Source organism: Acartia tonsa, chromosome 5, assembly GCF_053477335.1.
Source record: "Acartia tonsa isolate MP-2025a chromosome 5, ASM5347733v1, whole genome shotgun sequence".
Taxonomy (NCBI): Eukaryota; Metazoa; Arthropoda; class Copepoda; order Calanoida; family Acartiidae; genus Acartia; species Acartia tonsa.
In genome coordinates, this window is record NC_137264.1 from 36,272,100 (window position 1) to 36,337,717 (window position 65,618).

The 65,618-nt window shown below is 36.2% G+C and overlaps 4 protein-coding genes across 5 annotated transcripts; 2 read left to right on the plus strand and 2 right to left on the minus strand.

Moving 5' to 3' along the window:
* The first annotated feature begins 1,030 nt into the window (after positions 1–1,030).
* On the plus strand, positions 1,031–4,733 carry LOC145319411 (ral GTPase-activating protein subunit alpha-1-like). 2 transcript variants are annotated; one of them, XM_080161536.1, is made up of 6 exons: positions 1,031–1,164; positions 1,913–2,020; positions 2,566–2,683; positions 3,298–3,384; positions 4,294–4,350; positions 4,688–4,733. In XM_080161536.1, exons 2-5 carry the CDS (start codon positions 1,917–1,919, stop codon positions 4,333–4,335), a joined length of 351 nt encoding a protein of 116 aa, XP_080017662.1. In that variant the 5' UTR covers positions 1,031–1,164; positions 1,913–1,916; the 3' UTR covers positions 4,336–4,350; positions 4,688–4,733. The 2 variants fall into 2 exon arrangements, with proteins under 2 accessions (XP_080017662.1, XP_080017661.1); XM_080161535.1 differs by having other exon boundaries at positions 1,139–1,268.
* Positions 4,691–7,854, plus strand: LOC145320127 (uncharacterized). Its single transcript, XM_080162567.1, has 6 exons — positions 4,691–4,860; positions 5,141–5,260; positions 5,708–5,968; positions 6,346–6,452; positions 7,014–7,132; positions 7,712–7,854. Exons 1-5 carry the CDS (start codon positions 4,691–4,693, stop codon positions 7,073–7,075), a joined length of 720 nt encoding a protein of 239 aa, XP_080018693.1. The 3' UTR covers positions 7,076–7,132; positions 7,712–7,854.
* Positions 7,855–22,649: 14,795 nt separating this feature from the next.
* On the minus strand, positions 22,650–23,632 carry LOC145319399 (uncharacterized). The gene has a single exon (XM_080161519.1). The coding sequence runs from the start codon at positions 23,538–23,540 to the stop codon at positions 22,806–22,808; it is 735 nt and encodes a 244-aa protein (XP_080017645.1). The 5' UTR covers positions 23,541–23,632; the 3' UTR covers positions 22,650–22,805.
* Positions 23,633–47,890: 24,258 nt separating this feature from the next.
* On the minus strand, positions 47,891–50,405 carry LOC145319412 (uncharacterized). The gene is made up of 3 exons (XM_080161537.1): positions 50,086–50,405; positions 49,324–49,372; positions 47,891–48,053 (listed from the first exon to the last, which is right to left on the minus strand). Exons 1-3 carry the CDS (start codon positions 50,248–50,250, stop codon positions 47,896–47,898), a joined length of 372 nt encoding a protein of 123 aa, XP_080017663.1. The 5' UTR covers positions 50,251–50,405; the 3' UTR covers positions 47,891–47,895.
* Positions 50,406–65,618: the final 15,213 nt, after the last annotated feature.

The window sequence follows — 65,618 nt, forward strand, 5'->3', positions numbered from 1 at the left end:
TGGTAAAAAGCGTCTCGCTATACCACAAAAAGTGTTTTTACCACGGTTACGGTAAAATTTTACCACCTTTTAAATCGTATAGGCTGGTAAAATTTTACCATAAAAGTGGTAAAAACTAGGTTTTTTTATGGTATTAATTCCGTCCTGGGGCAGATGTGCCGTGTGCATTTGAATTTATCGATTTTTCATCTTTAATATAAATATAAGCTTTCGTATATTCCCCTGAATGTTTCTAAAAGAAAGACAGAGATTTCGAATTATAGAGTAATTTCGCTACAAAACTTATATTTTTAAGTTTTGAAATTTATGGCACCTCTGTGCGCGCATGCGCACTATTGATAAGCTTATGATTATTTGAATATAGAGTGCCAAAAATAATTATTAGTTTTGATTCAATTTAATCAAATATTTTGAATCAAGAAGTAAATTACTACTCAATTTTCTCTAAATATTTAAATTTGTAGAATTTACAAGGAAGATTTTTTTTAAGCAAGATGTTTAAAAATGTGGCAAAATTGTGGAACAACAATGTTTCATGATTTCTATATTTATGTTGTCTTTGCCAACCGGAAATACCACCGAGATGGGTTTTTAAAAGATGAATGCCACATTTTTTCGGCGTTTTTTAGACATTGATTGATTGAACGTTGACGATAGAATTTCAAACAGAGTATATAACATAAAAATACTGAATTTTAAATTATTTTTTTAGCAATTTTTCTAATTTCTAACACAGCTCTAAAAAGATGCATTAATTAATATGCAGCAAAAATGGATTGAAGATAATCTTTTTTTTTTCTATGAAGGCCGTACCATCAAAAGCGAAATAATTAAATAAATCATTGTATACTCTTTTAGATTTCGCGAATGTCGCGCTTGTTATTCATAGCGTAAAAAATGTCGAAAAAACGCGGCAATATCTTTTAAGAACCCGGCCGGAAATAGATTCATTATATGTTCATATATGGTTAACAACTATATATATATTTAAATATTTTTTTTTAATATTGAATGCACTATATTTTTTTATATTCTATCGAATATATATTTTATATGTCATTACAAAACTATATTACATTTAATATTAACATTAAAAAAAAAACATCAATTTAAACTTTCGTAACCCTGTATTGGCTTCAGAAGTACAGTTCTACAGAAACCACGGTACACGCTTGAGCTAGCATCACCAGCATGGCTCTGCCTAGGCTTATAATTAGAAAGGCCAGGGTATTATTAGTGGTTGAAAAGTTTGTACATTATTATTACAGGTATTGTGTCTTTAAAGGGACTGTGAACGTAAATTTTTCTCATCTTAATATCAAATCTTAACATTATCTTATTCATAATATCTCACAGATAGAGCAAAACGCGCTTTTGTTTGCTTAAAAAACGGCTTTTTCCGACGATTTTTATAAGGTATAGGGAAAGGAAGAAATTTTCCGTATTATATAAAATGTCCATTAAATTGATTTTTTGGTATTATCCTCTTAGAAATTTTTTTTTCAATATTGAAAATTTGAGTACCCCCCCCCCCCCCCCCGACAGCGAACTATGAACTCTGGCCGCAGCGCTCGGCTCCCTAGCCTGCCTAGCCGCAGCGCTCTGCCCCCTTGCCTGCCTAGCCGCAGCGCTCGGCCCACTTGCCTGCCTAGCCGCAGCGCTCGGCTCCCTAGCCTAAAACCTAACCTAACCTAAAATAGTTGTTCGTCGGTAGTCGGGGGGGGGGGGGGGGGGGGTGGGGGGGGGTACAAAATTGAAAAAAATTGAAAAAAAAATTTCTAAGAGGATAACGCCGATTTTTTCTCCCATTATAGCTAAAATTAAACTTTTTCACATGGTACAGAAAGACATCCTGTTAATTTTATTTAAGAAATAGATATTCCTAATCTAACAATAATTTTATTTTGGTCAGGTTTATGGTAATGAATGTAAAGATGGACGGGCGAACATGGGAGCAGTTACTCTTTATCTTGCTGCAGATAACTCAACTCACCCTCACAGAAACACCACCAAGACGCAGGCACATAGATAATTATTATAGAGAAGTTACGATTTTCTTTAAGTATTTAAGAACAAATTCACTAGCATTTTGCTTGTAAAGAAGAAGTAATGAAATTAGTTTGTTTAGTCAGCACACTAAATCTAAAATAAAGAAAAATTGATATTAATGTAGTTTTGACCTAAACAAAGAGTTTTTCAGTATGGCTTTGAAACCGATAAATATCCCCTGGATTAAAAATGGTTCTGGGCCATACTGAAAAATTACGTATTACAGACAATTTTCTATGAACAATAGTCTAGAAATTATATTATCAATACCAGCTTTGTTAGGCCAGTCCTTTGGCCCCTCGGGGCTAACAAAATTGCTATTGATCTGAAAATTTCTCATTTTACCAGTCGCGGAAAGCTGTCTATAATACGACGCGATAAATAAAATCAGAGACAAAAATACCATTTTTAGATAAAAAGTATACTTTATACCTACCTACACACTTAAATAAAAATAGCCTATTTATATTTAATTTGTTCTTGGATCTTTAGTTAATAGTTATCTATGCTTATCAGGGAGGACACCCTTGGAGGAAGGTTGACCCAGGCCATCTTCCAGACCCTCATTGTCACATGGATCAAGGCTAATCTCTATGTTGTTGTGTCCTGTGAACTTTGGGATCAGTTTCTAGAGGTAATGTTAGCTATACTATAATTAAGATAACCTGCAGAAATAGATATTTTATTACTTGGATGTTACACTAGATTTTTATTTTCTCTAATAAAGTAAAACTCCCAGTGGGCTAAAATGACGATAACCCTAATTCGCCCCCTTTACTCCATTCCGTCCCGTCCTACTGGATAAACAAACTGACCATTGAATGAGTTTCATGTTAGCAACCTAAATTGACTTCAATTTTTCCACTGTCATCAATATCCACGTATATTCTATATCCATTCCATAATGTTTTATTTGTTCTACAGTACAGGAATCAGATCTATTTGCCAATCGTCCTAAAGACAACCAATGGTTGATTGTACGTCAAGCTTTTAATTTTAAGAGGGATAAAATGAGGGATTTCAAAGGTTTGAGGTTGGTAATCTAATATATTTTTTTTTTAATTTTGAAGGGAAACAAATAAGGGGTTTTACGGGTTGAGTGGAGTTAACACCCTTTAAGCCCCACCCTTTAAAATCTGTATCAAGAATTAAAAATGAAGTTTGGGGACGAATTTTTGCTTCATTAATTTAGATGAATTATTTTTCCACCAACTTTTCTACTTGTCAAAATAAGTTCGTTTGTTTTAGGTTTTGAGTGGACTAACTTTATGGGAAGAATTAATCCGGGAGTGGTTTAAGACTATGGAAACCCTTACCAGAGTGTTAGCTAGACAGGTATATTATTTTTTTAATGTTTTTTCCATTAAAGTTTATAAAAATAATCTATATATTATTACTGGGATGTTGTACCACATTTTCATTTACTCTGATAAGGAGATGCTCACAGCTGGCTAAAATAAAGATACCCCCCTTCTTTAAACCCAATCCTTACCCTACTACTGGTTGAACAAACTGACCAATAAACGAATTTCATGTTAGCAAGCTAAAATAACGACAATTTTTTCCCCCTGTCGTAATATCCACGTATATTCTACATTCATTAGAGTAGGTGGTATTATCCTTTTAGAAATGTAGCGCTCGGCTCCCTAGCCTGCCTAGCCGCAGCGCTCGGCCCCCTTGCCTGCCTAGCCGCAGCGCTCGGCCCACTTGCCTGCCTAGCCGCAGCGCTCGGCTCCCTAGCCTAAAACCTAACCTAACCTAAAATAGTTGTTCGTCGGTAGTCGGGGGGGGGGGGGGGGGGTACAAAATTGAAAAAAATTTTAAAAAAAATTATAATTATAAAGATGTAATTTTGTTAATAATCATTAATGATGTGGATCAATTTATCGGGGATTGCCTTATCCCTTTAAATCCTTGAAGTTTTACCAACAAAATTCCGTTTGTCCCACTGTCTTATTTGAGAGCTTTACTCTCATAAACGTTATCATTGTTATTTTGTGGAAGGGAATTATGTTTTTTGTAAACGCGAAGCTTTTCTATAATTAGTGTTGGATGGCCGGTCTGTATGGACGAAACTCATAGCTATTATCATTAATTCAAGCATGTAGGAATTGTCCTATCTATTTCAAACTTGTTACCTACTGATTATTTTGGTCTAGCTAAAAAGTATAAGGTTTCTACTTTTGTCGTATTTTTTTAGTTTCATACCTATAGTTTTTGATTATAACAAATTCTTTTATTTAGATTGTAAAGAAACAAGACCTCAGATCAGCATTTGAAACATAGGGGGCAGTTGAAGAAGTAAGTTACAGAAAAGTTTCGCAGCTTATATTTATCTTTGTAGATCTGTATAATAATACAAACAATATTTTGGTTTCTTTACAACAAAATGGCTGGGTGTTGCCACCCCCTTAAAAGTCAAGGCTTGCCTTCACCTTTTCATTACTTGAATTTTTTGTTTGAAACTTTCACTACTGCTTTTAGTTAGGTTTAGGGAGATCAAGAAGGGTTTAGAATATTCCACAAGGGTAGGAGGTATTTTTAAGTTATAGGGAATTGTTTTGATTTATTTTTACCTTATTGTTATTAAACAAACTTCAGGTCTTGAAGTTATTTTTACTTCACTTTATTTTTTAAGGAAATGAACGGTACATTATATGCCGGTGAACGGCTGAGAGTGGAAATATCCCGGGGACGAGGCAGGGGACGTGGAGGCGGTGATAGAGGACGCGGAGGCGGTGATAGAGGACGCGGAGGTGATAGGGGGCGCAGTTCTTACAGAGGTAGAGGCCGGGGTGGGGGCGGGGATAGGTATGAAAGACGCAGCCCCCCACATTACTCTAGGAAAGTTTTTGTTTTAAAAAGTAAAAGTTAGAAAATCTTTAGGTAGGCTTATTTATTAAATGTAACGTTTAAAAGCAATGCATTTTTTGTAATTTCGCCATGGACTGACGTACAGTTTTGTTATAAAGTTGCTGCGCTAATAAAACAGCAGTACCTAAGATAAAAAAATTTAAAATTAATCTTCCAAAATACTTACTAAAAATCATCGAATTTTTTTTTTCAAAATGAAAACATTTAAAAATAACAGAGGTGGCTGTACAGGAAGGGGAGGTGATAAGGGTGGCTTTAGAGGCAGAGGCCGTGGAGGGGACAGGGGTGGTTTCAGAGGACGTGGTGGCAGAGGGGGTGGTAGATCCCCTCCACCAAGGTAAAATTTTAAATTTTAAGATTAGTTTAGATATTGCTAGCGGCTGCGGCCCTAGCATTTAGGGGCTCTGTATTAAAAAGGATAGATAGGGGACAGAAATATAGTCTAAAACCATTCCGTGTCATATGAGAAGCTTTCCTACCTATAAAGGAGAACTCAATCGGTTTAGTAGTTATCGAAATCTTAAGCTAAAGACAAAGAACCTTTTTACTTTAAACAATTTAGTATATAAACAAAATATATTAGTGTAATTTCCAAATTTGCTAACTTTAAATGCCTACCATCTCTTTTATTGCTTTATTAAAGATTTTCTAAAATTACAATAACTTTCCTACCTAGATATGCTCTTTTTTATTAGTTCTTCCCTTTTCTACCAATCAAAAAATTTTAAAAACCTTTTTTTTAATGAATTTTAACTTTTTAAGTAAATTATTTTTATTTTTTCAGGTATGAGAGGAGAGATGGCTACGGACCCCCCTCACATTACTTCACAAGGGAGGCACACCCCAGGGGCGACTACTCCCCTCCACAACAACGTTACAGAGGCCCCCCACCGCCAATGAGGGATATGTCGCCACGAGGACCCCCCCGCGGACCTCCTCCCCCCCACCACAGAGAATATTCCCCGTCACCCAGGAGGGGACCTCCCGGTAGGGGCCCACCACCCAGGGATTACTCACCTGAACCAAGAGGTCGGCCACCCCCAAGGTAAAATCAAATTTATATCAGGGATGTAAAGGGATAAGTCAATGGCCGATAAACTGATGAACATCAACATCGATGATACATAAAATTAGTGGTTAAAAAACGTTTGAACACTCAACTTATTGAAACAATAAATCAAAATTTAATTAACTCCCCAAAGTAGTTACCTAAGCCAATGAATAAGAAAACGTTATAATAAAACTTTTGGGACTGATGAAATTAACAGTTCATTGTCTCCTCTCAATAATGACATAAAGTACCTAGTTTTTTTACCTAATTTGATTTTTAATAGGTATTTTTTAGAATTTTGATGATATATGTTATTTTTAATAGATAACGACATAACATTTACTTATTATAAACTAATCTGAATATTCAAGGTACATGTCACCACCCCCATCCAAAGGGCCACCAGGTGACTATTCTCCAGGACGCAGGGGACCTCCACCCTCCCCGGGTAGACGTGGACCAGGGACCAAGGCTATTCAGGAATGGGTTATTAAATGATTTAAGACGAAGTAAAATATTGTTTAAGTTTAAAAAAAGATTGTACTAAAATAATTTACGTTTCTGTAGACACAACGGGAAACATGGTTCTTATGGGATAGGACAAAAGACGAAGTATTGAAATTAAATCAAGATTTACCTAATAAAAATTAGGTACTCAAAGTTTTTGAGTTGACGAATAAGTAAACTTGTTTCTGAAACTTTGGATACCATTATGATATTTACACCATATTTTACCCTCCCTGCCTGGGGTTTAGGTCTAAATTTATCTAATATTAGTACTTGTTTGGGACAGGGATCTAAAGGGACAAGACAATGGCGGATAAATTGATGTACATCAGCAATGATGATACACAAAATTACCCCTTCTGTGGAGTATAATTAGTTGTTGAAAGCTTTAGACACTTAACTTGATTAATCAACCATTCAAAATTCAATAAAAGTCCCTAGAGTTGTTAAAGCAACGAAGAAGAAAATAAAGCTTTGGGGACTAGTGTAATAAACAGTCCACTTCCTTCCTTCATTTAATCCTCCATAACTTAGGACCCCGCGTTCCACGACTCCATACGCCACGTGAAGCATATAATCAGTAATGCCGAGTAGTATGGACACAGCATGTTCTTGTTAGCCAGGGATGTTGTTACTGCTTATGTTTTCCAGGTAAGCTTTCCCTTTATTTTTTCTCGTTCTGCGTTTTCAAAGATGTTTAGTTAGATAAGTTTGCTGATTTTTTTGCCACGTGTCAAGATGCCTGTAGGAAATGAATGAGGGGGGAGAGGGGGAGTCGAACCTACACACTTTTATTTTTGCTTTCAAAAGAAAAAATTTAGGTGTGAGAGTAAGGGGGGGGGGAAGTTCTGACACATTTGCGTAAACAGCGAGTATAGGCTTTATCTTTGGGACGGACGGACGGACGGACAGACATCGTTCTACTTTGTATTATAGATTAGATATTTAGTAGGGAGGGATGGGACATTGGGCTGTAAATTACACTAGCCCCCAAAGTTTTCAAATAACATTTTCTTATTCTTTGGCCTAACAACCTTGGGTACTTTTATTGATTTTTTATTGGTTGGTTCATTAAGTTGAGTGTCCTAACATTTCAATCACTTATTGTAATCTACAGAAGGGGTAACGATGTGTATCATCATTAGAGATGAACATCAATTTATCAGCCATTGTCTTATCCCTTTATATCCCTGTAATTATCTAATTAACTAATGAGCAATTTTATTCCAGGTTGAATATCAGTGATACGAGGTCGAATGGGGCCGGTGCCCAGCAAATCCAGGAGGTTGCGCAACAGTTTTCGCGGCCAGAGCAGTAGAATCAAGAAAAATATGTTTAAGTGTTGTTTCAATCAATAAAGATAAAAATGAAAACAATTTTTTTTTATTTTTGCGATTTATACCTACAAGCGATGTTTTTCTATAATTAAGGTCGTTTTTTACCACTTTCTCGTGATTTTTACCACCCGTTTTTACCACAATTTTTGGTAAATTTTTACCATATTTACCCTATTTCTGGTAAAATTTTACCAATTTAGGGCAAAAATATTACCAGGTGTTGAACAGTTTTACCACTTTTTCGGTAAAATCTTGCAGAAATTTGCGGTAAATTTTACCAAAAAAGTGGTAAAAATTGGTCAAAATCTGGTATAAATTTGCGTCCTAAAATGGTAATATTTTACCGGAAATCTGGTAAAATTTTACCGATAATTGTGGTAAAAATCGCTGGTAAAAAGCGTCTCGGAGTACCACAAAAAGTGTTTTTACCACGGTTACGGTAAAACCTAGGTGTTTTTATGGTATTAATTAGAACCTGGGATCTCTGTTATCATCACATTATATTACATAGGATACAGAGATAGGATAATGGATATATATATATATATTAGTACAGATATCTCTGTTATCATCAGAACATATTATATAGGATACAGAAATAGGATAATGGATATATATATATATATATATTAGTACAGATATCTCTGTTATCATCAGAACATATTATATAGGATACAGAGATAGGATAATGGATATATATATATATATATTATTACAGATATCTCTGTTATTATCACATTATATTATATAGGATACAGAGATAGGATAATGGATACATATATTAGTACAGATATCTCTGTTATCATCAGAACATATTATATAGGATACAGAGATAGGATAATGGATATATATATAATATATAAATATTAGTACAGATATCTCTGTTATTATCACATTATATTATATAGGATACAGAGATAGGATAATGGATATATATATATATATTAGTACAGATATCTCTGTTATCATCACATTATATTATATAGGATACAGAGATAGGATAATGGATATATATATTAGTACAGATATCTCTGTTATCATCACATTATATTATATAGGATACAGAGATAGGATAATGGATATATATATTAGTACAGATATCTCTCTTATCATCAGAACATATTATATAGGATACAGAGATAGGATAATGGATATATATATATATTAGTACATATATCTCTCTCATCATCAGAACATATTATATAGGATACAGAGATAGGATAATGGATATATATATTAGTACAGATATCTCTGTTATCATCAGAACATATTATATAGGATACAGAGATAGGATAATGGATATATATATTAGTTCAGATATCTCTGTTATCATCACATTATATTATATAGGATACAGAGATAGGATAATGGATATATATATTAGTACAGATATCTCTGTTATCATCAGAACATATTATATAGGATACAGAGATAGGATAATGGATATATATATTAGTACAGATATCTCTGTTATCATCAGAACATATTATATAGGATACAGAGATAGGATAATGGATATATATATTAGTTCAGATATCTCTGTTATCATCACATTATATTATATAGGATACAGAGATAGGATAATGGATATATATATTAGTACAGATATCTCTCTTATCATCAGAACATATTATATAGGATACAGAGATAGGATAATGGATATATATATATATTAGTACATATATCTCTGTTATCATCAGAACATATTATATAGGATACAGAGATAGGATAATGGATATATATATATATTAGTACATATATCTCTGTTATCATCAGAACATATTATATAGGATACAGAGATAGGATAATGGATATATATATATATTAGTACATATATCTCTGTTATCATCAGAACATATTATATAGGATACAGAGATAGGATAATGGATATATATATATATATGTACATATATCTCTGTTATCATCAGAACATATTATATAGGATACAGAGATAGGATAATGGATATATATATATATATTAGTACATATATCTCTGTTATCATCAGAACATATTATATAGGATACAGAGATAGGATAATGGATATATATATATATTAGTACAGATATCTCTGTTATCATCAGAACATATTATATAGGATACAGAGATAGGATAATGGATATATATATATATTAGTACAGATTTCTCTGTTATCATCAGAACATATTATATAGGATACAGAGATAGGATAATGGATATATATATATATTAGTACAGATATCTCTGTTATCATCAGAACATATTATATAGGATACAGAGATAGGATAATGGATATATATATTAGTACAGATTTCTCTGTTATCATCAGAACATATTATATAGGATACAGAGATAGGATAATGGATATATATATTAGTACAGATATCTCTGTTATCATCAGAACATATTATATAGGATACAGAGATAGGATAATGGATATATATATATATTAGTACAGATATCTCTGTTATCATCAGAACATATTATATAGGATACAGAGATAGGATAATGGATATATATATATATTAGTACAGATATCTCTGTTATCATCACATTATATTATATAGGATACAGAGAATAATGTCTTTCCGTCAGCTTAAAATCACCGCAGGACCAGTATCTATACTTCCTGAATAGTTTTGTTTACAAAAAAAATTAAAATAAATATTTTTGGGATTTTTTTTTGGGGGGGGGGGCGAGGGGGTCCCATCAGAAAAAAACACCACAGTACCAGTATTTATATTCCCTGAAAAGTAGAGCCCAATTTTTTCAGCGGTTGGTGAGTTCTCAAGCTTCAGACGGACAGAGAGACATCATTCTGCTTTGTGTTATAGATAATATACATTTCTTTAATCAGAGAATATTCCCACAGCAAATTACTATGTCACCGTTCCCGCAAACTTTAATGACAATCAAACCAAAAAAAAAGATAAATACAGTACTAGAATTTTTAAGGAAAACTAATTATCCCAGCAATAACCAGCTGATTTGAATATAAAACATCATATTTGGCAAATAGAATTAAAATTAATAAAAAGACAATTTTGTCCGAAAGAAGAATATATAGAGTTTGTTTGTATATTTGAGAATTACACTGACATACTAACGAATTCACATTTTGTTTGCATATATTATAGGGTAGCTACACTACTTTAATTTATAATTAGTATAAATTTGCTTGACTTTTTTTGTGAAGTTTTATTTCTAATTTTAAGTTGACAACGCTGTTATTAATCCTTAACATTTATACCACTTCTTCCTTTTTATTAATATCCAGGGAAGAAGGGAACATTGGGCTGTTTATTACACTAGTCCCCAAGATTCTAAGATAAAGTTTTCTCATTCGTTAGTTTAATAACTTTGGGGACTTTTCATGAATATTGATTGGTTGATTCAGAAGCGAAGTTTCCAAGCTTTTTAGCCAATAATTGTTATCTACAGAAGCACTAATTACGTGTATCATTAATGGGGATGTACATCAATTTATCAACCATTATCTTATCCCTATAGATCCCTGATTAATATCCCATTTATTCCCATCCCTCTCTCTCCTCTGACGCAGCAATTTCCCCATACCAAATATGTTTTTCAGTATCTAAAACACAGATCTTAATCCATACGCTGAATCCCTCCAATAATTCCATCAACCATTCTTTTAGCTTCCGTTCTCTTCATTAGCTATTCTTGTTTCGCCCCTTTTTTGGTTGTTGCATAGTAGAAATTCTTATTCCAGTTGGCAGTATGGCTTAGAAACCGATTGATATCCGCTGGATTAGAACCGGTTATCAGCCATACTGAAAAGCCCGTGCGTTCGACATCTTGGGGCTAAAAAAACTGGTTTAAATCTTGTTGTTGTAAATTTTTATATCAGCGGAAAGCTGTTTATATTATCCTGTGATAGATAACTAATATAATTCATGTCTTTTCTCTCTCTCCCCTTTTTCAGCCGATTTGGCGAAAAAGTAAATCTAAACCTATAAAAGATGAAAGAAAACCGTACCTAGAAAATATTTTTTCTCTAAAGCAAATGTAGGGATACCATTCTTGGGACACACTTCATAGAGGATAGAGATGAAGTCACTTGGCTACATCTACAAAAAAAACACTTTGTTTTAAAATTATTTAAAGTGTTATATTGACATTTTGTATTAAAACTAACAAAACAAGGATGGTAACATACATAAGATGCTAAGCAGAAAAAAAAATATTGGTAACAAAGGAGTTATGGGTCATATGTTCAGTGTTGATAAAAAGAGCAGAGGTGGATTTAAAAAAAAAATTTGCCCCACTAATCGCTTAGTGGGGGAAAATGGTTTTCGCGAAAAATCCACCAAAATCACATTAAAAATCTACAAAAATTAAACAAAATCATAGAAGGGTAATTAACATAAGATTTTTTATGTGATTTTGGAGGATTTTTCACGAATACAATTTTGCCCAACTAAGCGATTAGTGGGGCAAATTTTTTTTAAGACTCCACCTCAGGAGAAAGAAAGAGAGAGAAGGATATGAAAAATACTAGAAAATCACGAAGCCTTTATAATTATTCAATATTATAATTGTTTATGTATGTATATTACTAGCGGCTTCGCCCCTGGCATCTAGGGGCTCTGCCTTTCTATAAAAAAATTTGTTCTATGAGTGCTTCTAATCCTTACGGGAAATTTTTGTTCCACCCCCAAAGAAAATAGCTTAAAACCAACACAGGACCAGTATATATATTCCCTGAAGAGTATAATTCAATCGGTTCAGTGGTTACCGAGATCTTAAGGGGCGGACGGACAGACAGTAAGCTACTTTGTATTACAGATATGTCTTTAATGGGCAGAATAAAAGAACAAATAATTAAAGGACAATTTAACATGCCTAAATAAAGAGCTACCCGTTACGGACAGACTGTCCCTAATTTTAGAAAAGCTTCTGTTTTAAAAATGTATGTGAATTTATTTGATGGGATGTGTAATACACCCATTATGATTAAAGAGTCAAGAATAGTTTATGTGCCCAAACTCTCTGTTATCTCAACCCATAATCTAATTCAATATTTATATTCCCCCAAAGTATTTTAATAATACAACAGATTTTTTAATGTCTTGTTTTTAATAATTCAGAGTATAACCTCTATTTTTCTACTTTTCAGTGAGTAAAGGACGTTACATTGATGTATATTCCAAATAATGAAAAACAAAATTACACCTTCTGTACAGTATTTATTGGTTGAAAAGTTTGGACTCTACTAGTTTGTACACCCCAATCACAAAAATGTGAGATCATATTTATTATCTTTAGGGACCAGTATAATTTTTTGTCCATGGTCCCCTTATGTAATTCTTTTTCACCTTTCTATTCTTATTTCTATCCCCCCTTCCTGAATTTATCAGTAAAATTGGCGTGTAAGTTTTATAGTTTTTGGTGCACACCTATTCCCCAAACATATTCTTCTATCCATTATTAAAACCCACAGTTGAATGGTTTTCAAATGCCATTTATGGATAGTGGACAAAATAATGTCTTTTTTCCCGGTCATACACCGTCATGCCTCATGTAGAAAGTGTGACGCAAATTTCAGATCTCAGTTTTCGCTACTTGATTTACATTTTTTTCTCTATTTGACAAAAGCGATGCTTGCAAGATTATTTAATTCGCTATGATATAAAGAAAATTTTTTCTCAAATCGCGAAATCTGGGATCTGAAACTTGCCTCATCCTTTCAACATGACGCATGACCGCTACGACCGCGAGAAATGGCATTATTTGGTCCACTATCCATTTATGAATGTTGGCTGTCTGACGGACATTTTTTTTTGGAGTGCAGCTTCTCAATAATACATATTATCTTTATAGTTTGTTTATTCGTTGTTACTTTTTAACAAGGACCTTTGCTCGAAGCTTTGTATAGTGCCTATAAAAATGACGTCATACTTCCCTACCATAGATCAATTAAAATGTATACTGGCCTGCCATTGGTAATTTAGTCTGTGTATTGGCCTATCATTGGTGATTTTTATTGTATCACATTACTTTTTTATAGGCATTATAAAGAGCTTAACCTTGCTCCTTCTACAAGCCAAATATCATTGTATGAACAGTAGGTGTATTCTCTGAAAAGCAGAGACCAATCGGTCCAGCGATTAAATTCAGTCTTACAGCAATATTTGCATTAATTCTTGGACAGACAACTTAACAATGTTACACGTCAGATAAATTTCTGCTTCTATTTAGCTTTTGTAATTAAATATTATTTGAATTTTGAATTGTTTATGAAATTAAATAGATTTATTACTCTAGACGTACTGTAAATATAGAGATCAGTCAAATACGATATTATGAACTTCAACCGAAGAAATTAAACTATTTTTAGCTGACTTATCAGTTATAGTTGAAATGGAAAAAATAACTGCAACTGCAAATGTGTACGTCTTTCAATTAATAAGATATCCGGAATGTTCTTGCGCTGTGTTCTTATTAATTCATTTACTGATAAGGTATCTAGGCGTTCTATATTTGCTAGAAATTACAAATAAAACAAGGATGACAACATCCATAAAAGCGAAGCACTGAAACGGTAGGACAAACGGACATTAACACTTGTCTAGTGTTTGAACTGAATAATCAGAATATAAAAGTATCGAAAGAGTCGAATCAAAATTGTAAGTAAATTTGTTGAAAAACTGCTTGATACAGGATAATGTTTTGGACATACTTACATTTTAGGACTTGGTTATAGAGTTGCTTTGCTTATACTATTGTTCTTTGTTGTCGCAGGAATCAATATACCAAAAATCAGGTCAAACGGATAATTAGATCACATAAAAATTTGTTGTTAAAAAAGTAGAAAAATCAACATGTTTAAAATGAACATACGGACATTCTGGTAATGATTATAGAGTTGCTACGCTTTCTAAATCGTACCTAACTACTACAGGAATCATCATGCAAAGTTTGAAATCGATAGGACAATTCTAACATGCCCAAATTAACGAATCAAAGCTATCTATCTCGGACGGACGTACGGACGGACGGACGTACGGACCGACCCTAATTATAGAAAAGCTTCGCTTTTAAAAATCCCAACAAGTTTTAATTTTAGATTTAATTGCTATAGAAGTGGCTCTTATTGTTGCAAAAAAAATTCTGTCAGATAGTACTTTTTGTGTTATAAGTTTTCTCAATAATTTACTTCCGAGGATACCGTTTTTTTTATTTTCTTAAGAAATATAAGTGATTTTTATTGATAGATGTGTATTTTCTACATTTCGTACGTAACTTCTGATTGTTGATATAGAGCACGGCTGGTTTTTTATTAAATGAATAAGTTAGGGTACAATGTTTGGCACTTTCGATATAAGTAAATGATAATAAAAAACCCATAGAATGCGATAATAACTTCAGAAAAATCGAAGAAAATAGTTTTCATACTTAATTAACGTTTTTAAGTTTTTCTTCAAAAAGTTTAGATAAGATGCCTTTAAAAGTCGTCTATGATTTTGTCAGGGATAAAAATGTAACTTTAAAATAAGAATTACAACATATTTTGTCAATTAGTACAAAGTAAAATTTTGAACATTTTATTGATCAGTATATTTTTTAAAATGTGAAGTAGAAACCTGAATATTTTATCATGAAAATTGTGTTATGATTTGATTGTCTGCTAGATTACAAGAAAAAAGATACTGACAGTACTTGTTGGTTCTTTAAAAAAAATTAGGTAGATTACTTTCAGAACCCCTCTTTTTGCAACGTTATTTTAATAGAACAGAGACGTAATCTTAGTGTACTCAATATCTAGACAGCCAACCATTGTTTTAGAATTGTTCAATTTTTTTAACTTCTGATAAAAACAGAATTAATGGTATTTTTGTAAATATTATACCTCCAAGAAATGGCTATACTTCCCAATCATATGTTGTGTGATATTTAAGAGGAATTATTTTGATATAATGTCATTAAAATATTCGTTGAAAAAAGTGCTATTCTAGCTTATACTTTACATTTTAATGTGTATGATAATTCAAATAAAAGATAATGAAGATTTATATTATATTTAATTGTTATAATTATAAAGAAAAACCTGGAAACAGTAAAAAACTGACTTTGTTTTATTGACGTAGGGAAAATTTTGTCAAATATTTGAATAAAAAAGCAATATAAAACAAAATAAATTATTTTTAATATAGTCACAAAAAGGCTTAATGAGTTTAGGAAATATTTCATTCACTAATCATGTCATTTAAACTCTATTACATAGAATACAGTGTAAAAAGATGTTCTCGTTTTAATTTTAAGTAATTTCAAATGCATTTTAATACCTTTTAATGATTTATTTTTTGAAACATCTTTTTATAAAATGTTAATGATTTTTGAAGTTATATGTTAAAATGTTTTTAAATTATGTTAACATTTTGTTTTAAATGTAGAAAATTGGTAATTCTAAACATTCTAAAAATTATTTTATTAAATTTTCATCACTTAAATTGCATGTTTGATGAAATTTTCAACTGATAATTCAAGAAAAATCGTTTAAGTTTTATTATATTTTACTTTGAAATGTTAAAAAAATATATTATTGTCAAAAATGTGGAAGTTATACTTTCCTCAAAAAAAGACCTAAAACATGCAAATTAACACGTGTAATGAGATTTTTTTTCTTTCAGGTTTAATTTTAAGTAATTATTGATATTTTTTGTAAAAAGGATTTTATATAAAAAGTTTTAAAACTCGAGTTATGTAGTGGTTCTAAAAAAGGTTGCGAATTTATGCAATTTTCTTGCAAAAAAAATTTTCTAGGATTTTAAAAATAGCAAAGGATGTTATTAGACGTACTTACAGATACAATTGCTAAGTCATTTTGGCCAAACACTAAAATAAAGTTTTGACATCTGAGGGCCCATACGTGAGAGGTATGTCAGATTTAATTCTCAGAAACAGTTAAATAAAATCTAGAAATCGTGGCATCTCTATAATCATTATAAGTAAATCTGCTTGCCAAAGTAAACAATATAAATTTGTTTTCAGCGTGGCTTCGAATCTGATTAATACCTGCTGGATTAGAACCAGTCATAATTCATACTGAAAAATCATGTATTGTATTGTATTATAGAAAAATTTTCACGAATAATAAAACATAAATCCTAATATTAATATATCAAGCTGTCTTTAATACGATGCGATAAATAACAATTCTAAAACAATTTATTTATCACATTAATATGATGTTTAAAAAATTGATTCCTAGGACGATTAAGCGCAATTTTAAAAGGTAAACTTGCGATCACTCCCCCTGGTGCCATATCAAGTTTTTGCAGTTGACACATTTTTTTGTTATTTTATTTGCATATTCAAATTTAAATCCAATAAAATATTAAATTTAAAATGGTTTTTATTTCACACTGTCCATCTTATTTTTGGAAGGGAATAATATATGTATTTGCAAAAACTACAAGGATAACAAAAAATCAAAACTCAACAATTCTGACAAAGCATAATAAGCACGAACAAAGTTTACAAATATATAGCGATATTGCTCTAATTTTTAACATTAGCTAATATTTGAAGAAATGACATTCCTAGCCATTTTAAACTGTAACTCATTGTTAATAGCACAGCTCCTCTAAAGTTCACTTTGTCTTTTAGTCCGTAACGCTATCAGGGAAATGTTTATCTCGGCTGCTAGTCAAGATAGACGACTGAATTTTTTTGTAAAGATTCCCTGTACCAATGAACATCCAGTTTGTAGTTTACATTGTCCGTATTGAAACAAATGCGCTTTAAATCTCCCTTTTTTGTGCTCTGCAACTTATTGATATTGTCATCATTGTTTCTTATAGAAGTATCTTTTAAAGTTTTACAAATAAAAAATCTCTAAACCTCTCTTTAAAAACTAATAAAAACCCACATACCTTTACAATAAAAGATAAAATAAGATTGTCTACTCCCTCAATAAATATCCTTTACTATAAAGGTTTTATGTCTAAAGCATAAAAAATAGGGAAAAAATGGTCCGAATTGGTTGAACTTTATGGGAAAAAAATCTTAGAAAAAAATGCTTTGTAGACACTATTTGAGCATAAACAATTAACTTTTTTTCAAAAAAAGTTTTTTGAATCTTTGGTTCTAAATGATTTTTTAAAAAAACTAATGATATTCTTCTTTAGTTTAGATATTGAGGGTGGTGAATTTCAAGATCTGCAGACAATCCCTTGGGAAAAGGTAAAGGGGGAGGTTTTTTTTTGTAGAGATCTCGTAATTAAGGTATGAAGTTTACTTACAATTACATACACCCAAAAAATACCATAAAATGCTTCTCAAAAAGATGTTTTTAACAAGCAAATAGAAATTTAATTTTCCTTCATTTTATTCTTTGCTAAAAAAACAAGTTTTTAAGATAAATGTTATATTATTCTGTTGAGCTGCGTCAGAAGTTTCACCTTTTTGTGAGGTTTACTACCTTTGTATTGGAAGTATAATAGTGTGATGCGTTTGTGAACTCGAACCTTCATCCTTTTGTTTTCCTTATCATTAATGGCAGTTTAGAAAGCGCCCAAGTTTAAATTAAAGTTCATAATTGGACGCGGCAATCAAAACAACGCTTGCGCTTAAACCAAAACAAAGCTAGCGTGGCCATCTTTAATCTTTCTTTCAAAATGTGCGGAATATCTGTGTGATAAAAAACCATGTATAGTCAGAATTGTGGTGTTATCCGTACTGAAAAATACCTTTGAGTGCTTCCCGGCTTGACAAGATCAAAAACTTCGGTAAGAATTCTTTCTTTAAGCATTTATAATGGAGTGGAGTGATTTTTTTAAGACGGCAAATTAATCTTTTCATTTTCACTGAAATTAGACCAAGTAATTAATTTATTTTTGTATCAGAATATTTTAATAGTAGTCTATTATGATTTTGTTTATGAATTTCAAACTCGCATTCAATTTTGATTAATTTTAAGCAAAAAATAACCCTAGCCTTCTTTATACATTTTGAAATATAATTTCGAAGTCACGCAACCTCTTATAAGGAATATTTATTTTATTGAATAGATGATTGTTCCAAATAAGAAAAAGATTTATTCTCTTTTACAAGATTTATTTTATCATGTATTTAACATTTTAATATTTGATTATTAATTTTGTTATTTTCTATTTCAGCATGACCGTTTTCATATAATAAATTGTATTAGTAACTATGCTGGTTTTGATTCTTGTGGGAAGTAGCAGGTTTCGTACGTCTGTACGTAAAGATCTGGTAAACGGCCAGCCAAATGCCGTTGTACCGAAACAACCTTGATTCACAAGATAATGCAAAATTAATCCCACCCAACCTTTATCACTAACTCTTTTCTTTAAAATGAAAATTTTAAAAAATATTTTTAAAAGCGAAGCTTTTCTATAATTAGGGTCGGTCCGTCCGTACGTCCGTCCGTCCGTACGTCCGTCACGGATAGCTTTTTTCGTTAATTTCGATTTCAAATTTTGCATGGTGATTCCTTTAGTAATTAGGTACGATTTAGAAAGCGTAGCAACTCTATAATCATTACCAAAATGTCCCTACGTCCATTTTAAACATGTTGATTTTTTTACTTTTTTAAATAGCTTTTTTCGTTAATTTAGGCATGTTAGAATTGTCCTATCGATTTCAAATTTTGCATGGTGATTCCTGTAATAGTTAGGTACGAGTTAGAAAGCGTAGCAACTCTATAATCATTACCAGAATGTCCGTACGTCCATTTTAAACATGTTGATTTTTTTACATTTTTAACAACAAAGTTGTATGTGACCTAATTATCCGATTGGTCTGATTTTTGGTATACTGATTCCTGGGACAACAAAGTACAATATTATAAGCGAAGCAACTCTATAATCAAGTCCTAAAAATGTAAGTATGTCCATAATCATTATCCTGTATCAAGCAGTTTTTCAACAAATTTACTTACAATTTTGCTTTGACTCTTATACATTCGCATTCTGATTATTCAGTTCTGACATTATACAAGTGTTAATGTCCGTTTGTCCTACCGTTTCAGAGCTTCGCTTTTATGGATGTTGTCATCCTTGTTTATATATATTTTCTGATTATATATTAATAATTAAAGATTTATTTTCTCCAAGATATTTCGTTTTCTAGGTTGATATTGAAGTAATGAGCATTGAAACCCATTTTCTAGGTAAATGTTTTATAGGGACCTATTTAATCGAAATTCATTAGCTAGAAGATGGCTTTAGACTTTTTATAAAGCATCATAATATTTTGTTTCCTAAAATTTTTGTGGCTTTCAGAGCAAATGTGAAATAATTATCTGTATCTATAATACAAAGTAGAATGATGCTGTCCGTCCGTCCGTCCGTCTGTTCCTTAAGATCTCAGTAACCACTAAACCGATCGGATTCTACTCTTCAGGGAATATACCTACTGGTACTGTGGTGGTTTTAGTCTATTTTCTTGGGTTTATGGGACACCCCTAACCTCCCCAAACTTATCCACCCACCCCCCTTTTTAAGATCCATTGGTGCTGCAGCCCCAACACCAATGTTTTTTTTAATTATCTTTTGGGCCTAATGGCGAAGCCGCTAGTATTATATAAGTATATTATATGATTATCAGCTTCGGCTTACTGAATCGCCATTTTTATTTAAGCATATCTTAAATATCATTTTTTATCGTTCTTCCTTCCTTTTATAAATTGAGATTTGCAATGCTTTTTATGCTTTTCTTTATCAATGTAAAGCTTTTCTACATTAGGATTGTTGTCGTCCATCTGTCCGTTTGTGTAGCATCTGTATAATACGTCATTGCTTTTAATTTGGTTGTCCAATTAACATGATTTTTCAAATGATGATTTCTAGGACGACTAGGCACCATGATATAATAGAAGCATCTCTTTATAAGAAAGTCTAAAAACATTAATATATCGACTATCGAATATCCTGTATATAACAAGGATTTGAAGGGGTAAGACATACGTTCCCAATGATAATAAACAAAATTACCCCTTCTTCAGAATAAAATTTTGAATTTGACTCTACTAGTCTGTAACCAACAAATTAAAATTCGGTATTATCCTCTTTGAAATTTTTTTTTCAATTTTGAAAATTTGAGTGACCCAAACCCCCCCCACCCCCCCGACAACGAACAACTCTGGCCGCAGCGCCGGCTCCCTAGCCTATAACCTAACCTAACCTAAACTAAAATAGTTGTCCGTTGTCGGGGGGGAGTTACTCAAATTTTAAAATTGAAAAAAAAAATCCTAAGAGGAAAACGCCTAAAATTCAATTAAAATAATATAAAATTTAGAATTTTGGAGCAAACGAATAACATGGCATGGGTTTAAAACTTTGGGTACTAGTGCAACTTACAGTCAAATGTCCAATCCCTTTCCGCATGGTATGTAAGCAATTTAACTATATATTTTCGTCCTTTTTTTATTCAGATTTCGAAATAATGTTTTGTTTCTCTAATTTAAATTTTTTTGTTTATTAATGTTCGTTTGTGAATCTGTTTTGTTGCACAGCGCTTTTATTCATTTTTTATCCTTGTTGGATTATAACTTTCTTTTGCAGACGGCTTACTAATTATTTAGAGGGAAAACTTTATTTATGCCTATCTGTAAATTATTATTTTAATGACATCTAAATATTTGCTCTTTCTTTTAAGATATAGACAGTGCAAGTTTTTGTAGTCATTTGCAACAGAAATGACAACAACGATTATATACATACATAGCACAGCAATAACAATTTAATATTTTTTTTTTATAAATGTAAAGTATATAAACATTAAAATAAGCAATGATGACAACATCCATCAATAGTGAACAAAAATAAGTCATGGATGGAGCAAGAGACAACGTGTTTTATGGAAGAGTGTTCAGTTTCATTTTTTAATAGAATAGTGAGAGGAAAAGATAAAAAGGAGGATAAGATAGATAATAGAGAATCACAAAACCTTTGCGAATAAATATGTATGTATTCTATAAGTTGGCTGAGAGACTGACTGACAAAGTAAGTTGTGGATTAAAGGGTCTTGGGTAAAATTAGATTTTAAATGGCAGACGAGAAAATTACAGCCGAGTAAATCAAAGAATAGCTTCACACAATAAAACAAATTTAATGGCTAAAATTTATTATTAAAATAGAACTAGAAGATGGATTGTCAATAAAAATAAACTTCAAAACTTTTAAAACCAGTCACTAGAAGAAAATGACGATGTATTGGATGAAATTCATTAGAATGACATTATCATGGCGAATTGAAGCTTGTTGGAGAATCTTTATTTATGATAAATCAAGAATGAGAAAATTCATTTCAGCGAATCGTGCACAGTAATAAATGTCAATGAATGTGAAATCATTAGAAAGTGAAAAAGGGAAAGCATGCCTTTCCTATTTAGAAATTTAGGGATGATGATTTGACATCCAAACAAAATTTTTTTGAATACTCATTATCAGGATTTATCAGCCTTAAGTTTAACAGTAGACACAATTATTCTCGCAGTTTAGCCACCCTTAGAGCATCAGCCGTAGCTGCACCTTAGGTCATAGACAGTCATAAAGATTCTTTTTTAAACAAAGGTTGAAATCAAGACAATAAATTCAAATTCAGACCGTTACGGAAGAACAAACCCGACATAATTATAGATTAGCTTTGCTTTTCATTATAACTAACATAAATGAGTCCTTATTTTATAAAGAAGTGCCAAGTTAATTGCTTAGTAAAAGAATAAAACAATAAATTGTTGAGTTTACGTGAAGTCTATTATTATTTTTCATGTTATTGTTATTTGATGACAGACGTACTAACAAACATGTCTCATGGAGTAGCTAAACTTCAAAAAGAAAATAACAAAAAGAAAAACAATAGGTTAACAATTCATTATTTTATTAAGCTCATTTTCATACATATAACAATATTTTCATAACAATATAATAAAACAGGTACAGAGTAGATTTTATAAATCTATAATTTGTTACTAATTAAGCAATAAGACATAAGAAATAATATCCACAAATAATAGATATTAAAAACAGGGATCATAGTTGAGTCTCTCTGAGTAAGGCAGGATTCCGACACAGTATTTATTGAGGGCCCTGAACGCAGCCTTGGAGTGCGCCACGCCACGGAAAGCAACAGTACTATCATAACCAACATACTCCATCATCACTTCTTCACCTCCGGGATGCAGAGACATGTACTCGGTAATGTCATAAACTTTGTCATAGATGACAGTCCAAGCGTCGTCACTGGTACAATGTTCATTAACTTCAGCAAGAGAAATGATTGGAAGGCCAGTGTCCTCGTCAAGAAAGTCAAGAACTGCAATGTCATCGCCAAGACCACTGTCAGTGGAATCTGTTCTTATTCTTATATTATCCTCAGTTGATTTCAATTCCATGTTGGATTCTTGAAGGCTTAACCGTGTCGATTCCACGAGTTGATTATATCTTTCCTCTAAAGAAGCTTCGCTTGATGAATTTGTTTTGGAGCTATCTGCAACAGTGTCAGTATAATTGTCAGCTTCGTGTTTAAATTTCTCGTCATCAAAGGCAGCTTTGCTGATCTCCAAAACATCAGCAAGATCACAGAGAAGCTTGGCAAAAAGTCTTAAGCTAACAGCAGTCAAAGTCCGGCTAACATTAATAATAGTTACTAATGTTAAAAAGGACTGCAATTGGCTGTTAATTAAAGCTTTTTCTTTAATTTTCATATTTAAAGATTTCACTGCGGAAGGCATAAAAGTCGCCATGTTGTGCATTTAAGTGTTTTAGTGTGCTTATTTGCTAATAGTTGTTGATAAACTGAGAGAAATGAGCGACGCGCGCTGTGTTTATACTTGAATTCTCTGATGAAATATTAGTTCAAGTAACAGTCAGATTTATTTGGGTAGCCAGAAAGATAATGAAAAAGACAGAGAGGAAGGGGGAGTGAGAGATGGATCGCGGGGTTTTTCCCGTTTAATCTTTAGCAAAAGAGAGACAGTAAAGGAAAGGGGTATGGGTTGGGAAGAGGGGATTTTTCCCAAATGCATACCAAAACAACTTGAGATTATTGGTAACCGGGATTTTCCCAATAAAGAGAGAGGGGAATTAAAATATTGACTAAAGAGCAAGGGATTTAAATGGGGAAATTGCGTATAGTAAGGAATTATACTAAAAAGGGAAGGTAAAAGGGGGAGGGGGGCATTAAAATGCGTCAAATATTTACTGCATTAAGGGGGATTAAGTTGCGGGTTCAAACCAAATACCCGTCCCCTTTTCCCCTTATGATCATCATAAAACCATCTGCCCAAATAGATAGATAGATAACGTAGTATGATGAAATTTTTACCCTAAATTAATAATATACAACAACAGTACGAAAAAATGTCGCATATTTCTGTATAAAATGAGAGGGGGGGAGGCAAAGAAAGCTTGTAAGTAAATATGATGAAATTTCTCCCCTAAATAACCTAAGGAAGGGGCAATGTCCCTAAATTAATGTAAAACCCTACATAAAGTACACAGAGTCTTAAATGTATTTAGGAATATTTAAATGAGCCCAAAATAATAAGTACATAAGGTATATCATTATGCGTTACATATTTAGACAGCTTTGAATTACATAAATAAGCAAAGCTGCTGTATAACTCTTTTTATAGACCATGTATGTGCCAAAAGTCATTATATAATATATTTTCATATAATGAAAAATCGTGTATTGCAATTTGCAGCTACTCAATGTTCTTTAACTTTATTACCAAAAGCTTTCATGGAAATCCTAAACTTAAGCAAAATAGCTTTTTTTAGAATATAAGATACTTATTTTAAACTAAATTTATTTCCATCAAATACATTATGAATTGATTTTTAGTGTTAGTAATAGTTATTTATCGCAACGTATTATTGTACCTTTCCACGGAAAGTAAATTAAAAAATAAAAGAATTCAATTCAGTTTTGTCAGCCCTGAGAGGCCGAAGTCCCGGGATAACAAAACTGCTATTAATACTATGTTTTTTTAAATTTTATTATTCCCAGAAAATTGTCTTATTACGTTATGAAATATTATTTTTCATTATGACCCAGAACCGGTAACAATCCAATGAATATTAATCGGTGGTTTCAAACTTAAATATCCTATTATATAAAGTAATAAGCTTTTTGTTTGTAGCGAAGGATTTAACTAACCGCTAAACCGATTTGGTTCTCCTTTAGATTGAAGCTTCTTATTGGTCCTGGGATGGTTTTAGGCTATTTCATTTATATAAAAAAGTTGTTGTGCGATTTTAAGCTATTTTTCTGCCCTTTCATATCCCATCGAATATCCCTAGATATAATGGACGCAGCCGCTAGTATTTTTTTTATAAAATCCCTAAAAATTTAATGCATATTTTTTTCAATTTACTAATCCTAACACCCCTGATCTAATCCCATGCATAACCAAAAATAAACAGTTCACCCGTTCACTTGTATCATCAGGAATAAACTTGTATAATTGGTTTAGATATTAACACAAGCACATGACAGACGGACAGACAGACGGAGAAAGTACCATCACATATGTTTGTCATTTACATGTGCGTTGGTTGCTTGTTTTGACTTGAAACAGAAGATTTTTAATAATTATGGTATGTCCGTCACAATTAGAAAGTTATATTAGAAATAAATACATTTTTTTGTCTGTAGCTTAAGATTTCGATATCTACTGAACCTATTGAATTCTTCATTTTAGAGAAGCTTTATATAGAGCCGAGATGGTTTTATGCTATTTAATTCTATATTAAAGTTTTGGATGGTTTTAGGCTAGTTTTTAATCTTTTCAAAACACTTGGAATAGAGAGTCCATAGATTTGAATATAATACATTGATGGGGTTTCTGCTTTTACATCTACTGTTACTATAACAAAGTAAACGAAATGATTTTGCAAGAATAGAAAAATAACACTTTCATTTGAGACATTCTTATGAATGTTTTAATTCTTGGTATGAGTTTTGTTTTGAAACATTAAATCAAATCAATATATACTGGTTTTAATCTAGTTTTTTTAACTCAATGGCTTTTCACCTCCTTCATCCTTGCTTTAAATTCTGTTTTGAAACAATTGAATGAAAACAAACAATCTATTCCAGTTTTGATCCAGTTCTCATGTTTTTCATTCACTTTTGTTTTTGAATAATACATAATATTCAAAATATGCGACTTTTTATTAAAGAAATATGAACGTAAATTCCTATGAAATTGATGCCTTTTAACATTTTATTAAGTTGGAGGTGTTTCTAAGGATTTTATATTTATTTTCTTTAACTGCATCATACTGCAATATTAAAAGCGAAGCTTTTCTATAATTAGGGTCGGTCCGTGCATCCGTCCGTTAGGAAAGGCTAGCTCTGTTCGTTAATCTAAACAGGTTAGAATACTATAAGCGAAGCATCTCTATAATCAAGTCCATAAAATGTTAGTATATCCTTAAACATTATCCTGTATATAAGCAGTTTTTCAACAAATTTATTTTCAATTTTGTTTTGACTATTATACATTTATATTCTGATCATTCAGTTTTGACACTCTACACGGATGCTAATGTTCGTTTGTCCTACCGTTTCAGAGGTTCGATTTTATGGATGTTGTCATCTTTGTTGTTACTTTTAATGCATTAATTTGACAAAAATATTATCCTTCTGTATAAAGTTGTAACGGTGCTTTGTCAGAAGCTTAAGATCTCATTAACTACGCAACCGATTGAGTTATGTATATTAGGCAAGCTTCACATAAATCCTCTGGTGGGTTTAGGCCATTTTGTATTTAGATTTGAGTCCTGGAGTGGTTTTAAGCTATTTATCTAGATCTAGGAAATTAGTCGTCCGAATGGATTAAACTTTTCGGAGAAGCTTTGCCAATATATTAAAGTGGATTTTTGCTATTTTCTTGACCTCTCCCGCTAGGGGTAAAGCAACTAGTTATATTATTTAGAGTTGTATCAGTAAGGTTTTTTTGTTTGTGAAAGTTTCAAGCTATTTATTTCTTAATTTAGTCTATTTTTTAGGCTATTTTACTGCACTCCCTCCCCTATATGCTAGAAGCTCAGCTAGTTGCCTTTAGATTAAACATAATTGACAATGAAATCTTATGAAAAGGAAGAAAATATTCAAAAAATTGACAAAATATTTTTTCAAACTTTAAGGAAGTCTCAAAATTGTCAGAATATTTTTTGAAAATTTTAGAATTAAAAACATTCAAGGAATTTTTGAATATAATTCATTCAAATATTACAGGGGAAAAATAACAAAAACTATTTAGTTATCGTGTACTTCTGTTATTGTAAGTTATTAAGGCCCATCTAATACCCCCGTAAAAAATGTAGTCTAAACCCTAATACCCCCCTTTCCATCCTGACGACAAAATAGCATCTCTAATAACCTCTTAAAGCTCACATTTTTATATTTACGGTAATGTTAAAATCTGTGCACACCACCGCTTATAGACAGACAGACAGACGAACTTCACCTATTACTTAATCCAACGCAAAAATGAAATGTTTTTGTTGTGATCAAATATGAACCAATATTTTCCTAGCGCGCATTTCTTGTTTGGGTTGTGAGCGGTTTATTTTGGTTTGAAAGCACAGCTACACTAGAACTTACTACTTTATTTCAAACATTTTTGATCTGAACTGAGTACTATCATCTATAATACAAAATAGAATGATGTCTACTCTCTGTGTTTGTTTGTTTGTCTGTTTGCTTCTAGCGAAGGATCTCGCTAACCGCTAAACCGCTCGGGTTCTCCTTTACAGGGTAGCTTCTCATAGGTCCCGGGAAGGTTTATAACTATTTTCTTGGGGGTTGGGTGGGACACCCCAAACCCCCCCCCCCCCCAACATTTTTCACACAGGGCATTTTTTGACACCATAAACCTTTCATAGAGGCCTCATTTTTAGAGATAAACACCTTTTACAAGTTTGATGTGCTTTTGTACAGAGAACAAGGACATATAATTATTTTTTCTGTATTCCTTCTGGTTGTTTCTGAAAATCGAAAAACTCAGTTTTTTTTTACCCACCCTGTACATCTTCTATAAATATAAAATTCTTTTATGCTGCTTTTGTGACTTTAATCGTACTTGTTCATCTTCCATTTACATATCCCTGCACCCTGTATTACCCGCAGCGCATTTTCGCAACATGGTTATATAAATAAACTTTTTTTGCCTCGTGTAAAGTATCAATTTCAAATAAGCCTCACGGTTATTTAGCTATTTAGCTTACATAAATGTAGTTTTTTATGTTACTGTGCTTTTTTAGGCATTCATGTTTTCTTAACAATTCCGGATAGAAATTTATTACCATAGATTAGAATTAATTACTTGAGAAACTTTAATGGCATGTTTATTTTATTCCGACTTCAACTTGTGCATATTATCATAAAATAATACAAGCGGCTACGCGCCTAGAGGATTTAAGGATCACTTTAAGGGGGGTGGAAGGGTTGTCTACTCCCATCCATTTTAGATTGTATTTTAAAAAAGAAAAGGATTTTAAATATAATTTTGGGGGCTATTTCCCATTTTTCCAGGGGCTAATTTTAATGGGAGGATGGTGGTACCCTACCTCAAAATAGTTATGAACTCTCCTTGGACCTATGAGAAGCTACATTGTAAAGGAGAACCATTTCTGTTCAACGGTTAGCGAGATCCTTCGGTATAGAGACACAGACAGACATCATGTTACTTTTCTATTAGGATACACTTTTTATCCATGCTTTAAAAATAAAATTTAACAATTATAAATACCTAATCTGTTAAAGAATGTCTTACTTTTTAATTCCTTAAAATATCGAATTTCATAAAGGCAGCATTTTTTATCAGACGAAACAAAGATAATATTTAATTTATGGTGTCTTTCTAGGTAAGTGTTTAAGATTTGCAAAAACAGGATCGTAAATTATATCAAAAATCTAACCTAACCTACCTATGGGTTCAAAAATAGTCACAGTTTTATAAGCATTTTTATGGCAATATGTTTAAAGTAAATGAGAGAAAAGAGACATAGAAAAATATTTTATTAGTCGGAAGTTGATTTTTTACACCGCAAATTAACATTATTGTTTATCATAGACCCCATAATTCCTCATTTCAAATTCAAATATTTTGTCAAACATGTCACATTCCAGTATACACCTGGAGGATCTGGACTGACAGGATTATACCTGGAACTAGAAATTATGTGTAGGTATAGCCAACAACTGAATTAATCACAAAAAAAAGAGGCTACCTACCAGCTGAAATTACGATTTTTAAGAATCAGTTCAGTTGTTTGTTGCAGCTGTTAAAAATAGAGAGTTGACAATAAATATGTAAATAAACCTGTTGATAATTTAATACATGCGGTTACCATGCAAAAATAATTGCAAGACATCAAGTTTTACAAATAATGCAGAATCTGCAACTGTGAATCATCAGACTAGCATTTTAAGAGACATCATGCCAAACTTTTAATCATCCCTTTATCATTTAAATCTTTTGATAGCCCATGAACTTTATTGGGATATATGTGATCTTCTCGACAGCTACTTACGATAGATGGCCCTTTTTGTAGATTTCTTTGGTCAATATACGCGTTTAAAGTTTTTGTTTGTCCATCTCTCGGTAATTTTACGAAGGAGATTTAATTTCATTAAATTTTACTTTCTCTCCTGATATTAAATAGCTACAGCTGATATTTCCGTGAATATTCCCCTGAAAATTTTACATACCCCCCTAACTAATTGTAAATGTCCCTCCGTCAATAAGATTATAAAGAATTTTTGTGGTGTAATATAATTGGCTGATTTAAATTTCTTTTCTTCATTTTTAAACAATTTTTTCCTTTTTATGCTATCCGATTTTAAGTAAATTGACCGTTCAAAGCAATAGTAATCTAACACTGCGCCAGTTTTTGAAAGGTCACGCGAATTAAAAATTTCATAAATGTTTCTATTCTATAATCAAGTGTTGTTACATAGAACAACCTGATTGCTTATCTTCAATGTTTTGGCGACAAAAATTGTTTCTGTTGTTTTTCTCGCCTAGTCCCACCACTTTCCCTTAAATTTAATAGTTACAGAAAAAATCAAGTTTACAAATAATTAAAAAGTGGCCAAAGAACCTGCTTTCCTCGTGTAGGTGGCGGCGCGCGCTCGCATTTCCATTGTGTGCGCTTGTGCGTGCTCGTGTGAACGGCCGGATTGACCCGCCACCGAAAATTGACGTGCATGATATGACACTGCAGGTCAGCTGTAAGCAATTGTTTACAAAAGCTACAGTGCACCTACCCTATTAGTTCCACCACCCCTCCGCACTACGGTGTACATAATGACATAGAATAACTATACTGTGTATGTATTCTATTACTTGGAAATTTCCACAGCACAAACAGATAGTGCTTCTACTTAGAGCAATCTGTGGCCGCGCTTGTAATTGTTGATCTATACCCTATGGTGGATTTTACCAAGGGTGGGTTTAGTTTAAACAGGGGTTGATTTATCAAACTATACTGTTGTTAGCCTTGGACAATAATCTAGGTTAAACTAAGAATTATACTGCAACAGAAATTTCCACAAATTAATAAAGATAGTAACATCAATATAAGATGGGGAAAAGGGGGAGGGTTAAGAAATTTAAATCTTGCTTAAGGTTCTTTATTTTATACTTCTATGTTGATAAGAATTTTATGAGTAAACAGATCTATGATTGCTTACGGAAATTTTAAAGATATTTAAGAACAATGTTTGATATAATGTTTGGTATATTTTGGTTATTTAGAAACAACGCATGTTACATTTGAAAGTCAAAATAATAAATATTTTTAAAAGTAATTTATGGCAATTGAAAGAATATATTGATAAAAATTTTGTCAAAGATAAAAGTATTCAACATTTTAGTTAATTTAATCATCAACCATTTATATTATTTAGTTTCTAAGCCGCCAATAAATAAGAAGGTTACAGTCCTACGCAGGAAAAAGGGTGTGGGAGCATTGGACTAAAATTATAATAGTCCTCAAAGTTTTATCAATACCTTCTGTATTTTTCGTTAGCATAAAACTCTTAAAACTTTTATTCAATAGTGATAGGGGTTACAAACTAACAATGTTCAAACTTTTCTACCAATAATTTTAACTTCATAAACTGTAGATTTGTTTATTATAATTAGGAGTGTACTCCAATTTATATTTTATTTAAATATCTGTTTACATCATACCTACACAAACATACATACGGAGTTTATGCCCTTTTTATATAGTAGCCGAGCTACCTACATTGACGAATAATTGTATCAGTATAAATGTATAATCTAAACATCTACCTGTTCCAAGTGGTTTTGACCCTTTTCGTCTGCATGCAAATTGATGAACCTAGTAATAGTGTCTAATTTTTTATCTTTGTGATCAAAAATCGAAGGATGAGAGGGGAGGTGGGAAAGGAAACCCCTAAAAAAGAGATGGATTTTTGTTACGTCACAAAGATAAAAAGTTAGACACTATTACTAGGTTCAAATTGATTTATGTTCTTTTGTAGGGACTTAACTTTGTTCATATGTCCGACGCTTTGAAATAAGGAACCTCGCCCTGTGGGCAGAGTTACATATAGCTCATGCCCCCTCTATTCTTTTACTTTAATCTTTCACGGATGACAGACATGACATATGGGCAAAAAGGTGTAGAGTAGCTGCGCTATCAAAAATCTTAGAAATTGTGTTAGATACTAGCTTTGCGCAATTTTGTAAGTAAAAACAAAAATTGATAAGGTGCATTTTAATGCACTGATGGACAGCTTTGTTTATTTGGGTATTTTCCATGCGCGCCAACACAAACACACATGTATGTATATAACACACAAATACACGCCTAGCATATGGAGGAAAATAGAAGTGTTTGTATATCCGTGTGTTTGTGGAAATACTATTTTATATTTTGCTTGGAGTAAAGCTTTTCTGTGATTGTTTCTAATAACAGCAGAGAAATTAAAGCAAAAGATGATAAAATTGAAAATAATATTACAGATTCAGCTATGGACTGTCGAAAAGTGTATGACTTTACGTTAGGATATACCCCACTTACACTAGTAAAATATAGGTTTTTTAGCCAAAAAGATGAATACTCTGGAAATTCGAACAGCTATCATTTATTTATAATATATAGAGAGAACCACGTCTTTATTCAAATCATAAGTGCATGGCCTAATTTTTTTTTCTTATTTTATAATAAAACCCTCTATTTTCCTTAGATCTAACATCATTTCAACAAGTTTTATTCATTTATTTTGTATGAAGTTCTTTTAAATCCACAATAATATTTGGTTTTTGTATAGAAATACATTAATTAACTAAGATGGCATTCAAAATTTAAAATAAATGTCAAAGTATATAAAGATTTTAAAAAAAATTATTATAGCAATTCAGATTCTCATACTGGAATAGGTCACTATGACGAACGAACATTAACACTTATAGAATAATCATAGTATATGTAAATGTTCTAAATGTCAAAACAAAATTGGAGTAAATTTGTTGAAAAACTGAGTACGGACATTCTTGTAACGATTGTACAGTTGCTACGTTTTCTAAATCATAAATACTTAACTACTACAGGAATCACCGTGCAAAGTTTAAAATCAATAAGACAATTCTAACATGCCCAAGTTAACGGAAAAAACTATCCGGACGGACGAACGGACCGACACTATTTTTAGAAAAGTTTAGCTTTTAATAGACACATCACTTTAAATTTATAATTCATAATTTAAAATATGTTTATAAATATGTTTTACAAGTATTACAAAGACCTGTTTGTTCCTTCATTTGTACCAGATTTACAATAACGAATAACGAATAACGTTTCATTTTTCTCTGTATCTTAGCAATTCTTGCCTTTTCTTTCACAAGCAACACAAATTATTTTGGATCTTTTAAATAATCTATTGCAAAACATGGCATGTTTGTTATTTAAGAAACAATCACACTAAGAAAGGATTTTATCACTAAAAAGCTTCACGGATTTTTCATTTTTTAACTTGCGGATTTTTTAAAAAGAATTTTATAGTTTAAAAACATAATTTTACAGCTTTTTTTCAAGAAAAAATACACCCAAGTTCAAATGCAATTTATTCTTTAGGCCATGCACTTTAGGCCATGCACTTTAAATAAAAACGTGGGGCTCTCTATATAGGTATAAATAAATGATATCTGGTCGAATTTCTAGAGTATTCATCTTTTTGGCTAAAAAACCTATATTTTACTAGTGCTTATAGAGTAGTTATTCTGATTAAATTAATGGAATGATTTTATTTATTTTATTTTTAATTCACCATTACAAGACATGTTCTTTTCTGGAAAGTTCAATTTCAGATATTTATACCAAAACAAAATCTTGGTAAATAAAATCGTTTATATATAGTAGTAAAGTTTGTCTGTTAAGATCTCTTTAACCACAGCAAATATTGAGTTCTACATTTTAGGAATCCTTCCCCAAGGATTTATGATAGTTTTAAGCTATTTTATCTTGATATTTAAGTCTAGGGTTGGTTTTTGGCAATTTTCACAAACCTCCCTCCCCTAGTTCTAGTGACAAAGCCGCTAGTATTAATAATATGGGTACCGCCATCCTTGTTCAAAAGTTATCTATTAAAAATTGTATAAAGTAAAACTTGTAAAAAATGGGTCAGTGTATTTTTTTTATGGGAAAAATTACAGAAAGTCCACTTTGACCCCAAAGAAAAAGTCTTGCTAATGATAACGATATTTGGAAAAATTTAAATATATATTTTTATTTCCTGACAATAAGGAAAATCAATTTTATTTATGAATTAAAATTTAGTTTCAAATATATTTTGCATAAAAAAAAACAATAGTACCAACGAATATTAAAACTTGTAGAGTGTCCGAATTGAAAAAGCAGAATATTAATGCATCTGTCTAAACAAAATTGCAATTAAATTTGTTGGAAAATTTCTTAATTACAGGATACTGTTTAAGTACATACTTACATTTTTAGGACTTGATTATTGAAATACTTCGCTTATGACATTGTACTTTGTGGTAATAGGAATCAGTATTCCAATAATCAGATAAACATTATAAATATAACCTACAAAAATTTGTTGCAAAAAAAATAAAAAAAGTTATCATTTTTTAGATGGACGTACGGACTTTCTGGTAACGAATAATAAGTTGCTACGCTTCCTAAATCATACCTAATTGTTATAGGAATCACCATGCAAAGTTTGAAATCGATAGGACAATTCTAACCTGTTTAAGTTAACTAAAAGAGCTAACTGTCCGTGGCGAATTGACGGACCTTCATCATAGAAAAGCTTCGCTCAAAAAAAATAAAACGAGATATAAATTAAAATCTATTAGTAAAATCGAGCAATTTAAAGTCCAATCATTGTATGGTATGAACAAAACCATCGAGATGCTTAAAGTAAATAACAGACCACCAACAAGAGTAGTTTTGCTACTAGAAATGCGTATTTACTCGTAAAACAATTAATATCAAAATTTAAATATGTGCTGATACTGCTTTGTAAATTGTTTACTAATTAATTTACGCAATTTACATAATATCAACATGAAATCATGAAGCTAGCATTTATTTAAATATAGTTTAGTAAACAAGGATTCAAACAATCATACCGGATTCATTATCATCTTATTCTAAAAATAAAGATCTGTGGTATATTTAGGAAAGTATTTTTTTTTGCTAGACTATGAACCTTTAACATCAATGTACATAATTTTCCAGAAAATAATTTTGTATCTTATCTTGAATCATGATGGATGATACAATGGATGAAAATTGATGTACATCCCAAATGATTATGACAAAACCAACCTTTCTATAGATAAAAACAATTGGTAGAAAAACACTTCGAGTTTTGAGTCAACCAATCAAAATTAATTAAACGAATCCAAACTTAACAGAGGGAAGCTAAGGTTTGTTGAACACGTTATGCTTGATAAAAATCATATCATATCACTTACAGACATTAAAAGCTCTGATATCCCGTAGTAGATAAAAAAAAACTCATTCATGAATTTAAATTGAATTTGCGATTTTACATGCTGTTATCAGCAGTTCAAAATTCATTATTATAGTAATCAAGGGCTGCTATTCAGCCAATTAATTCCATTTGAAATTGCCGAAAATTGAATATTTTGTTGGCGTAAAGTTGGAGTAAAACTTGTTTTTTGGTGTAACTGATAGGGGAGTGGATAAAAAGGGGAGAGAAAAAAAGGTTGTTGATGGGAAATTTTCACTTAGCATTGGTTGTCAGTATCACATTCCCTTTTCCCTGAAAATAGGTCATATGTAAATCTATTTGCCTTAAAATGAAATAATGAATATTAGTGTTTTAAGATTTTGAAATGTTAAATAAAGTCCATTGTGATTTTCGCCTATTGTTTTTTTGCTTTTATTTTACATGAGGATAAGTATAAAATCATAGAATAAGTGTTCTTACTTTACATAGTGTGTAAAACATACATAAACTAAAGGCTACGCCCCTAGCATATAGGGGTTCTGTATTCGAAGGGGTAGAGAGGGGGCAAGAAAGTAGCTGAAACCATTATAAGCCTTAATACTATCACAGGACCTATATAAAGATTACCTGAAATAGAAAACCAAATTGTTTTAGTAGTTATCGAGATCTTGAGCTTCAGACAAAAAACCTTACTACTTTATAAAAATAGGATAATCTTGGTTTCAGATGATTTTGACTAATCATCATTTCTTCTAACCCCGGCAACAAAACAAAACTGATTGGTTAACAATCGAAGTGCATTTTTCCTTAATGTACCCTGGTTCCAGTTTTATTCATGGAAAGCACCCCGATAAGTATTTGAATTTTTTGTTCTTAAATAATAGCTCGTTTAATAATATTGATTATACAGCCCTATATAACACAATCAATTTTTAATGCCAGTAGCAAAGCTACTCTATATATAACACAAGATAATCTTTTGATTCTGTTTATCATAATTAATCTGAGATTTAAGATAGATGTGTTCTTGATGTCTTTTTGTGAAGAATCTTATTCCAATGATTATTTTCCCAATGCCTCAAATTGTCGAACAGTCCAAAGACAACCCAATAAAGGACTGTTGATCATTCACCTTCATTGGGAAAACTTAGTTTTTGCATTTTTAAATAGAAAAAATCCACTGGCAATAATATTCTTATAATTAAACTGTTTTAAATCATTTTGATTTTAAATTTAGCTTCGAAAAAATGTATTTTTTTCCTGTGTTAATTAGAATAAATATATGTTTTTAAATTTTTATTTACTATTCGTTTTCCTTATTGTAAATAGGTCTAAATTTACCGTCTGAATTGCATTTAATTAGTTCCTTCTCCCCTAGCATGCCCACGTGTAGTTCTTATATTTTATTTTAGGGGAGCAGGGTATTTTTTTACTGTGTTTTATCTTTTAAAGGGCGTGCATGACACCCACTCCTACTCTCCTATTCAAAATAAAGCCTGCTTTGGACCAATATCAAAAAAAAATTCTGAAAAACAAGGCTGACAAAATCCATTAAAGCAAAGCTCTGAAACGCTAGAACAAACGAATATTAACTGTCATAACTGAGTCTGAATATTAAGAATATAAATGTATAAGTCGAAACATAATTGTATGTAAATTTATTGCAAACTGCTTAAATACAGGATAATGTTTAAGGACATACTTACATGTTTAGAGTTTGATTATCGAGTTGATTCGCTTATAACATTGTACTTTGTTGTCCTAGGAATGAGTACTCCAAGAATTAGATCATTAGGTTAATTATATAACATAAAAATTTGTTGTTAAAAAGTGAAGAATAAACATGTTAGAAATGGACCAACTGACATTCTGGTAATGTTTATAGATTTGCTACGCCTCCTAGATCGTGTTTATACTACAGGAATCACCATGCAAAGTTTGAAATCGATAGGCCTTACAATTCTAATATGCCTAGATTAACAGAAAAAAAAGCTTCCCGTTCCGGACAGACGGAACGATCCTAATTATAGAAAAGCTTCGCTTTTAGTAATGGAACGATAGGTCTTTTATCTATAATTTTTGCACAATGCCCCATGAGGCTCAGGATGAAGCCTTCAGTTTTTATTATGTCGTAATGACCCAATTTTATTCCAAGCTAATAAAAAGTTGCCCGACATTTAAAAATATGCGTTTATTTTTTAAACGCACATCGTGTTCCAAAAATCTCTGCTTCATTCATTTTGTTTATATTACGCATTTTATTTGCGTTTTAAAAAAATATAATTTGTTTCTTATATATAATACAAATTAATTATGAAAATGAAAAAAATAATCATGTATAATAAAATTAGTGATTATTTTAGCTCATATTTGTATCTAAAGTGAATTTAACCATAATAAATTTATTTTTTTCGTGTTATGGACATAAACAACCTTGCTAAATACTACAAGCGTGTTTTTGATGATATTGGTCATTTTTATGAATGGTTTGGGTGGGTGGTGCCTCTCACTATCGTGGTACGCAGACGTAAAAATTACGTCGTAATTCTTAACTACGTTCGTTTTTCTGGGCTAGATTACAAAATTAGGTTTTGTACACTCTACTTGCAAAAGATAATCTTGATTGATTTTTACCAGGCAATATAGCTGTGCTTTTTAATTTTAGATTCACCCAATAAAAAATTCTAATAATTCATGCTTACAAATGACAAATTTTTACATTTATTCTATAAATTTGCTCAAATTATGTTTTTTTGGTTTCTATAACATATACTTTTAATTGAATTAAGTCATAATTTTTTTTACAATGGTTTAAGTCGACTACCAAATATTTAATAGCTGACGTATTATAAAAGGGATTTAGAATACAATACATGGATATTATTAGAGATTCTTGCATACCTTGAGGAGATATTTCTCTCAGCTGGCTAATATGTATGACGATAAGGGGATGGACGGCCTTTACACATTATCCCTATCCCTCCCCTGACTATAGAGGAACACATTGACCAATATCAGAGGACTTCATTAGCAACCTAAATTGACAAGAAAAAAATCCCCTATCACAATGTTCATCCACGTAGTTTATACTTACACATAAAAACTAATTTGCCTGATTTTGTTTCAAGCAAATTACATCAACATTTTAAAGTTTTTAAAAAATCCACAAACCTCGAACCAAATAAAGTCAACCATTCTTATTGAAAAGTAACTGCATATTTGTCTGTCTGTACTGAAGGATCTCGCTAATCGCTGAACCAATATGGTACTCCTTTACAGGGTACCTTCTCATAGTAAGCTATAGAAAGTAGTAAGGTTTTATTTTTTTGTCCTTGAATATCGCATTAACCGCTGAACCGATCTAGTTTTCCATTTTAGGAACCTTCGCTTACTTCCCAGGAAATCTTTAATTTTAATATTCTAATATTTAGACTTGGGATGGTTTAATGCTATTTTTAAAATGATTAAAAAAATAGAAAATAAAAGCACATTTATTGCAATTAAATAAAATATATTTGACAAATTCTGGTAAGCCGAGCGTTCTCGGCCCACGGGGTAACGAGTTCGGATTCAACGAGCCCTAGCCTTTAAGTATTCTACCAAACAAACAAGCAGGATTCAATCATACAGAAATTATATATTTAAACTGAATAATATTTACAAGTTATGTTTACTATATATATACAACAAAATATAACAATGGTTAGGTTTGAAGGGGGTGTGGGGCGCTAGGGCTTAGCGCCCGACGGTAGACAGGCTGTGGGGACAACGGTGGTAAAAGGGGAGGCAGTGCCTCCCGATTATATAAGCGCATGAGGGACTCGTGATAGTTGCATGTTCAAGTCCCCTCCCCACATTTAGGCAAGCTAGTTTGACCGCTGGGTGCGGGGTTAACAGCGGTCATGAGATGGATAGTGATATAATAGGATTAGTGCGGGGGGTTTGTTATCATAAGTCACAGCGAAGCAACTCTGTAAACGGCCTGTCCGTCTGGGTGTCGTATTACCACAACCTCCCCTTCAAGGGTTGCGTGGCTCCTGAGCCACCAGGCCTTGAACCTGGGGATACGACAGCCGGCTCATGCGCCGGACAGGCAGTTCTTGGGGCACAGCTCGATGGAGGACAGCTCGGGCTACACAGGCTCCCTGGGACACTCGTTGCTCGGTCTGACTGTGGTTGGTGATCAGCATTGTCAGCTCCTGGTTGGCTTCTAGGCGTGGGTTGGCAACGGCCAGGCCTCGCCGCTGGAAATTTTGCCTCGTCTGCAGGATCAGTTCTGTCGCGGCTGGTAGCTGGACACGGAGGCCTAGGCAGACTCTGGTGGTTCCTAAGGGTGGAATGGTGATGGCAAAGGGCGCATAGAATTCCATGGGGGCGCCTGCTTGATTCAGGTTGCTTGGCCTCCTAGCTCCTACCCGGATGGGGATGGCTGTCATCAGCAGGGGGCACATGGCTTCTTCTTCTTCTTCTGGGGCGGCCTCTTCCATCGCAGTGGCTGGCTCTTCTCCTGCAGGCTCGCTGCTGGCTGGCAGGTTCTCCATGTCTGCGTCAGGGTTCCAGATGGCATCTCTGAGTGGCTCTGGAGCGGGCGGCGGCGGCGGTGGTTCGTTGGGCTGCTCCTGCAGGTTTTCCTCCACTGGGTCACGATCTTGGCCGCTAGGCTGTGGGGCGGCTGCGGCTGGCTGGTGCACTGGGAACTCTCCTGGGTTGCTAGCTGCGGGCGCCGCCGCTCCAACTGGCAGCTCGGTGGCATCCTCGTCGCCGTCCACGTCAACTTGGATGTCTTCTGGGATCTGGTGGGCAGTCACATCTCCAGTGTATTTGCGCAGTCGGCCTACATGCGCGGTAACTTCTGAGATCCTGGCTACTGGAGAGGCAGGTTTAATGACATAATGGACTTCTGTAGCTTTCCTCACTACTTTCCAGGGGCCAGTCCATCTCTTGGTAATCTTGGCTGCCTTCCCTGGCACCAGGCGGGGGGCCAGGTACCAGACCAAGTCTCCAACCTCATACTTGGCCGTGCCTTCGTAAGCTGCCGCGCTCCTCCTGATGGCTCCCTCCTCCTTCTGCTGGATGGCATCATAAACTGCATAGTAGCGCTGCAACAGAGCTTGGACGTTGGCTGGAACTGAAGCATATTCGGTCTCTGGCAGCCGTAGCACCATGTCCACCGGAAGTTTGGCCTCTCTCCCAAAGAAGGCCAGGAACGGGGTCACACCAGTGGATCTGCAGGCCTTGGTGTTGTAGGCAAAGGCGATGGCAGGCAGGTGTGGCTCCCAGTTGTTATCGTCTCTGTCTAGGAACAGGCGCATGCCTGTGTTGAGCGTCCTATGAAACCTCTCCACTCGGTTGGACTGCGGGTTGTAGGGTGGTGGATGTGTCAGGCCAATCTCGAGCCGGGAGGCCAGTTCCTGGAATACCTGGCCGGTAAATTCCATTCCATTGTCGGAATGGATCTTCAGGGGGCATCCGAACGTGGCCAGGTGGCGGTGCAACAGGGCTTCAGCCACCGTGAGGGTGCGCTTGTTGGGGATGGCGTAGAGGCTGACAAACCGGCTGAATCCATCTTGGCACGTGGATCCCCTGCTTCAGCCTCTCCTTGGTAACTTTCTGGACACACTCAGGGCAGGTTTGTACCATCAGGCGGACGTCACGGGCCAGGTTGGGCCACCAGAAGTGCATGGCAACGCGGGCGATAGTTGCGTCCATCCCAAAGTGCCCAGCCATGGGGGTCCCATGGGCTAGAAAGAACGCGTCCTGCTGGAGGGCCGAAGGCAGCAGGTATCTTGTCCTCTCTCCTGCCAGAGTCTGGTCAGTGGTGGTGAGGCAGCCGTGCTCGTCAAGCCCCAGGGCTGGGAAGCGGCTGGCGTACTGCTGCTCGTCTCGTTCCTTGCCACGCAGCTCAGCCTTGGTTGGGGCCTTGCCATCAGCCACCCATTGGCGGACACGGAGCAGGAGGGGGTCCTGTGTCTGGGCTTCCAATACTCTAGCTGAATCCAGTCGGGCGGCAGGAGGCCGGCTAGCTGCGGCCTCCCCTAGCTGGCCAAGGTTGTGGATATACTCAGCCTGCTCTGCTAATTCTTCGGCGCTAGCCGTTGGCATGTTGGCATCTTCCCGGCGGCTGAGGGCGTCGGCGTTGGTATTCTGGGTGCCAGGCCTGTGGCAGACGATAAAGTCTAAGGCCGCTAGCTCCTCCTGCCAGCGGGCCACCATCCCTGTGGATGTGTTCAGTGATTTCATCTGTAGCAGGGCAGAGGAATCAGTGTTGATCTGGAAGCTGCGGTAGGACAAGATGCCGTGGAATTTTCGGATCCCATAGATAATGGCGGCCATCTCTCCCTTCCAGGACGGGTAGCGCGTCTCAGGGTCGGTTGTCTTGCGCCCCACGGCGGCAATCAGCCTCTCCTTGCCCTCCTGGCATTGACTCAGTATGGCAGAGATGGCGCGGCTGCTGAAATCTGTGGTGAGCTGGAACACTGCTGGTAAATCAAACCTGGGCGGCGCTCGGATGGGGGCCTGGCGGAACTTGTCCTTGAGTTGCAGCAGCTGGGCTTCCATCTCAGGCGTCCAGGTTAGGGCCTTGGCCGTCTTCTGCCGATTCATCTCGTAGGTGAGGTCTGCATACTCTGGGATGAACAGGCGGTAGTATCCAAAGAAGCCCAGCAACGCCAGCAAATCCTTGGGGGTGCTAGGGGCTGGCCAGTCCAAGATGCGGTCAATATAGTCCTCTTGCATGGCTATCCCCTCACGGCTGAGGGTGTGTCCCAGATAATCCACCTTGGATCGGAACAACTTGGTCTTGGCTGGCTTGAGGCGGATCCCTCCCCTACGGTGGGCTTCCAAGACCTCTCGGAGCCGGGCCAGGTGGGCCCAGGTATCCTGATGGAAGGTCAGGACGTCGTCAAGGTATGACTGGAGGTTGGCTGTGCCTAGTGGATTTAGGACCCCTGCAATAAACCTGGAATAGACAGACGGTGCCGTCGCCAGGCCAAAGGGCATCCTTTTCCATTGATACAGGCCCCTGGGGGTGGTGAAGGCGGTGCAGGGCCGGCTATCCTCAGACACACGGATGGTGTAGTATGCGGCCACCGCGTCTAAAGCACTGTAGACACGGTGCCCGCCCGCTCGTTCCACCAACTGCTGGATCCTAGGCAGGGGGTAGCTGTCCAGCTCCAGACACTTGTTGAGGGCTCTGTAGTCGACGGCCCAGCGGGTGCTCCCGTCCTTCTTCTTGATGGGCACCAGGGGGCTGCTCCAGGCGGAGTCCGACGGCTCTATAACTCCTTCCTGTAGCCAGGTGTCCAGTTGTTTCTCCAGTTCAGCCTCTTGCCGCGGGTTCAGATCCCTAAATCTCTGGCGGATCGGCTGGGTCCCTGGCTTGAGGCGCAGCTGCAACTCAACCACATCTGTGCAGCCGGGGGTAGAATTGGAGAAGACGTCCCTGTACTCTGACAACGTAGTCCAGACCTCCTTCTTGAGCAAGGGGTCCTTGCGTAGGAACTCATTGTCTTCCATCTCCAGGGCCTCCCACAACTCCTGCATGTCTATAGGCTCAGCAGGTTCTTGGAACGAGTGGAGACGTGGGGGAGGCGTATCAGAGACCTCTAAAATGTCAGGTTTGACCAGCTCCCCTGCCACTGGGAGGCCAGCATCCAGCAAGAGGGGCACCTCTCCCTCATTGACCACCAGTACTCTAAACACAGTGGCAGAGCCAGGCCTGTGGGCATACAGGCCCTCTGGAATAACAAGGTCCTCCCCAAACCTCTGTTCTGGGGCAGCTAGTTGAATGGCATCCTTGGTGCGATGGCCTACTAGCTCAACAGGGACCGCCATAACCCCGCGGCCAGGCAGGACCACCCGCTTGGCTGTGCGGAGCTGGGGTGGTTGACCGTCAGTTGGAGTGACAGCGCTTAGCCTATACGTGGCTGGTGCGGGGTCAGCCTTGGCTCTGGGACCCACCGGCCGCGACTTGACGGGCTCGGCTTCTGGAGGGGCTGACGTGTCGGAGCCAGGCGGGGCTCCGGGGGCGTCCGGCCACGATTTGACGGGCTCGGCGCTGGGAGAGGCAAAAGTGCTGGGTCCAGCTTTGGCTCCGTGGGCGTCCGGCCGCGACTTGACGGGCACGGTGCCGGGAGAGGCTGGGGCCTGAGAGTTGAGTGTGGCTCCGGGTACATCAGACCGCGACTTGACGGGTCTGGACTCGGGCTTGGCTGGTGGACTGGCTGGAGGTCCCAGGTAGAGGGGGCCAGGTGGACACGGCTGGCCGTTGATAAAAATGTCGGCGGAGAAGATTGGTTCTGGAGGGCTGGCAATCTCAGGAAACGTTGTTGGCAGGCTCTCCCTTGGCACCTTGGGCACTGGGGGCAACCCCATGGCTAGCAGGTTAGCTCCCTTGTGTGCGTTGAGCTCAGCGTCCACCCAGTGTGTGCCTTTCTCAACCACACGCGGCTGCTCAGGCAGGGGGCCTGGCAGGGGCCCCTCATAGCTTAGCTCTCTCTCGGCTGTCTCCCGGTCAATGGGGACGCCACGGAGTGGGATAAACTCCCCACGCACCCACAAGCAAGGTGGTTGCATGTCGAAACAGAGCCTAGTTCCGAACTCCTTGAGAAAATACCCTCCTAGGTTCAGAGGGTGTGAGAGATTCCGGACCACAGTCACGTGGTATAGATGGAGTATAAGAGTGTGTGAAACTGCCATATATAACTCTTTTAATTTTCCGATTACCTGGAGGGGCTGGCCTTCCTCATTAGCAGTCAGGATCTGGGTGTTGTCCGGAATCAACATGCGTTGCACGCCCATCGCGTGCATGAGATGCTCAGAAATTACAGCAGACCCTGGTACACGGTTGCCAGAATCAATCATGGCATCAACCTGTACATGCTGGGCAGGGTCAGGAGTAGGAAACCTCACCCTGACATGGCAGGGGAAGTGGAGGTCCTGCCCTTGAGACAAGGGGGCCTCTCGTTCGGCTGGGGTTGGCAGAAACTTTGGTGGTGGCCGCACCGCAGCTATGGTGGTATCGCTTACCATGGTGGCTTAGACTGTAGCTTCGAATCACTAGAGCTTATTAATTATCACTTGGTCAACAATTTTATATTTATTTTTATCACTTGGTTGACATTTATACACACTGATGTGTTGTTATCACTAGGAGCTCTAGGTGTGATTCTGGAAGCACTGGCAGCAGGGAATGTCCGTCCTGCAAGGTTCAGAGGGGTGACGGCGGTAGGGAATGACCCGTCCTACAGCGTCGCTGGTTCGAATCCCGACAAATGGCGGCAGGGAATGGCCCGTCCTGCAGCGCCTCGGGTTCGAATCCTGGGAGGCAGCGGCAGGGAATGTCCCGTCCTGCCGTGCCTGTGGCTCAAAATCTGCTATCCGCAGTGGTAGGGCTTACTTGTGTGCTGAAGCTTCGCAGCCACACATTGCCTTCTTAGGGAGACCAGCACACAGCTGTCTGTCTCGTAGGTTTGGCCTGGGTGTCCTGGGGCTTGTCCCAGCTACACTTGCCAATTTAGACTCAGTTCTGTAGCCGTCTGAGCTAAATTATCCGATTGCCGTGGCTGCGCACCTAGCGCTACTCCTACACGACACGGAAAAAGCGTCTTAACTGGTGCTTTTAGCAGGCTAAATCTGCTTGCTGTAGGCCAGGGGCCCACATATTGCGTTCAAAATGATGGAAATTCGACCTAAAAAGGCCGTCTCACGGGTCAGTTGGCGGCTGATTGTCCCCTTACTTGCCAAAGGGTCCAATCAGAGGTAGAATAGGCTAGTTTCTGTAAGGCTCGATTGAAACACGCTGACACCAAGTTCTGGTAAGCCGAGCGTTCTCGGCCCACGGGGTAACGAGTTCGGATTCAACGAGCCCTAGCCTTTAAGTATTCTACCAAACAAACAAGCAGGATTCAATCATACAGAAATTATATATTTAAACTGAATAATATTTACAAGTTATGTGTACTATATATATACAACAAAATATAACAATGGTTAGGTTTGAAGGGGGTGTGGGGCGCTAGGGCTTAGCGCCCGACGGTAGACAGGCTGTGGGGACAACGGTGGTAAAAGGGGAGGCAGTGCCTCCCGATTATATAAGCGCATGAGGGACTCGTGATAGTTGCATGTTCAAGTCCCCTCCCCACATTTAGGCAAGCTAGTTTGACCGCTGGGTGCGGGGTTAACAGCGGTCATGAGATGGATAGTGATATAATAGGATTAGTGCGGGGGGTTTGTTATCATAAGTCACAGCGAAGCAACTCTGTAAACGGCCTGTCCGTCTGGGTGTCGTATTACCACAAAATAAAGATCTGACAATTTTATCTAAATTATTTGGAATATGTTTCATTAAAAAATTACATCAATCTACAAGAATTTACAGTGGTTTGCCTCAAAGTGCCTGTTTGAGCATAGAGAACCTCCACTATATTAATTAATGTTAGGTTTAATGGGGTATGGGGTAACCCAAGGGGTTAGGACACCGCAGGTATAGGCCCCGCTAGGTTATGTCCCCCCCCCCCCTTTTAAAATTCTATTTGAATAAGAGGGATTTATCCTCGCTAGTCACTGTGAGGGAAGGCACCGAATTAAAAAAATACCCTATTTGATTTTAAAGTAAAATTAAATTTGTTGCAAAGTTTTCCTACAAGATTCATGTTCAAGTAAGTCTATTGTTTCGTAGGTTGGTAATGCACATGATTACTTTTAAAAATGTACAAATGTAGATTCTTACATTTATATGTTTAATAAGAAAAAGAGAGGGTATGAGGTTAATTTAAGTTTAAGTAGATTTACTTTAATCAATTGTTGAAAAGGGTTCGCTTCTAACTGTTTTTACCAGGGTTCGGAAGCCGCGCGTAAGCCGCGTGTAAGCCTCAGTGAAATCTTCATTTTATCACTATAAAATTCAGCTGGATGTATAAAACTGCTCTTTAGCAGACAATCCTTCTTTCTGAAATTTCTTTTTCTGCTCACAAGCAGGTTTAAAACTGAGGCTTATGCGCGGCTGAGGCGCGGCTTCCGAACCCTGGTTTTTACGAAAGAAAAAATATATATGATATACAGCATGACCCTCAAAAAGTATTTTTAAGCATCTGCAGCCCTTATTTCTCAATGAATTATTAAAAAATGCATATGTCCTTGTTCTCCATAGTATTCCACGTAAGTAGATATAAAAATATTTTTTTTACCTCCATTAACACCGGAGATTTTTAGAGCTAAAGTTTTGAAAAAGTGACTGAGAAAAAGTATTTTTTTTTGTTTCTCTTATTTTTTGGATGGTTATATTATGTTTTTCTGGCAACTGAATAATGAGACACAAAGAAAAACAAGTTAACTAAATATTTCTTTTTTATTCCACCAAAAAATATAAATTTTTAATGGCAAAAAATACTACTGAATGAATTGATTATTTGCAAATTTTAGGTTATTTATTAACCCTTATTTATAGAAAAGGATTAATTATGACAGTTGCTCCGCCTACTTTTCTGACATCTCAATTATTTAATAGGGGTTAAATTAAGCTTTTCAGACTAAAAAATCATTATGTTTATTTTTATTTTCTTTATAACTTTTTTGTTATTAAAGTTAGGATTGTGAAACAAAAACAATTTTCCTGCAATATTCATAGAGATTTATTTGTTTTTTTAATCTTAAACAATTTTGCCTAATAAGTAAATTTTTCAAAATATCATTAAACTAAAAAGACTCAAAAAATATGTGTAAAAAAATGCTTTTTACTCAAAAACTAAATTTTTTATTTCATTTTTGTATAAAGTTTCTGCTAGTGACAAAAATAAAAGGATTTCTAGCTTAATTTTGCTAAAAAAGTCGTTTCATGTTAAAAGTTACTTTTTCCTCAGTCACTTTTTCAAAACTTTAGCACTAAAAATCTCCGGTGTTAATGGAGGTAAAAAAAATATTTTTATATCTACTTACGTGGAATACTATAGAGAACAAGGACATATGCATTTTTTAATAATTTATTGAGAAATAAGGGCTGCAGATGCTTAAAAATACTTTTGTGAGGGTCATGCTGTATTATATCTGAAATTTCTTTAGTACGTAATATTTGTCTTTTATAGTGCATAGATTAAGAAATTGAACTAGATATAAACGTACTAACAATATCCATAATAATAGTACAATAGTATAACGTCATTCGTTGAAGTAAAATTTTAGACCTGAAATGTAATTAAAAGTAAAATTATACTTGAAAATTATTTTTAGAATTAGCAACAGGAAAAAATTAAGAACCTAGTAATATTGTCTAACTTTTTATCTTTGTGACGTAACAAAAATCGAAGGATGAGAGGGGAGGTGGGAAAGGAAACCCCTAAAAAAGAGATGGATTTTTGTTACGTCACAAAGATAAAAAGTTAGACACTATTACTAGGCACAAAATTAAGAATAGGATTTAATTTTTTTTTGTCTGTTTAAGTTTTGAATAATTACAGATAAAATTACTATCATTGGCTTATCATTGGGCATTTGTTTTGTATGACGTCAATTTTTAAAGGCACTAAAAAGAGCTTCTCAATTTTAAAAATCATGTTCTCTTCAACTGCATTTGGAGGCAAGGCATTGAATTTTAGGCTTGTTTGTAATCAAGGATCAACAGCAGTTAAAAAGCTCCCAAAGAAATGGCGGTTTAGCCGCACTTTATGAATCACTATCTGCATCCCGTTCATCACCATCATCCAGCTGTTCATCCGTAAGGTATCCCAGCCGTTGCGCCGGCGGAAGAACGCCAATCTGGCGTTTATCAAGGATCCTAAGAGCCGCCCTGGAGTGCCCCACACTTTGGAAGGCACTGGTGGCATCGTACCCCATGTACCCATGAAACACATCTTCTCCTCCTGTAGATTATTTATATAATCATTCAATTTATTAACAGCAGAAAGTTTTTTAGAATGAAGCTTGTGATCTCAATAAATACTGAACCAATTTGGTTCTGTATTTAAGGTAACCTTCATATGTTAAGGATATCTGTCTAAACCGAAGGATCTCATTAGCCGCTCAACCGATATGGTTCTCCTTTACAATATAGCTTCTTATAGGTCCATGATGAAAGAAATCGCCTCGAGAAAAAAATGACATCCTCCTTCGAACAATTTTTATACTTACAGAGTAGCAACTCTATCAGCAAATTGAATGAAATATATTCCTGGATGATGTATAATATAATCAGTAATATCATAAACTTTATCAAAGATAACAACCCAGGCATCCTCGAATGTGCTGTGCTGCCACACCTCCTCCAAACTAATCTCTGGTAAATCTAAATAGAAAACTAGGATGTGTTACAAAGCAGCTTATAGTGCCTATAAAAATTACATCGTACAATACAAATGACCAGTGACCAGTATACATTTATATTGAACATTGGTCAAATGTTTACTGGCCTATCATTGGTCATTTGTATTTTATGACGTTATTATTTTGTAGGAACTATAAGCTGCTTCATGTGGTAATGTTGCTGGAGTTTAGCATTCTCCAGAATACAAAGAGATCCAATGGAGCCAGGGCTGAGGTTATGGCTATTGCCCGCACAAATAATTAGAAATAATGTACATGGAGCAACTTACTACAGAAAAAACGCATACAGTACGTATTTTTAAACATTCATATATGCTGCAAGATAAATTTGAGTATTGACTATTTTATTGCGTGCTGGTTTCAGTGAATGGTAAACATGATCTGTTCGTTTAGCCGTTTATCCGCTCGAAGACTTTATAGCTATTAGCTTAAAAAAAAAAACAATCTATTGTAGCAACATTTTACAGTAAATTGTACTAGGTCCAACAAGAAAATTCAATTAAAAGCATAATTTATAAAGAAAAACAGGCATCTACAGACGCTTATCTTTTAATTCTTTGTAAATTGTCAATAAACTGTTTAAATGAGATCGAATAAATTCATTTTCAATGAAAAAAAAATCACGAAACCTTTTAACATTAATAATCTCATTCAAAAGTAATTTCTTTGATACAGCAGAAAGCAGCAATTTTAATGAATATAAATCATTTAATGTTTGTTTTATTTTGATCTTAATTTTTTACGCATTTTATCCTTTTTCATAAGATTGTTTCCAAATTCATAAGAATTTGAAATAGAAATATTAGATCTAGATGGAAAAAATTTAAAAAAGAAAAACTGCAGCAGACATACACATTTGTTTATTTTTTTGTTTTATAGATTAATTCTTGTAATACGAGCGATGAAATTTTGCGACGATATAATTTCTCCAAAGCTAACTTTATCTCGAGAAATTCAACTACTCATACTCATAGATGACATATTATGTATGTTTTGTCATAAGCTTCACATTATACAATTACGCTATAAAATTCTCCCAAGAAAAGCATTATTCTAAGAAATGCGAGTATCAATAGTTATCTCAAAATGCAAATGAAATGAAAAAATAAGTTATAACTGTTCTTTTCTAACAAAATCTGTACACTATCTAACTAATTATATGGCCAGATTGTTCCTCTATTGTTTTCCTATTGGCTGATTTAGATAGCATGTAACTAATCCTGTTCTGTTACCTTTTTTTGGTAGGCGGCTATTTGACTGTTTGGTATATCTATTGTGAATCTAAAAAAACAGGATTTGTTGGTCAGGTGGAAGTAAAAATAAAAATAAAAAAAATTAAAATAAAAATAAAAATAAGCCACATATTAAAAGAGAGAAAGACTGCTTTTTTTTCTTTTTTCAACTAGTTCTGATATTAACGTTTGGGCAAATGTTAGATCAGGTTAATTATAATTAGAGTTGGAGGGCAGGAACACAGTAATAGTGTCTGACTGATTATGGCGTAACAAAAAAAATTAGCCAATGAGAGGCCACTATAAATTTTACCATTGGTCAATAACGGCCTCTCATTGGCTAATTTTTTTTGTTACGTCATAATCAGTCAGACACTATTACTGTGTTCGGAGGGCAGATTAATTTATTCTATTCCTTGCTATGTCACTGTGTTACTATATTAGCGGCTACGCCCCTATAGGTCTTAAGGCGCACATTAGGTGGTGGGAGAATCCGCCCCCCACCAGACTTTCAATTTTACTTTTGAAAAGAAAAAGAAAAAACTAATTTGGGGAGACTTCTTTTGAGAGGGGGATGATTTCTTCTGGCAGGGTTGTGGTACCCTCCTCCAAAAAATTATTATAAACCTTCTAAGTACCTATGAGAAGCTAAACTGTAAAGGTAAACTATATAGGTTCAGCGGTTAGCGATATCCTGCGGTACACACAGACAGAAATCCAGGTCTTTTCACATAAGGAAAATAAATAAGCTTTTCTACATACCTTATCTTTAGAAACTACTGTTGTATCATCTGTATTTATAGAATTCCAATTTTGCCCAACTAAATGTTTTAACTTATCCGTAAAATTGGTAAATATAGAATTTACACAAGTACTAGCGTCATCTATTGGCATGGTGGTTTTATTATTTGGTATATCACAGTTCATTGTTACTATAAACGTATGAATAAATATATTCTAAGCTCTGACAGACAGACGGATGGACGGAGTGATGGTTTATTGTGTATGTGTGTTAATAGTTGTAAGGTTTATTCACCACTGAAAGATCAGGTTACTAACTAATCATTGCATCAACCACATCAAGAAGTTTTTGAATGAGTTAAGCTTCTCTTTAATTTTTTTAAATATTGTCTTTTGTACTTTAATTGTACTTTATTAAGGGCTTTCTAACATTGATTTCTTTCAACTTTTAATCACATTATCTTTGAACAACCAGTAGTTTTAGTGACTAAAGAATGAGAGCTGATCCTAGCCAAAAGCAGCAGCCATCGCAGCTGAGAAAGTAAACAATCTACAGCCGATTTTTTTTTCAATTATCCCCAGCTGTAGTGAGGCAAGCCTCTCCAGCCGATACAAAGCTTTCCTAAAAATTGGCGTCTACTTCCAGGTTTAACATAAGATGGTGATTTCCTTCAAAGTCTAGCAGAGAACCTCTTCCCTCCTATTTAAATAAAATAAAATAAAATGGTTAGGTTAGGTTATGTTGGATACTGAATAGCCCTGCATGGTTAGGGAAACGTAGGAAACGTAGGGTAATATCCACTTGCAGAGTTTAGGCATAGGAAAGAAATTACTTTTAAGATAAGTGTGAGGAGTTTCAATGCTCAATAGAAACTTTGAGGGAAAGCACCCACAAGTGTATTAACTATTCTTAATTTCATAATTCCTTAGATCACAAATATTTTTACAGCAACTTAAAAAAGGATTAAGATTAATTACATATTTTAAGAAGCTATACAACTTTGCATATTGCTAGTTCACATGTAGGTGTTTTGTAAATCAAGTGACAAAAGGGCAACCATTTAATTTTTTGGCCACTATCCAAAATAATAGACATACAACAGTTAGAAATATCAGCAAAATAATAGTAAATTTAGGCACTTTTTGGTCCATAATTTTGGTGATTTGTTTTTATCTATTGTCTAAAATAAAAAATAAGAAAAATACAAAGTTTCTCATAAATAAATCTTCTAATTTTTTTAAAGACTTTATGAAATTTTTATGACTAAGAAAGGACTAACTGCATGACAGTCGCCTTGTATTACTCAACAAAAAAGTGCATAGCTATTGATCCTTAAAAGTGATGTAATTTCCTTATTTAAATTTTGTTTATACATTTTTGCACAAATAGGGCCTCATTTTACTGTAATAATGTTAAAAAGACATAAATAAAGAATAACGAGGATTTGAAACATGTTTTAATTATGTAGGCTTGATTAAATTAGGAATAAAGGAATAAGTCGATGAGAAATCTAAATTTGTTCAATTAGAATTAAGCAAATAATATTGATTATCATTCAGTTACAATTGGTGTTTTATTGATTCTCATTATTTATATTTAATGTGTCTTTAGCTTTAGGCTCTAAACTCCTTACATCATATTTAAATTTAAAATATATTTGTTTGGGGGGTTGGCTTTAACACGAATACAAAATTTACCCCCCCCCCCCCCCCCCCCACCCGCTCCGCTTTTTTATTCAAATTAGTTAGAAACCATTACCAATTTGCATTATAAATTTAGTAATTAGACATGATTTCTAAATGTCACCGTTCTGGCCTGCAAAGAACTTCAGCAAAATTGCAAGGGTCATCCAAGAAGAGAGAAAATATATTTTATGACTTCAACAAAAAATCCAGAATTGCAAGTAATAGCAAAACAAAAACAATATAGTTCTCCTGCAGATATAGTCTTGTAGTTTCTGATCCACCAATTCTCCATCCCTTTTGAACAGCTGTGACCGAATTTTTTGTCAAACATCCAACTTTTATAATTTTCAAGATTTTCTAACCTTTTCACTTTTTGCTAGATATTTCTAACAATGAGACAAATATTTTTTTGTACTTTCTAGATATTTAATTGATAAACAATATCAAGTTTATAAAATTTAACCATAATGATTACGGCCATAACACGAAAATATGAAATAAAAATGATATACAAAAAAATATGAGCACAATCGGACATATAAAGTGTTTGAATATATTTTGTTTAAAAATGTACCAAACTTTGCAATACCTAAAATTATAAGACAACAGTTTAGTGGTAGGAAAGCAAAGTTTTATAGAACACGCTTTGCACGTTAAACTTTTACGTAAAATTATTTAAAATCTGGTACAAACTTCCATTGTCTCGACATTGTCTAATAAAAGAACTTGACAAACTTTATTTTTATACCTTTTTTTAGTACAAAAGTGATTAATGGCTTATGGCTAAAGAAAATTATGTATTAGATGATCAGAACTAAGGGAACGGTTCAGACGGACATACGGACGTTTCAAGTTATAAAGTAGCTTCGCTACTAAAATATGAGAGGTATTCGATATTAGATATACACGTTCACATATATACACATAAAAATTCCTTGATCATGTAAAATAAATACCTATTAATTCTAAAGCTATAATACTAAAATTCCAAAAATATTATCTAAAATATGCTCAGCTGTATATTGAGCAGCTATGTTAAGGCATTATCCGAGTAGTTTAAAATATGTCTATTTATAAATTCATTAAAAAATATTTTTAACAATTTGACTTCATCATAAGGATTGATAAAAATTTGGCCTTCAATTATGAAAGAAATAATAAATTTTTACAGCGAAGCTTTTCTATAATTAGGGTCTGCCAGTACGTCTATGATTAGGTCCTACCAGTACGTTTAGCTGTAACTGATAGCTCATATCGCAATTTCAGGCATGATACATTTTTAATCGATTTCAAACTTGGTATGATGATTCCTGAATGATAAATCAGTACAATTTGGAAAGAGGAGCAACTTTATAATCATAACTATAAACTATGTATATCCATTTAAAATAAATAGGATAATAATATATTGACATTCTGGATTCGCAAGAGGCGTAGAGTGGGGGGAGGAGGTGAAAAAAGAACCTTTTCATCCTTTCCAGAAATTGAATTATGAAAAGCTAATACACTTTACCATTATTATAAAATTCCAAAAATGTATTGATAATATGATATTTGCCGTTTGGGAGTAACAAAAACTTATTTATTTAGTTATCCTATCCTTTAAAAAACCCATAATATTTAACAGAATATAACTTATAAAAATATTTTTTTTCCAGTAGCGAAGCTACTCTATAATTCACTTTGTCTGTCCGCCAGTCCGTAACTCTTTAGGGAAAACGTGATATTTATCGGCTCCTGTTCAAGATAGACAGCTGAAATTTTTATTGAAGATTCTTATGACATATTCCCATCTAATCTATACATTGTTTTGTCCATCTATCTGTTAATTGGGGTGCTAGATCGATTCCTGGATTTTCAATTTTTAATGATTTTTTCAACTTCTTTTCAAGATAGAGAGCTCAAATTATCAGGGACTGAATATACTCATGTTCTATATATTTCCATCAAGTTATATTAAGATTTCTCTATTAATTGGGGTGCTGGATCGATTCCTAGATTTTTAGGTTTTTGTGATTTTCTCGATTCATATCCAGTTTCATTAAAATTTGTTTATTAATTGTGGTGCGAGATGGATTCCTATATTTTAAGTCTTCGTGATTTTAAAGGTTTCGTTATTTCCCAATCAAGTTTAATTTGTATTGTATTACACTGCTCTGTAGTAATTTTTTTCCGATATCCATTCATGATTTTTGGATGTTGTCATCCTTGGTATTATTTAATTTCCTTTATTCTAGCTTAAAGCTGAGCTCAAATAGATCAAAACTCTAATTTTAACATTAAAAAAAACTTAGGATGAATATATGTAGATTCGTAGAATTTACTTTTTAAAGTTTAAAAGCCTTGTCTTATAATAACATTAGCTTTTCTTTAAGACTTCTGAACTTGGAAATAATATATTTTAAAATAAAATGCAATAGTTAAGAATAAAAATCAATCTAAATGAACAACGTTTTTGACGAAAATAAGAAAAGTTATTGTCAGTCATTGGAATTTGAAACTAAAATAAATAAAGTGTTTTCATAAGATGACTCATTTAATTGTTAGTAGCTTTAAAATTGTCAACAAACAATAGAGTTCAAATTTGTTGAAGTTTTCAGTTAATGTAGTGATACACGTAAGAACTTACCCAAAAAAGAAGAGCTTTGCTGGTGAAAAAGAGCTTTAAATTCTGTATATTAGAAACTATCTATTTTTTTGCAAATTTTGAAGCACCACTATTGTTTTTGGGGGCCTGTAATCCAATTAAATAAACCAGTATATTATTTTTTTATTTAATCATGAGAGTTTTGTATTTTTTTCCTGATATCAAACAATGATATCTATAATTATATATACAACGTACTTTGACAGCAGCTACTCTGAAAATAATTACAAGTTAGACACTCGGTCAATAAGTTCTCAAAGGTAACGCAGTAATAGCTAAAGGCATTTTTTAAGAACAGAAATTATTCTATAGTTTAAAATAAATTTCAATACTGAAAAAAGTGCCAATAACTGATGCTGTCTAAAATGGTGCAAAAAATGGGGACAAATTTCAAATTGTTTTGGCGTGTGACGTCATACCCCCATCTCTTTTCTAGGGGGTTTCTTTCCTCCTTCCCTTTTCTTTCCCCTCACTTGTGACGTAAATAAACAGCCCCGTCAAATCAATCTTAAATTTGTCCCCATTTTTTGCACCATTTTAGACAGCATCCCAATAACTTTCAGAAGAATTTGCCTTAGAATTTACAAAGCTATGCCATTTATTTTAATATAAGTTACGGCCATCCGGTGTGGGTTACTAGATCTGCCTGCAAAAAATCATATCAGTAAATTTACATTATTGCCTTTGTCATTTGAAATGATCGAATATATTTATAAAGCAAATGTCCCTGTTATGGTTAAAGGCTATTTTTTATTCCCTTCTTACACCTCCAATACAGTGCCCCCGGATGTTAGGGGTGCAGCCATGAGTATAATTTAATAGTTGTTCGATAATAAATTCAAACTATTCTAATATGGAATAACTCTCAAGTTCTAAGGCCAATATCAAACCTAAAGAATTTGAGGTTTAATTAATCTTTGATATCCACTATATGAATAAATTTGGTTTAGCCCTTGCATATTTGGGCCCCTATTTAAGCCATCGAATGAGAGGACATGTTTATAAAACATTTGGTATTAGTATGATTTAATTTCTAGAATACTCCTTCTCCCCTGATAAAAAGCATTGTCATTTAATCAATTAATCAGTACGCCATTAATTAGCGCTATAAACGGTCTACGATGATTAGTTCCAAGATTTTTACCTAAAATAAAAAGTTATCTAAATAAGGAAGAAAATATGACTTTCAAAATTAATTATAAAACAGATGTACCACACAAAAATTTCTAGCTTATAAGCTTCATCAGAATGTGAGTTAATAAGGGGGAGGAATCGAGTGTATTTATAACGTTGAACATACGAGAAGATCAGAAGTGTGGTTAACTAGAGACCTTTACACATTAGGTATACCCTTCAATAGTTTTTTTTTCAAAACATCTTTAAAACTATTTATTCAGTGTACAAAATCTGATTTTACTTTTTTCAATTGAAGAAACTAGTTGGTAAAAAATTTGCAATTTTGTTGATTAAAATTATATAAAATTGTATTTTGCAAAATTGGTTTAAATTTATGGGCTCTACAAGTCTACTTGTAATTCTCAGGGAGATAGAGATCAACAAACAAAATTTTGATATTTTCATTTTTTACCTTAAAACTTTAAAGCTAAGAAATGCAGACACAATTTTTTGGATGATTAATTGATTGTCGATTGCCCTTTACTTGGATCCCTGAATACTGATCAAGTAGGGTTTAAAAGAGATATATTTCATGGGGTGTCTAAATCTTCACAAAAATAATTTAGTGAACTGCAAATTATTAAAAGGTTTTAAAAGGCCGTAATAATCTACCATGAAAGAATATTTTTATACTCAGTTTGCAGCAAAATTTTTAATAAATGGAATAAGTAAATAGATATAGTTTGCTCAAATTTGATTATAGTTTGCTGTTTCAATCCAATTCCCTTAATCCCGATTGATTTATATGCTCTATTTGTAAAGAGGTCATAGAAAAACTTAAACCCGCAGTATTTAGTACTCTATTTTTTAAGATCAAAGCTAATTTACAATCATGTTCTATACGTCAGTACGTCAGAAATAGTTGTAGTAATATTTTTTTTAAATGTCACTGAAAAAAATTAGATGATGATTTCTCGTGTCAAAATTTTTTAAGTGTACACACTGTGGTATTCGGCAACCGTGAGCCATGCCTATGGCACCCCTGACCGGGGTTCGGGGAAGGGCCACAGGCCCTCCCACGAGTCCTGGGGAAGGGGTCTGCCGACCCCCTCCCTATGCCTTAAATTAATGATTGAATCTGACAAGCTTTATTATGGTTAAGCTGCATTGTTAATTCCCCCCACCCTTTCCAGGGATGGGGGATCATTATTGCCCAAACTGACTATTGTATATGTATTATAATGCTTTTATGTTATGATTATTTATTCCTATCTGTGTAATTATTGTTTGTTGTATATAGCTTTAGTACTCTTTAGACCTTCAATAAAGTGACAACTGAAATCGATGTTGATTATTATCTAGTGAATGCTAGAGAAGCGTAGCTTCTCTATAGTAAGGTGTCCACGTCTGTTCACACTGCCGTAATCTAATTGAACTCCGGTGTCTGCCATTTATCCTCGGCGGATACCACAACTTTTGGTGTCAGCTGTGAGATTACGGCAAACCACAAGTGTAGAGCAGACGCGCAGCTGAGGCTAAGGTACTCCCAGCAGTGAAACTGGCAAAACTGACACAAGCAACCTGAATTACCCACCCTGGATAGCAAGGTCTAACTCTGCATCCGGCAGTTGTGGAAGTGAAACAGCGAAACTTGACGGAGAACCGCGAGAAGCGCCGACATCTAACGGAGAATTGGGCGCTCAAAAGGCTGAAACAGGCCTGCGGACTGGCTGAAACACGCCAAATAAGTGCAAACGGCTGAAACTAGGCCAACCTTACTGCAAGAGATAGCAGGATCCGAACCAGCGGCGCTAGCAGGACGGGACATTCCCTGCCGCCATCAGCCGGATTTGGATCAGCGGCGCTAGCAGGACGGGACATTCCCTGCCGCCGATAGGCTGAAACACGCCACATAGCTGCGAACTGCGAGCCAACATACGAGTGTAGTGCACCAAAGCAGGGAAAACTACGTCAACTCCAAGTATCCTGAGAGGCTACAACGCAGCCACCCATCTAGAAAAGCAGATATTATATCACATTGTAGGGATTACCACCCTAGTGTGATGGTTAAACAATAGATTTATGAGCAAAGATTGGCAAACAATTTGTTGTGTATTGTGATAAAACTAAAAATAGAACAGGCTTGGATTTGTTGTGTATTGTGATAACAACTAAAAATAGAACGGGTTTGGTAAACAAATCTGTTATGCATTGTGATAAGGACAAAAATAGAAGCTAGATGTAATATAAACAATGCCCTGATAAACAATCTAACCACCCCAAGCCTACAGCACAACAAAAATACACCCCTTATTCTAGAGGAAAGGGAGGGGCCCACTCTCCATTTAAGGAAATACAATCAAGGTGACATAACAGATAAGCGACCAAGCCCCAGGATGGCTCCAGGATGACCCTCAGCCGGCTCCAGCCGAGTACCGCAAGCTGATGCTGAGTAACCTGCCGGAGTATAGAGGACCGCCCAAGCAATCTTGGAGCTCCCACATCCGCAGACTCGAGATGTCATGGGCGGCTTACCGCGTGCCGCCCCATGACTCCCTCAACCGCCGCAACGCCCTTTTACTGTCACTGGTAGGGCAAGCGGCGGAAATGGCTTCTCATCTGTTTGGCGAGGCAGGCCAAGCCTTGACCTACGAACAGGTCAAGGCCGAGTGTGAAATGTTATTTCGTCCCGCCTTTGAATCCCAGACGCTTAAACAAGCGTTTAGGGATTACAGGCAACACTCGACAGAACCTATACAAGCATACATATCAACAAAGTGTGCCTTGTATAGGGACGCCTACAGCCATGAGGATCTCGAGTTGTTAGTGGACGAATTAAATCGTGGCATTCGTAACGCTAATGTGAAACGTGAAATGATGAGTCATGAGATCACCAGTGTACCTGAGTACACACGGAGAGCCATGTTCACCGTCACAATGATTACCAAGCAGCTGAAGGAGGGTGTGTGCCTAGTGGACGCTACCGACGGGCTCACAGGATCAGCCAGCATCCAGTTGCCCCAATATGACGAGTCGGAGCCAATGGAGATTGGCGCCTTGGCTCCGGGTCTCCACCAGATGGGGAAGGTCGCTCCAGATGACAAGGTTCCAGGCCGCTGTTTCCGCTGCCAAGGGAAAGGCCACCGAGCTCGAGACTGCCCGACGCCTATGGAAGTCAGCCTAGAAGAGAGACGCACCCAGCCACGCCGTGACCGTTCTGCCAAGTGCGAGCGTTGCCACTATGCCGGCCACACGGCGGCCGAGTGCAGAGCTGACTGGGACCAGGTAGCCGGCCGCAGGCGCACCGCCGACAAGGGTGCTCCCCCAGGGAAGCCCAGCAGAGTGGCCCATATGGAAGGGAGCGCGCCCCCAGCACCACCGCAGCAAGCAGCCGCCCCTAACGCAGCGGGCCGAGCCGACGGGATGCCGCAGTTTGGGACCGTCCCAGCTAGGATCAACGTACTGGGCGGTGCGGCTGAACCCAACCGGGTTGGCCTGGGCTTCAGTCTCAACCACCTGGGGCCGGAGTTTGTGCAGCCCAACAACATCGCCGAGCCAGAAGTCCTGAGGCCCCAGCCTTTTAGCCTCAACATGATGGAGCCTGCTCGACCGAGCCTACCCAGCAAGAGTGGAGGGGCGCTACCCAGCGTCACTGAGGCGGTGTACGGGGAGGCCCTGGCGGCCGCTGAACGAGAGAGGCAGGAGGCGCTATCCAGCGCATCAGAGTCGATGTATGGGGCGCCACCCGGCGCCGCCACCTGCAATGACTGGGGGGTGCTATCCAGCGCCTCCAACCTGGTGCCTGGGGCGACAACCGTCGCCGCCACCAAGATACCTGGATCCTGGAACGAGCCAGCCCCCAACCTGGTGCCTGGGGCGACAACCGTCGCCGCCACCGAGAGACCTGGATCCTGGAACGAGCCAGCAGTCCCAGAGGAAGGGGTGACACCCGTCACCCCCAGCCAGCCAGCGCCACCAGCCTGCAGGGAGAGCCCAACTACACGCCATCCAGCGCCCCCTGCCAGCCGAAGGAACCCAGCTGCCCAGCACTTCCAGTCGAGCCAGGATAAGTTAAATTTAACAAATGTATTGTATCCAAGCCATTGTAAAACCCCAGCCTTGCCTGTGCCCCCTGCACCAGAGGCTGGGGAGATTGAAATTTGGGGATATAAGGACTTGCCTGTGCCACATGCACCTGAGTTCCTAGGGCAGGGGAGGGACGTGAGTCAGGGCGAGCCTGTGCCACACGCACTTCAGCCCCATGCCACTGGGCATGCCATGGACAAGGGAAGGGACCCCTTGGGGCTAGGGGAGCCGACACCCAGGCAAGCGCCAGTCGCCTGCCAGTCTGTCATTGGGGAGGGTATCGGGGTGCCCCGGTCACACCAAGATAACGCTCAATGGAAACTTGTATCTAGCCAGGAGCAGCCCAGCCGTGTCCAGCCCCGAGAAGCAGCCGTGACCCGAGCCGAAGATCCCCAGCCGCGTGCGCGAGGCAGATGGCTGTCTGGTAGCTTCTCACACTGGTGGATGGTCCTGTGGGGACTACTGCTGGCAGCCGTGTGGCCTACAACCAGCTACGTCCTGGTGGGATGGGACTGTGCCAACCCCACCCACGTCACAGCCTACAATAAAGAAAAGATGTGTAACAGGGAACCACTACACCAGGAGGTGCCCCTGGGCCATGAAGTACACGTCCTGCAGCAAGTCAAGATTAGGGAAACAACAGGATACAGTTGCCAGCTCACTGTGTCCCAGTGGACATTCAGGTGTGGGGTATGGGGTCACCTCAAGGTGACCTCAGTCCCCACCCTCATGAGGCCAACCAAGATAGATCCAGAAACGTGCCGAGACCTGGCCAGGAACCGAGTCTACACGCTGCCAGGCAAGACCCAGCCACTGACGTTCCAGCTGAACCATCCCCTGTTCTTCACCCTCGATATGGTGGGTGCCCTCGTCAACAGCCCCGAGGGGGTGGGTTGTGAAGGGGAGGACGTCCACTTCAAGGGCCAGCTGTACCGCAATGAATTAGTGCTCCAGGAGCGACGGCTGCTGGTCAAGGAAGAGACCTACGTAGTAGAGGATGGACGGGTGGAGTCCCAATCTGACCACCTGGCCTTAGAATGTCCCCATTCTGAGCTGTCTTGCATCACTGGGGAAGCAACCTACGTGTGGGACCACCTGGGGAGAGATTGCCCCTTGAGGCTGATCCGCAGCCTCCAGCCTAGCCTAGTGATGGATGCGTTCCTGGTTGACCATCAAGCCCAGTTTTTCATCAACATGACCAACCCCACCTCAATAGTGAACTGCGACTTTGAGGCCCATGCCACCAACCACCCAGCATTGTTCGTGGTGGCTGACCCAGCCGCGGCAGCGCTGCCCAGAGTATCGGCCAGGGATGTTGATGTCCCCTTGCAGGCCCAGATACATGCAGGTTATATTGGATTTACTCTGGAGACACGTATGAAAAGCACAGCAGCAGAAGAAGTAGCGGCCAACTGCTGGAAGCTCCAGCAACTAGACCCGGCCCACCCGGTGCGTGTCCAGGGGAGCACGTTCTTGGTGCTGAGGGGAGATGTCCTGCTCCAGCTGACCTGCCAACGCAACAAATATGTTGTCCGTGAACACAAGGAATGTTGGGACAAAGTACCAGTGGAGCCCACAGGATTTGTAGACGCCGTGACACGAGTGTATAGCGGCCACGCCACCAAGATTCCCTGCTCCTCCACATACCCCCCTGACTGTGCACGCGGAGGAAGGCTGGATAGAGTTAACCCCCGCTCCTAAGAAGAGGCCACCCCCGCTGGATACGCCCAAGCAGCTGCTGACAGAACCCTTGGATGACTTCAGTTCAGGGGGCTTGTATTCGCAGGCTGAGTTGAACGACTGGCAGCAACTGCTGGCGTTCCCAGCGTATAAAAGCACCATGCTGACCGGCCTGTCCTATGGCTCATGCGTTCAGCAAGGTAGCTGTTCGGCCACAGGGGACCATGGGATAGTGTCCTACAACATCGACCGACTGGCAGAGGAAGGAGAGGCCGCCCTGGATGTCTGGGCTGGATTCAGGCAAGCTATTCACGAGTGGGGAGATGGCGCAGCCATACTGTGCTTGCTGTTGCTAATCCTCAAACTGCTGGGGGACCTGACCATCATTTCCCTGGCAGCAGCACAAGGAGGTGTACGGGCAGCCATGAATGCGATGTCACAAGTGTTCCTGTACCATCCAACTTTGTACAGGAAGGCCTTGGCCAGAGCCCGGCTCACCCATGCCAAGTCCCGGGACTTTTCAGTAGACTGGGATGCCATCCCCATCGGCCGGGAAGCCGCCGAGGAAATGGTGTCCATGCAATCAGCCGATAGCGGGCATGACCGCCCAGGCAGGCCAGGACCGCCCTCTGGACGACCCCCCGGCCCTTCGGGAGGTCAGGCTGCCGCCCAGACGGTCAACTTGGCAGCCAGTGCCCCAGCCGCTGCCAACAACAACCAGAATGCCCCGCTGTTGACCGTCCCAGCAACAACTGTGCCACCCGCCAACCTGACACCTGCCGGCGCTGAACTACGTGTCCAACCAAAGCCAGCCTCTGCCTTCTATCCCACGTTGGGAGGCCATCAGCCCTGAGAAACACTCACCACTAGGATTCCATTGAATCATTATCATTTGTGTATATATATTAGCCCTAAGGAGCGGACCGAAGGCCTCAACCACTGTCAGAAGTCTGGTAGGGAAACCCTCTCCCAGCCTTCCGAGGGGAGAGTTGTGGTATTCGGCAACCGTGAGCCATGCCTATGGCACCCCTGACCGGGGTTCGGGGAAGGGCCACAGGCCCTCCCCCAAGTCCTGGGGAAGGGGTCTGCCGACCCCCTCCCTATGCCTTAAATTAATGATTGAATCTGACAAGCTTTATTATGGTTAAGCTGCATTGTTAATTCCCCCCACCCTTTCCAGGGATGGGGGATCATTATTGCCCAAACTGACTATTGTATATGTATTATAATGCTTTTATGTTATGATTATTTATTCCTATCTGTGTAATTATTGTTTGTTGTATATAGCTTTAGTACTCTTTAGACCTTCAATAAAGTGACAACTGAAATCGATGTTGATTATTATCTAGTGAATGCTAGAGAAGCGTAGCTTCTCTATAGTAAGGTGTCCACGTCTGTTCACACTGCCGTAATCTAATTGAACTCCGGTGTCTGCCATTTATCCTCGGCGGATACCACAACACTTCAATTTCTAATCCGTTGGTCAAAAAATGAGTTAGAGACTGCGCATTTTCTCAGTAATCCCTCTTTTATTACAAGTTCTTTTAGGTGATTATAAATTGAATATTTCTTTAACTTACACTTGTATTACTATTTTTAGTTATTTTTTCACAAGGGACCTCTGCTACTTTTGGATATAAATATCTCCGCAAAACTTGAATATATTTGTTTTTATCTTTTGTTTTACGGCTATTTCAAATTCGACAAGTTAATGTAGTTTTTTTTTCTTTAAATTATTCAATTTTAAATGACTCTTCAACATGATTATTAATATAAATTTCCCAAAATCTGATATAATTATCAATATTAATATAGCTGACTACAAATAGTAATTCTATCAAATAACTTGAACCTAGTAATAGTGTCGGACTGATAATGACGTAAAAAAATTAGCCAATGAGAGGCCACTATAAATTTTACCATTGGTCAATAATGTCCCTCATTGGCTATTTTTTTACGTCATAATCAGTCCGACACTATTACTAGGTTCTGTAACATAATCTTGTAATCATTCTAAGTCATTAGAACACGAACACTTTAAAATTTTATTAATCATAATGAAGTAAAGAAAGTGTAGACTATGGAATAAATTGATGTATATTTCCCTTCTGTAAATTATTGGTTGATAAGTTTGAACCAATAAATCAGGCTTTTGTTAAACTATCAACATTATTAAGCCAGTGAATAAAAGAGCATGATTTTAAAACTTTCGGTTGCATTATAATTTACTTGTCTCCTCCCTTCTTCCATAATCTTTTGACTTTATCAAGATGTTTAATTAAACTTTAAAGAAAACAAAATGAAATCTTTGTTATTAGAATTATGTATTAAATATTTAAATTATTTACTTATGCCTTGTGTATCCCAATGATGGTGGGCATAGACAACAAACAAGGTCTCTCCAATTCTTCTTATTCTTTGCTAAGGCAACTGCTTGTTTCCAATCCATTCTCTTATCAATTATCTCTTTCTCCAACTCTCTCGTCCGGGTGTTCCTTGGTCTCCCTGCTTTCCTTTTCACCTGGAGATTATAGTGCAAGGCTTGCCTAGTAATATCTTCTAGACCATCTCCATTTTCTTTGCTTTATCCCTGACTTTATATATAAACTAGCGGCATCGACCCTAGCCTTTAGGGGCATTGCCCCAAGAGGTTTGATCAACCTAACTTTTCGTTGGTATTTTTGATTTAAAAGAAAAAATTGAAAAAAAATTATTTTTTGAGGGTGAGATTTTTTTGTGCGGGGGGGGGGAGGTTTGTCGACCCCACTATTTTAATTTTAGAATAAAAAAAATTTTTTTTTAAGTTTTTGGGGGGGTTAAATTTTTATTTTTTGGTGGGGTTAGAGGTGTCACACCCCCCCCCCCCCCCAAAGAAAATAAATATAAACCTTCCCGGGACATATGAGAAGTTACCCTGGAAAACAGAACCTGATCTGTTCAGCGGTAGTGAGATCCTTTGGTTAAAACAGACAGACAGGCATCGTTCTCCTTTGTATTATAGATATATCAATTACCAATCTATTACTGTTACTTTCGAGGCAACAACTTAGCATAAAAACAACGAAAAAATCTCAGAAATACTTTAACATTCCGGGACTTATTAGAGAGAGAGAGAGAGAGAGAAAGATCTTTTTGGACAGACAAAAAGGTTAGGAACTGTACTTTTACAGATTACTGTCTATCCTACTCATAAAATATGTCATTTCTGCGCTATTTGTGGGGATAATTGTCCTTGTCTAAAATACAGAGATACAAAATTCAAAAAGGGATTTGAATTCAATTTAAAAAGAGATTTAACTTGTTGGACATAATACCTTCTCGCATTTTAAACAACTAGTGGCTTCATCCATAGTTTTTTTTTTAAAAGTGGATGTTGATTTTTGGCCCAACAATTGCAAAATAGCCTAAAACCTCACTTAAATTACAAAATTACAAATGCAATTACAAAAAAAAATCCCACAAATCTGTAGACTAATAGGGTCGTGTAGTTTTTGAGATCTTATTCATTTACATAAACACAAACACCTTCTATAATATAAGCACAATTTAAGTTTTTTTTCTGTCTGTACTTAAAAAACAAGACAAAGCCCAAATTGTGTTAAAATTGTGTCAAAAATGATCCATGTGACGTAAGACGTAATAAAATGAAGGATGATCCATCTCTTTTTATGGGTTTTCTTTCCCGCCTCTTATCTCATCTCCCTCATTTTCTTACGTCACATGGTTGATTTTTGACACTATTTTAAAACAAAACAATACCAACTAAAAACTTTCCAGTATGTAATAAAAGGCTGAAGATTTTTCTGTTTAGATAGTTTGTCTCTATCCCTGGCGCTAATATTGTTGGCCAAAGAAAGTGTTATCTTTCATTCCACTTGGTTTAATTCTGTCAAAAGAAAGAATATATAGACTTTATATATTAAGATAGCCATTCCTTTACCTGGATTTAACATCATTAAGAATAGAGAAATTTCTATATAAGTTTAATATTGTTTTTTTTTTTAAAGACGAAGCAAGTCCCTCAATGAAGTCATAAACATGAGGGATGAGGAGAGGAGGAGTGGGAAAGAAAATCCCTAATAAAAGAGATGGATAATCCCTCGATTTTATGACGTAACAGGCTGATTTTTGAGGGACTTTCTTCGTCTTCTTTTTTTCGGTTTTAATTCTGTTAAAAGAAAATATATATAGACTTTATACATTAAGATAGCCATTCCTTTACCTGGATTTAATGTCATTAAGAATAGAGAAATTTCTATATAAGTTAAATATTTTTTTTTAGGTTTTAATTCTATTAAAGAAAGAATATACCTATAGACTTCATTCATTAAGATAGCCA

Bases quoted from the DNA above. Each gene is read 5' to 3' on its own strand.
- LOC145319411 (XM_080161535.1), top strand. From the start codon at position 1,192: ATGGCTCTGCCTAGGCTTATAATTAGAAAGGCCAGGGTATTATTAGTG. The intron at 1,269-1,912 runs GTATTGTGTCTT...TATTTTGGTCAG, and splicing joins TTTGTACATTATTATTACAG to GTTTATGGTAATGAATGTAA. The intron at 2,021-2,565 runs GCACATAGATAA...TATGCTTATCAG, and splicing joins GAAACACCACCAAGACGCAG to GGAGGACACCCTTGGAGGAA.
- LOC145320127 (XM_080162567.1), top strand. From the start codon at position 4,691: ATGAACGGTACATTATATGCCGGTGAACGGCTGAGAGTGGAAATATCC. The intron at 4,861-5,140 runs GTATGAAAGACG...TAAAAATAACAG, and splicing joins CGGGGTGGGGGCGGGGATAG to AGGTGGCTGTACAGGAAGGG. The intron at 6,453-7,013 runs AGGAATGGGTTA...CCTCCATAACTT, and splicing joins ACCAGGGACCAAGGCTATTC to AGGACCCCGCGTTCCACGAC.
- LOC145319399 (XM_080161519.1), bottom strand. From the start codon at position 23,540: ATGCACAACATGGCGACTTTTATGCCTTCCGCAGTGAAATCTTTAAAT.
- LOC145319412 (XM_080161537.1), bottom strand. From the start codon at position 50,250: ATGAACTGTGATATACCAAATAATAAAACCACCATGCCAATAGATGAC. The intron at 49,373-50,085 runs GTATGTAGAAAA...CTGTTTTTTTAG, and splicing joins CAGTAGTTTCTAAAGATAAG to ATTCACAATAGATATACCAA. The intron at 48,054-49,323 runs GTAACAGAACAG...TTTTCTATTTAG, and splicing joins TAGCCGCCTACCAAAAAAAG to ATTTACCAGAGATTAGTTTG.